The sequence below is a fragment of the Ornithorhynchus anatinus genome, chromosome 2, assembly GCF_004115215.2.
Source record: "Ornithorhynchus anatinus isolate Pmale09 chromosome 2, mOrnAna1.pri.v4, whole genome shotgun sequence".
NCBI lineage: Eukaryota > Metazoa > Chordata > Mammalia > Monotremata > Ornithorhynchidae > Ornithorhynchus > Ornithorhynchus anatinus.
Genome location: NC_041729.1, coordinates 142,196,765 through 142,268,594, shown reverse-complemented (window position 1 = coordinate 142,268,594; position 71,830 = coordinate 142,196,765). Strand labels below are relative to the sequence as shown.

At 47.0% G+C, this 71,830-nt stretch overlaps 1 protein-coding gene and 1 non-coding gene across 4 annotated transcripts; both read left to right on the top strand.

Moving 5' to 3' along the window:
• The first annotated feature begins 35,869 nt into the window (after nt 1-35,869).
• LOC114809317 lies at nt 35,870-36,007 on the top strand. Its single transcript, XR_003757104.1, has one exon. It is a non-coding gene; the product is annotated as a small nucleolar RNA SNORA7 (small nucleolar RNA).
• Nucleotides 36,008-48,661: 12,654 nt separating this feature from the next.
• PTHLH (parathyroid hormone like hormone) lies at nt 48,662-71,222 on the top strand. Of its 3 annotated transcripts, none has more exons than XM_029047669.2 (4): nt 48,662-48,988; nt 54,371-54,495; nt 64,150-64,572; nt 70,749-71,222. In XM_029047669.2, exons 2-4 carry the CDS (start codon nt 54,395-54,397, stop codon nt 70,756-70,758), a joined length of 534 nt encoding a protein of 177 aa, XP_028903502.1. In that variant the 5' UTR covers nt 48,662-48,988; nt 54,371-54,394; the 3' UTR covers nt 70,759-71,222. The 3 variants fall into 3 exon arrangements, with proteins under 3 accessions (XP_028903502.1, XP_028903509.1, XP_028903493.1); XM_029047676.2 differs by having other exon boundaries at nt 48,662-49,003; XM_029047660.2 differs by lacking the exon at nt 48,662-48,988 and adding an exon at nt 53,105-53,760.
• The last annotated feature ends 608 nt before the right edge of the window (nt 71,223-71,830 follow it).

Sequence of the window (71,830 nt, the reverse complement as noted above, 5' to 3'; positions counted from 1 at the left end):
CTATGTGTCAAGTACTGTTTCTAAACCCTGGGGTAGATACAAGCTAACGAGATTGGTCACAATCCCTGTCTCACTTGGGGCTCACACTCTTAATCTCCATTCCTCGTTTTATAGATGAGGCAACTGAGGCACAGAGAAATCAAGTGACTTGTCCAAGGTGCCACGTGAGACAAATGGCAGAGCTGGGATTAGAAATCTGACCTCCAGGGCTGAGCTCTATCCACCACGCCACGCTGAATGAATGACAGTCTTCCCTAAACCAAGTCCTCCCTCTGGATCTAGGATCCGGGACATTATTCTCCCACTCTCCGAGAGACCCCCCCCCCCCCCCGCAAAATCAGCGTACCCCTGAAAGAGAGGACGTACACCGAACGCCTTCCCTCCTACGGGCGAGTCTTCTGAGAAAGACTCCTCCAGGAAGACGAATTCCTTTGTGTAGATTTCATCATTCTCCAAATCAAAGAGGACATTTTTCTTCCCCCTTCACCTATACTCAGCTGCTTCTGGGCAGGCAAATATCCTATTTTTCAAGCTAAAATAGCCAAACTCAGCTTTCTTCGGTCTCCCTCTGCCAGGGTCTGAATGCTGAGATAACATTTCCTAATCACATCAGAAACAGATTGGAACGGTTTGACCGCTCTTGCCTTGGGCCTTAAAGCAAGCAGCTGTGTGCGGGAGACTTATTTTCTCCCATTTCAGGTCCCCCCTCTCTGGGAAGGAGAATCGAGGGGATCTGTCAAGGCAACAGTTTCGCTCCAAGAAGGTTTGACCAAATTAGTTGGTAGCATTCGGGGACAAAGCAAAGCCAACAAAAAAACAAAATGAAACACAGTTCTGTCGATATTATGTCAGCTTCTTGCGATCCTAGATCACGGTGGTGAGGTTTCATCTGAAAAATCGATCGCAACGTAAACTTCGAGGACCGATTCTCCACTGGGATAATCTGTTGCTTTAGGTGCGAAAATAATCCGTTAAAAACCTGGACTCAACAGTCTTCCGGGAATAGTCATCATCAGCAAAAGTCAAATTTCAAAGTAACTCCAACCGCTTTATTTCCGAGAACTCGTTTCAACACCCCCACTTAACTCGGTTCCCAAGTGAACTGTTATTCAGCCCCTGATAGCGTATCTGGAACAAGCGTGGCTCAGTGGGAAGAGCCCGGGTTTGGGAGTCGGAGGTCGTGGGTTCTAATGCCGGTTCCGCCACTTGTCTGCTGTGTGACCTTGGGCAAGTCACTTAACTTCTCTGGGCCTTAGTTACCTCATCCGTAAAATGGGGGTTAAATCTGTGAGCCCCATGTGGGACAACCTGATTACCTTGTCTGTACCCCAGCACTTAGAGCAGTCCTTGGCACATAGGAAGCGCTTAACAAAGACCGTAATTATTATTAAAAACTTTTTTAAATTATAAATGATAAAATAAACCTTGCAAAACGTAGAGAGCGGGTTCAAGGAACTCGGGTGAAGCTCAAAACTAGAAATGGATTTCTCCCTCCAAAAAGGACTCCACTGACTCAGGCGAGCTATTGAACGGCTACTGTGTACAGCACACTGTACTAAGCACTAGGAATAATAATGTTGGTATTTGTTAAGCGCTTACTATGTGCAGAGCACTGTTCTAAGCTCTGGGAGAGATACAGGGTAATCAGGATGTCTCACGTGAGGCTCACAGTCTTAATCCCCATGTTGCAGATGAGGTAACTGAGGCACAGAGAAGTTAAGTGACTTGCCCACAGCCACACAGCTGACAAGTGGCAGAGGCGGGATTCGAACCCATGACCTCTGACTCCCAAGCCCGGGCTCTTTCCACTAAGCCGCGCTGTTTTAGACACACACCCGGCTCACAAGAAGCTTACAATCTAGAGGAGGAGCTTACAGTTTAGAGCACCATGTTTTGTTGGCATTTTCCATTTCCAATAGCAATAGCCACACACTTCACTTATCCGGGCCTCAGTTACCTCATCTGTGAAATGGGGGTTGAGACCGTGAGCCCCACGTGGGACTGTGTCCAACCCACTTTGCTTGTATCCACCCCAGTGCTTAGTACAGAGCCTGGCACAAAGTAAGTGTTCAACAAACAGCACAATTATTATCAACGAGGGACAGCCCCCAATTTCCACTTTCAATAGCAATACCCACCCCAGGACAGGATCCAGCGTGGCCTAGTGACCCACGTGAGTACTATGGTCTAGTGGATAGGGCGCGGGCCTGGGTTCTAATCCTGACTCCATGTGTCTACCGTGTGCCCTTGGGCAACTCACTTCACTTCTCTGTGGCTCAGTTACCTCATCTGCAAAACGGGGATTGAGACTGTGAGCCACATGTAGAAGGGGACTTTTTCCAACCTGATTACCTTGCATCTACTCCAGCCCTTAGAACGGTGCTCGACACATAGTAAGGTCTCAACAGCTACCATCATTATTACCATTATTACTATTTTTATTATTAGTATCCATCCTGAGGATTAACGACCAACTGGACCACAGGCCCTGAACTCCTCCATTAATTCTCCCAGGAACTGCCTTGTACCCTCTGCACCTCATTGCTTAATTACCACATTTCCTATTTTCGGTAGCTTTATCAGTCACTATAACGGGAAGCCCTAAAGCATTCGGCTCCCGTAACAAGCAACTCGTTTCATCACAACTCTCGGATTTAGCCAAGGAAGCCCAGGCTTAAATGAATTATGTCTGATTTCAAGAATTTCAATAAGGCTCCTTTCCAGCTCGTTGCCACGGTAAGCACTTAACAAATATCACTAAGCGCCGAGCACTGTCTTGTCTCATGCAGTCGAGTCATCTCCGACCCAAAGAGACGCCATGGACGCATCTCTCCCGGAACGCCCCGCCTCCATCTGCTATCGTCCGGGTAGTTTTCTCGGTCTAAATCTGGAAGCGGTTGACCATTGCCTCCTTCCGCGCAGTCGACTCGAGTCTCCACCCTCGACTGTCTCCCGGGCCGCCGCCGCCCGGCACGGGGGAGTTTCGACTGGTAGCCGCCGGCCCGCCGCCCGCTAGCCGCCGGCCGAGCCGGGAATGGAACGGACGGGCCTCCGCTCGACTCTCCCCCCCGTAGCCGAGGCTGGTAGGGGACTGGAAACTCTCCGGGTGCCATCCTGAGAGGGATGTCAAGCTACCCCTGTGCTAGAGTATAAAGAGTCTGGAATCGGTCCCTGTTCCAGAAGGGATTGAAATTGACACAGAACAAGACTAAGCAGAGAGGGCAGCATGGAGGAAGGGCACTTGACAAATATCACCATTATTAGGGAGCCGGTCTATATATTTTGGGGTGTGGGATTTATGTAGCCTAAAAAACTGAAACATTTGATTATCGTTGGGAGGGAGAGCAATGAAGATAGCTCCAGATAAAAATAACAATAATAATAACAATATTTGTTCAGAGCTTTCTATATCCCAAGTGCTGTATTTAGCTCTGGGGTAGATACAAGATAAATCAGGTCCCACATGGGGCTCATTGAATTCCCAATGCATGGCTCAGTGGAAAGAGGACAGGCTTAGGAGTCGGAGGTCATGGGTTCTAATCCCAGCTCCGCCACCTCTCAGCTGTGTGACTTTGGGCAAGTCACTTAACTTCTTGGTGCCTCAGTGACCTCATCTGGGAAATGGGGATTAAGACTGTGAACCTCATGTGGGACAACCTGATTACCCTGTATCTACCCCAGCGCTTAGAAGAGTGCTCTGCACGTAGTAAGCGCTTAACAAATACCAACATTATTATTATGAGGCACAGAGAAGCTAAGTGAAGCTAAGTGAGTTGCCCAAGGTCACAGAAGCAATAAGTGGCGGACCTGGGATTAGAACCCAGGTCCTCGGACTCCCAGACCCTTGCTCTTTCCAGGAGGCCACAGTGCTTCCTGATGCAGAATATCCCTCCATAGCTTTTCCCCTCTCCCACCAACTTCAGCTCTATTAAGCAGACCAGATCCAACTGAAAATGAAACCATCATTTTTTCAGCTATTTCATATTAAAAACTTGGGGTGGAGGGACTGGAGAGAGACTAAATAACCAAACAATATTTATAATAGTTCAACTTCATCGCACTGTGTAATTTGCAGATATTTTGTATTTTAAGGGTTTGAGGGATTAAATATCATTTTCACTTTGCAAAGGAAATAACTCACTGGATGGAACTACCTGGAAACGTGATAGCTGGCGATTAAGCCCTTGCCAATGTTCCGACGGCGTGTTTCAGTCCGTTTATTCCAAAGTCAAAGTTGAAAAGAGCTGAAAAAATACATTTTGCTCACTAAGCAAAATCCCAGATCAGCCAAATCTTTTGTAAGAACCTGACAATCACACCTGCCCCATCTCCATGAAAACAGAGAACAAAGAATCCGTCGTGTATTGCGTTTCAGAAGAGGGATTAAACTTTTAATACTGTTAAAAAGCAAGTCTCTTCAAAGCAACCACAAACATAAACAAAAACTAATAGCTGCAAAAAAAAAAAAAAAAACCCCACACAAAACCCGGCCTATTGCTGGCATATTCTCACTTTCAGCTGGGTAAACACCAAAAGGAGCAGAATATTGGGGGTTTTCTCACGGAATCCATACCGCCCCCATTCCTCCTCTGCCTGAGGAGGGGAAATTCAATCAGTCGATCGTTCAATCCATCGTATTTATTGAGCGCTCACTGTGTGCAGAGCAATCAATGGTGTTTACTAAGTGCAGGGCACGGTACTAAGCACTTGGGAGAGTATAATACAGCAGAATTAGCAGTTATGTTCCCTTCCCTCAGCAACCTTAAAGTCTGGAGCGGCTGTACTAAGCGCTTGGGAGAGTACAACGTAGCAGAGTGGACAGATTTGTTCTTGGCCTACAGTGTGCTCAGAATCTAGATCAAACATTTCCACTCAGCTGGAGGTCCACATTGGATCTGATCTGGAAACCCCTGAGAACAATGAGATGAACGTCCCCTGAGTTCATCTAAACACTGAGGCTGTCTTGGGAGCATAGATTCCAATATTAATAATAATTCTCTTATTTGTTAAACACTTACTACGTGCCAAGAACTGTACTAAGCCCTGGGGTGGATACAAGCAAAGCGGGTTGGACAAAGTCCCTGTCCCACGTGGGGCTCCTAGTCTCAATCCCCATTTTATAGGTGAGGTAACTGAGGCACGGGGACTTGCCCGAGGTCACACAGCAAAATGGTGGATGCGGGATTAAAACCCAGGTCTTGCTCCAAAGTCCATGTTCTATCCACTACGCCATGCTGCTAAGTAGCAAGGTAAGTGAGCACCACCACGTATTCCCCAGTCAGCACCTCAGGTCAGCTCTTTAGACTGAAATCCTCCATGCTTTAGCTCCAAAAGGAATCGCAAACACCAAATGAGCAAGAACAAAACCATCTCAGGCACCTTGAAATTTAACCAAAACATCACCAACGACACCTGACCGTAAAACTCCCCAACACATTTTTTTGTTTGTTTTTCTTCATATTTTTTAAGCATTTGCTATATGGCAGGCACAGTACTCGGCGCTGGGGTAGATACAACCCAGTCAAGTTGGATACAGTCCATGTCCCACATGGGGCTCACCAGCTCAATCCCCCTTTTACGGAGGAGGGAACTGAGGCACAGAGAAGTCGATTGACTTACCCAAGGTCACAGAGCAGACGAGTGGCAGAGCTGGGATTAGAAGTCAGGTCCTCTGACTCCCAGGCCCGGGCTCTATCCACTAGGCCGTGCTGCTGCTTCTTCCACTTGGCCAGCAAGAAGATGGTCTATTCCTCTTTTATCACCAATTTATTTTTACTTATTCTTTCCCCTACCTAGATGAAGGAGCTAGCCAACTAAATGTTGGGGAAACATATATCATCTGGGTCTGTAAATTACTTCATAGTGCAGCCAACTCTATTACACTGCACTCTCCCAGGAGCTTAGCCCGGTGCTCGTAGGTGCTCAGTAAGTACCAATGACTGATTGCCTGACTGAACTCCTATTGCTCAAAGCTGCTTTTTGTTAGAAAGAGACCATCAGAAGTGAGAAGTAATCATCACGATCCCAGTGATTATTCTCACATGAGAAGTGTTGTCCTGAAATGGACAACTTCAATCAGTCAATCAATGGTATTTATTGAGTGCTTTCTGGGGGCAGAGCACTGAACTAAGCGCTTGGGAGAGTACGACGCAACGGAGTTGGGAGACACATTCCTTGCCTTCAGTGAGCTTACAGCCTAGAAGGGGAGACAGACATTACAATAAGTAATTTATAATATATAAAGATAAGTATTTTTTTTTTGCTCAGAGATATTCAAAGAACTCCAAAGTGTGTCCAAAGCGTCTAAAGAGGAAATAGGTGAAACGCCTTTTATTTTCATCATTTCAAAACCCTGTGAGCCAGAAGTAAAGAAGAGCCAACCCTGGCACCCAATCAATCGCCTTAACAATGGAAAAAAAAATTCCAGGAACGGCTAATGACAACGAACAGTAGGAAACATTGAAATTTCTACGAAATAGTCCTAGCTTAGATGACAATCAGATATCAAGGCTCCTCAGACCTTTTCCAGGAACATTTAATCAATGGTCTACAAATCTGGACCCCCGGGGTTCCCGGGATGCAGTGCATTTACTTAGGTTCAGGGGCTGAGCTGCACGGGGGGAAAGTGAACTCTCCCCATTGGCTTTGTGTCCGGCCCAGGAGCACTTTAGCACAGCACAGTAGAGCGCAGAAGGGGGTCACTGATTGACTGGAGCGGGCTGGACCACCGACCGGAGAGTCATGGACATTCAGACCCACAGTCCCGAGTCTGGACAAGAACTGGACTCCGTATCGGTCCACAGTTCCGAGGCTGGACAAGAACCAGAGCGTGCTTTAACCCACGGTCCCGAGTCTGGACAAGAATTAGACTAGATATCGGCCCACAATCCCGAGGCCGGACGAGAACCGGACCCCGTAGCAGCCCACAGTCCGGAGGCTGGCCAAGGACTGGACTATCGGCCCACCGTCCCGAGCCTGGACAAAAACTGGACCACGCATTCAGGTGCAAGGCTCCGAAGTATTTAACCTGGTCCATTCACCCTTCATGTCAGTCGATCAATCAGTTGTCTTTATTGAGCACTTATTGTGTGCAGAGCACTAAGCGCTTGGGAGAGTACAAAAAGACAACGTAAGAGATACATTCCCTGCCCACAGCGAGCTTACGGTCTAGAGGGGGAATCGGTTTTTAGTTGCCAGCTGCCTTAGTATCCTTCCCACCCCACAGGCCTGGCGAAAAGAAAGTCAGTTCTTGGACCGAGACTGTTCAGTGAAATTAAAATATAATTAATGTTTGGAGACTAAGGACTGTTCAGTGAAATTAAAATATAATTAATGTTTGGAGACTAAGGCTCAATTCGAAGCTCCTAATCCACTGACTGCAAGAAAGAAAAAGCACACCTCCGTCTCCAGAGATTTAATCATGTGTTATATTTAAAGGGAATATTAAAATATAAACAGTTCTTATTTGGAGCTTTTTCCTCTTTTTTAATGGTGTTATAAAACTTATATGGAAAAAACAGGCTAGAGTTCAGTGGTGAAATATGGAACGAGGAGCAAAAAGCCTGTGAATAAGTTGAAAAATGTGTTTCTTAACAGGTCCGTGGCTTATATTGCCAAATCTGGACCGAACGATCTGCAGATCCACTTTGATTACAGTCTCAGAGCTTGGCTTTCGGAGCCTCCCAAAGCAGGTGGTCACACAATGGGAGGTGAGAGGAGAAGGGAATAGTGAATAAAACCCTTCAACCGGGAGTGAGAGAGCCAGCAGGCCCAGAATGAAGAGCTGGACCAGAACCCAAGGTTTTGATGCCTTCCTGTTTAGTGGCTAGAGTACTGGCCTGGGAATCAGGTCCTGGGTTCTAATCCCAGCTCCGCCACAAGGCTGCTGTGTGACCTTGGGCAGGTCTCTTCACTTCTCTGTGCCTCACTTACCTCATCTCTAAATGGGGATTAAGACTGTGAGCCCCACATGGGAGAGGGACTGTGTGCATTCCAAATTGCTTGTATTCCCCCCACAGTGCTTAGCACAGTGCCTGGACACAGCACGTAACAAATACCACAGTTATTATTGTTATTATTATTGTTTAACTAGCTCCCAGTTACTCTTTAGGGCCCCTCTAGACTGTAAGCTCATTTTTGGTTTTGTTTTATTGATAGTTGTTAAGCGCTTACTATGTGCCGAACAAGCGCCGGGGAAGGTACGAGTGAATCAGGCCGGACAGAGTCCCCGTCCCGCACGGGGTGCACGGTCTCGATCCCCATTTTACAGATGAGGTACCCGAGGCGCGGAGAAGTGAAGCGACTTGCCCGAGGTCACACGGAAGACAAATGGCAGAGCCAGGATTAGAAAGCAGGTCCTCCTTACTCCCAGGCCTGTACTCTATCCACTAGGCCACACTGCTTCTCGCTTGGGCAGGGAACCTATCTACCAACTCCGTTGTATGGCATTCACCCAAGAGCTTACTAGAACGCTCTGCACACAGTAAAATGCTCAATAAATACCAATTAATTAATTAATGATGGGACTTAAGTGCTTGCTACAGGTCAAGCACTGTTCTAAATGCTCTGATAGATATAAATTCATCAGGTTGGACACAGTCCCTGTCCCACAAGGGGCTCACACTCATCCTCATTTTATTGATGAGGTAACTGAGGCACAGAGAAGTTTGGCGACTTGCCCAACGTCACACAGCGGACATGTGGTGGGTCTGGGATTAGAACCCATGACCTTCTCACTCCCAGGACCGTGCTCTCTCCACTAAACCATGCTCTCTCTCAATCCACTATGGACTGACTTAGCGTTCTATACCTAAATGTGAGGTGGAGTTCTTCCTCGGTGACGGACAAACCTCCGTTGGGTCATGTTGATTTTTGGATCCGGAAGCGCGGCAGAGACATCGATCATAGATTAAATTAGGTCAGGCATGAACCCTGCCCCCAAACTGGATTTAGGGTGGAAGTGGAAAGACACAGGAAAGGATAAGGGCCAATTGCAAACAACAATAGGTAACAGAATCAACAAACCGAGATAATGTGAAGATAAGTAAATAAACAGTTCCTGGAAGGAGAAGTCCTCAGAAGCTCCAGGTGAATAGACTTGAGTTACAAATTTTGATAGTTTCCCCAGCGTTGTCCATGTTTTAAAGGCACGGGGGGTCTGGGTTCCAGGGGATTAGCCGAGCCATTGGGCAGTGAAAGCCCCAGAGCTTCTGATCTAAAAGGAACTTTCCACTGTGTGGATGTCAGTCCCCACCCATCCCAGTCGTGCCTCAGCTGACTCTTCTTTCACTCAATCATATTTATTGAGCGCTTACTGTGCACAAAGTACTGTACTAAGCCCTTGCAAAAGTACAAAGAGAGACTTCTGCCGAGTCTGTCGTGTTCTCCCCGTCTTATCTTATGCCGTCAAGTAGCTTCCGACCGATAGCGACGCCGTGGACATAGCTCTCCCAGAACACGCCGTTCTCCATCTGCAATTGTTCTAGTAGTGGATCCAGAGTTTTCTTGGGAAAGATCCAGAAGTGGCTTACCATTGCCTCCTTCCACGCAGTAACTCGGGTCTCCACGCTTGACTCTGGGCAGCAGCGGTATGGGAGAGTTTTGACTTGTAGCAGATGGCCCGCTACTAGCTAGCCACTGGTAAAGCTAGGAATGGAATGGTTAGGCCTCTGCTTGACTCTCCCTCCCGTAGCCGAGGCCGGGAGAGCCCTGGAAACTCTCCAGGTGCCACCCTGAGAGGGGGTGTGTTCTCCTAGCCCTCAATAAATACCCCAAATTTGCTTGGATCCACCCCAGCGCTTAGGACCATGTCTGGCACATAGCGCTTAACAAATACCGTAGTTATTATTATTATTCTAAAAGCAACATATCTCAGCAATGTTTGGGCAGAGAAGCCCAACTATACAACTTTCCACACCCTACCTTCCTCTGCCACAGTCCTGACCATCACACAGGATAGATTAGAGAGATCCCTCCCTCTGCACTATGAGATCCTCCCTCTAGACTGTAAGCACCCTTTTTAAATGGTATTTTTTTAAGCACTTACTATGTGCCAGGCACTGTACTAAACCCTGGGGTAGATACAAGGTTGGACACAGTCCACGTCCCACACGGGGCTCACAATCCTAACTCCATTTTACTGATGAGGTAACCGAGGCCCAGAGCAGCAAAGCGACTTGCTCAAGGTCACACAGACTGTAAGCCCGTCGATTAGACTGTAAGCCCGTCAAAGGGCAGGGACTGTCTCTATCTGTTACTGATTTGTACATTCCAAGGGCTTAGTACAGTGCTCTGCACATAGTAAGCGCTCAATAAATACTATTGAATGAATGAATGTGAAGGAGCGGAGACTAGAAACTCGGCCCTCCTGACTCCCAGGCCCGTGCTCTATCCGCCAGGCCACGTTGCTTCTCCTTGTTGGCAGGAAACATAACTTCCAACACTGCTATATTGTACTCCCTCAAGTTCTTAGTACCACACTCTGCACACAGTAGGTGCTCAATAAATTTGATCGCTTGAATGGTTGACAGCATAATTGACAAGTACCTTTTTTTCTCTCCCAGGTCAGCGAGATCACTTTACCAAGCCATCTGCCTTGCTCACTGTCAGGCCTAAAGTTTTCATTCTTCCCCCTCCAGATCCTTCTTCTTTTCTTCTCTTCTTCTTCTTCTTCCTTTCTTTCTCTCCTACACCATTCCTTTTCTCCCTCCTCTCCCTTTTACCGTCCCCTTCCTCCTCCTCTGCTTTCTCTTTCTCCTTCCTGTTTGACTGTCCACACGTTCTCCAGTTGGCTATCGTTCTCCAGTTGATTGTCATCACCTTCATTAGCCAATCTAATTGCTCAATAACCTTGAGGTGACACCAGTTCTTTTCAGCTGGCCAGGCTACATGCTTCAACCTGTCTCCCTTCTTAGTTTCCTGTCATGATTTCCACAGCTCCGGTGGCCTTCCTGGCAGCCCAAACTTCCTTGGGCTCTTCAAACATGGGTTCCTTTGCTCTTTGTTCTTACCTTCTTTATAAATTCATCTAATAATTAGGGTATTTGTTAAGCACTTACTATGTGCCAGGAACTATATTATGTGCTGGGGGGGGGGAATACAAGCAAATTGAGTTGGACACGGTCCCTGTTCCACATGGGGTTCACAGACTTAATCCCCATTTTACAGATTAAGGAGCTGAGAAACAGAGAAATGAAGTAACTTGCCCAACGTCAGACAGCAGACAAAGGGCAGAGGTGAGATTAGAATCCAGGTCCTTCTGACTCCCAGGCCCATGCTCTCTTCTAGATGACACCGTTATAAGGGAGAAGGAAAGGTGGGGAGAAAGAGAGGGGGGAAGAAAGAAGACAGAATCAGACAGAGAGAATGATAATAGTGACATATCCAGATTATCGATGACAAGCGATGCTTTTGATTTGGACAAGGAGAAGCGGTGTTGCCTAATGGATAGATCATGGGCTAGGGAGAAAGACCTGGGTTCTAATCCTGCTCCACCACTGCTGTGTGACCTTGGAAAATCACTTCATTTTTCTGTGCCTCAGTTACTTCATCTGTAAAATGGGGATATAAGACTGTGAGCCCCACATGGAACATGGACTGTGTCCATCCTGAATACCTTGTATCTATCCCCATGCTTAGTAGTGTCTGGTATATAATAAATGCTTCACAAATACCTTTTTTTTTTTAAAAAAAAAAAAAGCAATACTGTTGATAAGGTCTAGGAGAGATGGTGCAACTTGAGCAATTCTATGAAGCTGGAAATTCCATAACCTTTGGAAGCAGGCCGGGGCTGCGTTGATTTCACATAATTATCCTGCGGGATCACAGAAAAGCCTCTCGGATGGGTGGGAGGGATAAGAAACACAGCCCGACCACCGGTTGATCGATACCTCAGTCTGTTCTGAGCCTTACTAAAAGCCCCCAGGTAAATGTATAAAGCCGTCTAAAATCCCCAAGGAATATAAAGCTGTACTTCTTCTTTGAAGATGATTCACAGTTTAGCCATTACGTGTGTTTTCACCGCTTGCTTTAGCTACATCGTCGTTAGGGAATTAGGGAACGTTGATCCGACAATGTGAGTTTGTTTGACTATGATGTCCTGCCTTATTGAAAATAATGGTCTGGGTACCAGGGGAAGAGGGAGTTCGATAGTGCTAGATTTCAGTTTTCTGTCATGTGGGTTTGGCTTCACCCTCTGACGAGCCTGTCCTACGCATCATCCAACTTCAAGGAAAAGTCTAGCAGGCCGGAGAAAGACTAGGGAGACAACATGAGATCGAGAACCCGGGCCTGAGAGTTAGAAGGACCTGGGTTCTGATCCTGACTCCACCACTTGTCTGCTGTGTGACCTTGGGCAACTCACTTCTCCGTTCCTCAGTTTTCTCGTCTGCTAAATGGGGATTCCGTATAGTTGTTCTCCCGCCTACTTAGGCTGTGAGCCCCAAGTGGGACCCTGGTGCTAAATACAGTGCTTGGCACATAGTCAGTGCTTAACAGATACAATTATTGCTATCATTATTGTAATTATTATCATCAGTAAAGTGCATTAAACAACGGGGCATGGAGTAACAGTTCATTTAATAATAATGTTGGTATTTGTTAAGCGCTTACTATGTGCAGAGCACTGTTCTAAGCACTGAAGTAGATACAGGGTAATCAGGTCGTCCCACGTGAGGCTCACGGTTAATCCCCATTTTACAGATGAGGTCACTGAGGCACAGAGAAGTGAAGTGACTTGCCCACGGTCACACAGCTGACAAGTGGCAGAGCCGGGATTCGAACCCACGAGCCCGTCAAAGGGCAGGGACTGTCTCTGTTACCGATTTGTACATTCCAAGCGCTTAGTACGGTGGTCTGCACATAGTAAGTGCTCAATAAATACTATTGAATGAATGACCTCTGACTCCCAAGCCCGGGCTCTTTCCAGTGATCAGTGGTGTTTATTGAGTGCTTACTGTTTGCAGAGCGCTGTGCTCAATTCTGGAGCGAGTATAACGGAGTTGCTAGACACCTTCCCTGCCAGTGACAATCAGAGCAAACCAGTTTTTCCTTCCGCTATATCATTACACATATTCTCTGCAGAGTCAAGCTGCCCTCTTAGACCCTAAAAAGTCCCCGTGGACTAGCTTCTCGATAAATGGAGCAGTATATTCACTCATTCAATCATATTTATTGAGCGCTTACTGTGTGCAGAGCACTGTACTAAGCGCTCGGAATGTACAGTTCGATAACAGATAGAGACAATCCCTACCCCAAAACGGGCTCACAGTCTAGAAGCGGGGAGACAGACAGCAAAACAAAAGAAGTAGACAGGCATCAATGGCGTCAGTAGAAATTCTATGCAGTTTCCCGTCATATGCAGTGGAGTCGTCTCCGACCCATAGAGACGTCACGGACGCATCTCTCCCAGAAGGCCCCACCTCCATCTGCCATCGTTCTGGGACTGTAAGCCCGTCACTGGGCAGGGACTGTCTCTACCTGTTGCCGATGTGTACATTCCAAGCGCTCAGTACAGTGCTCTGCACATAGTAAGCGCTCAATAAATACTATTGAATGAATGGTAGTGGATCCACAGAGTTATCTTGGTCAAAATCCAGAAGTGGTTGACCATTTCCTCCACTGCGCAGTCAACTTTAGTCTCCACCCTCAAGTCTCTCCCGTGCCGCTGCTCCCCAGCAGTTTACCCATGAATAAAATGTGGAACTTGATTTTTGAATAATAACTGAGATATCACTATGCGCCAGGCACTGTACTAAACACTGGGGGAGATCCAAGAAAATCAGGTCCTACATGCGGTGCAGAGTCGAAGTAGGAGAGAGAACAGGTATTGAATCCCCATTTTGAAAGTGAGGGGCAGCATGGCCTAGTGGATAGAGCATGGGTCTGAGAGTCAGAAGGACCTGAGTTCTAATCCCGGCTCTGCCACTTGTCTGCTGAGTGAACTTGGACAAGTCGCTTCACTTCTCTGTGCCTCAGTTCCCTCCTCTGTAAAATGGGGATTAAGACCGTGAGCCCTATGTAGGACTGGAACTGGGTCCAACCTATCTTGTACCTACCCCAGTACTTAGAACCGTGCCTGAAAATAGTAAGCACTTAAATACCACAGTTATTATTATTATCGAATTATTAGGTGAGAGAACTGAGGCCCAGTGTCTTCAGCATCTTCCTAATAATAATAACAGTAGTAGAGCCCAGTTGGGCAGGGATTGTCTCTATCTGTTGCCGTATTGTACATTCCAAGTGCTTAGTACAGTGCTCTGCACACAGTAAGCATTTCATAAATACGTTTGAATGAGTGAATGAATGAATACGTGCCAAGCACTGTTCTAAGCACTGGGATTAATCAGGTTAGACAGGGCCCCTGTCCCACACGTGGCTCACTCTCTTATCCTCATTTTACATATGAGGTAACTGAGGCCCAGAGAAGTGAAGTGACTTGCCCAAGGTCACCCAGCAAACAGGCGGGAGAGCCGGGATTAGAACCGACGTCCTTCTGACTCCCAGGCCCGGGCTCTCTCCGCTAGGCCCCGCTGCTTCTGTTCTTCCTCTACTGGATTGCCACCCTGCCTCCCCGGGTCCTGTGTGGGATTTCCTCCACCTCCCCAAGACTTAATAATAATGTTGGTATTTTTTAAGCACTTACTATGTGCCGAGCACTGTTCTAAGCACTGGGGTAGACACAGGGGGATCAGGTTGTCCCACGTGGGACAGTCTTAATCCCCATTTTACAGATGAGGTCACTGAGGCCCAGAGAAGTGAAGTGACTCGCCCACAGTCACACAGCTGACAAGTGGCAGAGCTGGAATTTGAACTCATGATCTCTGACTCCAAAACCCACGGTCTTTCCACTGAGCCATGCTGCTTCTCTAATTCTGCCTCCCAACCCGCCTTCCGCCACCCCCGCGGAACAAAGGAAAGGAGCCGCAGCCTGGCACCGTCAGCGCACGACCTCGGGGGAAACTGGGCCGGCTGCTGCTGGAGCCGTGGCCACCTTTGTGATTGTAGACTCTAAACCACTAGGAGCCTGAACTTCTTCCCCTCCTGCCACAGTATTCATTCATTCAATTCTATTTACTGAGCGCTTACTGTGTGCAGAACACTGTACTAAGCACTTGGGAGAGTATAATACAACAGTAAACAGACACAGTCCCGTCCCACAACGAGCGTACAGTCTGGGGGGCGGGCATGTTGATCTTCACTTTTGTCTCTGTGTTTTCTTCATGTTTCTGTTTCACCTGCCTATAATAATAATAATGTTGGTATTTATTAAGCGCTTACTATGTGCAAACCACTGGGGTAGATACAGGGTCATCAGGTCGTCCCACATGAGGCTCACAGTTAATCCCCATTTTACAGATGAGGTCACTGAGGCCCAGAGAAGTGAAGTGACTTGCCCACGGTCACACGGCTGACAAGTGGCAGAGCCGGGAGTCGAACCCGTGACCTCTGACTCCCAAGCCCGGGCTCTTTCCACGGAGCCATGCTGCTTCCCCAAGCTGCCTATGTGCCCAAGCTTCCACATGCTGCCTGTGTGTCTGTGGCCCAGCCCCACTCCCTCTATGTATTATTATTCATTCATTCATTCATTCAATCGTATTTACTGAGCACTTACTGGGTGCAAAGCACGGGACTAAGCGCCTGAGAGAGTACAATATAGTGATAATGATAATAATTTTGGTATCTGTTAAGTGCTTACTATGTGGCAGGCACTCTACTAAGCGCTGGGATGGACACAAGCAAATGGGGTTGGATACAGTCCCTGTCCCACATGGGGCTCACAATCTCAATCCCCATTTTGCAGATGAGGGAACCGAGGCCCAGAGAAGTGAAGCGTCTCATCCGAAGTCACACAGCAGACGAGTGGCGGAGCCGGGATTAGCACCCATGACCTTCCGACTCCCAGGCCCTTGCTCTATCCACTACGCCGTGCTGCTTCTCTAGTTCTATATAGCTATATACAGTTCTATATTAGGAAAGCAGCGTGGCTCGGTGGAAAGAGCCCGGGCTTGGGAGTCAGAGGTCATGGGTTCGAATCCCAGCTCCGCCACTTGTCAGCTGTGTGACTGCAGGCAAGCCACTTCACTTCTCTGTGCCTATTACCTCATCTGTAAAATGGGGATGAAGACTGTGAGCCTCATGTGGGACAACCTGATTACCCTGTATACCTCAGCGCTTAGAACAGTGCTCTGTGCATAGTAAGCGCTTAATAAATACCAACCTTATTATTATTAGATGGTGAACCCCCCCAGCCCCTATGAGACAGGGACCATGTGTCTAATTTCCATTTCAACAAAGTGTAGTGTTCTGTGTGCAGTAACTGCTCAGTGAATATCATTATTGTGCCTGCTTTACTATTAATCTCAAATCCCGCTCTGTGTCTCCACCGCCTCCCCCCCCGACAGCTCTACACCAACTCCGGTGGCTCACGGCGATTAAGAGATAAATGTCTGAAAATAATGCTGAGAAATAGCCCCATCACTAATTAATACATATGGCATCATGAGATTATCTCCAAATGTCATAATGTGGCAATTTAAGAGATTTGGCAGGCACGGCCAAGCTATCCTTCCTCAACTGTAATGGTGGCATTTATTGAGTGCCTATTTATCGAGGGCTGTACTGAGCGTTTGCGAAGATGTAGCAGAACCACGAGATGTATACCAACAGGGGAGAATTTCCCTTTTCCACCTCCTTCTTCAGCAGCTTGGTCTTTTCCATAAAACCACTGCCTAAATCCTGTAAACTCATCGAGGGCAGGGAACGTGTCTGCCAAGTCTGTTATATTGTCCCTTCCCTAGGGTTAGGTACAGTGCTCTGTACACAGTAAGCGCTCAATAAATACCACGGGTTGATTGATCTGTGGATTCAAGGATCCCCCTTCCCTCAGCCCCGTCCGCTGCTGCTCGGCACGATCAAGGCTTTGCTGAACTTCTGCATTTGATTTTCGTTCTCCCACACCCATTTCTCAGTTTTTATCCCTAGCTCCACCCAAGTTATTCTCATCCCAAATCTCTTGCACCAACTCAGAAGCCTTTAATTGTTGCCTTCAAATTGGGCCTCTAATCACGATAATAATGATGATGGCGTTGGTTAAGCACTTACTAATAATAATAATGGTATTTCTTAAGCACTCACTATGTGCCAGGTACTGTACTTAGCCTTGAGGTGGATACAAGCAAATTCGGTTAGACGCAGTCCCCGGCCCACATGGAGCTCAAAGTCTCGATCCCAGTTTCAGAGATGAGGGAACTGAAGCACAGAGGAAGTGAAGTGACTTGCCCAGGATCACACAGCAGAGAAGTGGAGGAGCCGGGAGTGAAATCCACAACCTTCTGAATCCCAGGCCCGGGCTCTATCCACTACAGCATGCTGCTTGCTAAACGTGTCAAAAACTGTTCTAACCACTGGAGTAGATAGAAGATAATAAAGATGGTATTTGTAAATCGCTGGGGGAGATACAAAATAAACAGGTTGTCCCACATGGGTCTCACAGTCTTCATCCCCATTTGACAGATGAGATCACTGAGGCACAGAGAAATTAAGTGACCTGACCAAGATCACCCAGTAGACAAGTGGCAGAGCCAGGATCAGAACCCATGACCTCTCACTCCCAAACTCGGGGTCTTTCCACTGAGCCATGCCAGGTCTCATACAGTCCCTGTCCTACATGGGGTTCACAGTCTAAGTAGGAGCTAGTAGGATTGAATCCCCATTTTACAGATGAGAAAACTGAATCACAGAGAAATTAAACAACAGATCATATTTACTGAGTCTTTACTGTATGCGGGACACTGTACTGAGCGTTTGGGAGAGTTCAATATGACAACATAACGGCGTCGGTCGATACCGTCCCTGCCCACAGTGACCATACAGCCCTTGACTTGCCCCTGATAGCACAGCAAAAAAGTGGTGGAGACAGGATTAGAACCCAGGTCCCTTGACTTGCAGGCCCGTGCTCTTTCCACTAGCCCTTGCTGCTTTTTTGACCACCCTTCAGAGAGAAGAGTGGGGCTAGACAGGGGAAGGGCATTTGGTGACAAAGCAAACTGCTGATCTCTGAAGCACTAAATAATCAATCAGTCAATTATATTTATTGAGCTCCTTTGCTTGCAGAGCACTGTACTAAGCATCTGAGAGAGTAGGATGTAAGAGGATTGAGCTGCTAATCTTCTACAGATTTTGGAAAGCTGCGAACTTGGGGGAGAAGGTAGGGACAGGAAAGAGATTTCCTCATCAGAACATCATTCATTCATTCAATAGTATTTATTGAGCGCTTACTATGTGCAGAGCGCCGTACTAAGCGCTTGGAATGTACAATTCGGCAACAGATAGAGACAATCCCTGCCCATTGACTGGCTTACAGTCTAATTCACACCATCCATTTGTGTACCGCTCTATAATGACCCCATCCAGCCTTTACTGGAAGTCTACTGTGTACGTGACATAGTACTGGGAGCCTACTGGGTCCAGAGAACTGTACTGAACACCTAATCGGTGCAGAATTCTGTGCTGGATGCCCACCGTGTGTAGTGTTGTACTGAACACCTGTTTTGTGCGGAGTTCTGTACCACGTACTCGGAAGTGAATAACAAGAATAACTCCTCCCTGTGTGGCCTCTCTCCCTCCTAGCCATCAGCAACAAATTCATAGCTTTTTCTAATAGTGATAATAAGCATGGCAGTGTGGCTCAGTGGAAAGAGCCCGGGCTTGGGAGTCAGAGGTCATGGTTCGAATCCCTGTTCAGCCACTCGTCAGCCGTGTGACTGTGGGCAAGTCACTTAACTTCTCTGTGCCTCAGTTACCTCATCTGCAAAATGGGGATTACCTGTGAGCCCCAGGTGGGACAACCTGATTCCCCTGTGTCTATCCCCAGCGCTTAGAACAGTGCTCTGCACATAGTAAAGCGCTTAACAAATACCAACATTATTATTTGTTAAGCATTTACTATGGGGCTGAGCACTGTAATAACTGCTGGAGTAGATTCAAGGAAATCAGGTCAAACACGGTCCCTTTCCCACATGGGAGTCACAGTCTAAGTGACACGCTAATCTGCTGCGTGATCTTGGGCAAGTCCCTTCACTTCTCTCTGCCTGTTACCTCATCTGTAAAACGGGGAATAAAACTGTGAGCCGCATGTGGGACATGGATTGTGTTCCATCTTATTAGATTTGATCTACCCCAGCGCTTAGGCCTGGCACATACCAAGCACTTAGCAAATATCATAATAAAAGAAAAAAATAGGAGGGAGAACAGGTGACTAAACTGAGGCGCAGAGAATCGAAGTGACTTGCCCAAGTGAAATGATCCTGGATTTGTACCCAGATCCTCTGATTCCCAGGCCTGTGCTCTTTCCACTAGCTCCGGCTGTTGGAAGACCCTCTTTTATGGATTCTTAGTCCAAACCCAACCAGGAGCCATTGACTGCATCTGTTTATTGTTATACTGCACTCTCCCAAGTGCTCAGTATAGTGCTTTGCACACAACAATAATAATAATAATAGTAATAATGTTGGTATTTGTTAAGCGCTTACTATGTGCCGAGCACCGTTCTAAGCGCTGGGGTAGATACAGGGCCATCAGGTTATCCCACGTGAGGCTCACAGTTAATCCCCATTTTACAGATGAGGTAACTGAGGCACAGAGAAGTTAAGTGTCTTGCCCTCAGTCACACAGCTGACAAGTGGCAGAGCTGGGATTCGAACTCATGACCTCTGACTCCCAAGCGCGTGCTCTTTTCCACTGAGCCACGCTGCTTCTCTTCACAATAAGCGCTCGACAAGTATGACTGAATGAGCGAATGACTGACCGACTCGAGGAAGAGGTTCATTCACTCGATTGCATCGATCGAGCCCTTACTGCGTGCAGAGCACTGTAATAAGCGCTTAGAAAGTACAATTCGGCAATAAATAGAGACAATCCCTACTCAACAACGGGCTCACAGTCTAGAAGGTTCAAATGGTGTGTCTTTTGGGATTTGCCATGAGCCAATTTGACTTCCAAAGAGCCAAAATGGACTCACAGTCCCCAATTTTCCAAGCAAGCCCGGCACCTTCCAAAGCTTTATATTTATAACTTGGCATGGAGAGGGGTGGGGAGGGGGGCCTGGTGTCAGCAAAATTGAAGAAATTTGCTAGTCAAAGATCTCCAAGATGCTGAACTGTTCAATGTCCCTGGCAATGGGCAAAGTTAATGGTCTCTATTGGACATCAAAGCCCACACTTCCTGACTAGATTGTCCCCTGTGCGGTGTGGTCATCAGTCGAGGAGATTCTCGTTCTAATGAAGTTCTTGTTTTAATGAACCCAGGGGAGTTGAGAAACGTGTTTCTTTCTTTAAGAGTTCTCGCGGCCGAAACGGATCCTGTCTACGTGGGCTCGTGAATAATAACTGCGGTATTTGTTAAGCACTTACTATGTGCCGAGGACTGTACTAAGCACTGGGGTAGATACAAGATAATCGGGTGGACCACAGTCCCTGCCCCACATGGGGTTTAGAGTCTTAATCTCCCTTGTATTTATTCAATTCATTCAATCGCGTTGATTGAGCGCTTACTGTGTGCAAACCACTGCACTCAGAGGTTGAGGAGAGTACACAAGATAACAATAAACAGACCTATTCCCTGCCCACCAAGAGTGTTACAGATGTGGAAACTGAGGCACAGAGAAGTTAAATGACTTGCCCACGGTCATACAGCAGGCACACGACGGAGTGAGGATTAGAACCCAGAACCTCTGGCTCCCAGGCCAGTGCTCTTTCCACTAGGCAACGCTGCTTCTACATACACACACACACACGCACCCCCAAAAAAACCTCACAGACATACCTCATCACTTCCAGGTTGCCTCTGCTTTCCTTCCATCTTCTGATGTCGTTTAAGGAAGCAGCACGGCTCAGTGGCTACAGCACATGCCGGGGAGTCAGAAAGACCCGGGTTTTAATCCCGGCTCCACCACAAGCCTGCTGTGTGACCTTGGGTAAGTCACTTCACTCCTCAGTTACCTCATCTGCAAAATAGGGATTAAGAGTGTGAGCCCCTTGTGGGACAGGGACTGTGTCCAACCTGATTAAGTGGTATCTACTCCAGGGCTGAGAACAGCGCTTGGGACACATTATGTACTTAATATCAATTATCATTATTAATATTATGTGGCATTGGTCCCTCTGCCCTTCATTTTGGAGATTAGGGGAAATGCTGGCATAGGGCAGTAGAACCCTACACAGACCAAGGTCCTGGTCAGTCTTGGTCAGGGACCAAGGTAGGTGTGAGCCCCCACACCTCAGGCTGGATCTGAGCCAATAATAAATGTGGTAGAAATAATAATAATAATAGTTATGGTACTTGTTAAGCACTTACTACCTGCCAAACGCTGTTCTAAGCGCTAGGATACGCACAAGTCGATCAGGTTGAACACAGTCCCTGTCCCACATGGGGCTCACAGTCTTAATCCCCATTTTATAGATGAGATCGCTGAGGCCCAGAGAAGTGAAGTGACTTGTCCAAGGTCACACAGCAGGCATGAGGCAGAGCCGGGATGAGAACCCAGGTCCTTCTGACTTCCACGCTTAGTACTGAGGTTGATACAATGCAATCGAATCAGGCAGAGTCCCTGGCCCACATGATTTATTTATTTCTAGTAATGTCTGCCAAAAAAACCTCACAGACATGCCCCTCTAGACTGTAAGCTTGTTGTGGGCATGGAATGTGTCTGTTTATTGTTATACTGTACTCTCCCAAGTGCTTAGTACAGTGTTCCACACACAGTAAGTGCTCGATAAATACAATTGAATGAATGAGTGAATGGATGAACGTAAGGGCTCACCATCTTAGGAGAAGGGAGAACCTGCATTTAGTCTCCATTTTACAGATGAGGAAACAAAGGCCCAGAGAAGTTGAGTGATTTGCCCACGGTCACACAGCAAACAAGTATTAGAGCCAGGATTGGAACCCTGTTCCCAGACCCTTGTTCTTTCTACTAGGCCACGCTGATTCTCTGAGATCTAGAATAGGTTGCCTTGGTCTAGAATTCTGAGGTGTTCAGGGCTCTACCAAATTGGGCTCTGTGAAGAGGAACTAAAGATCCCCCCAACCTAGGGAAGCCACATGCCAGAGAAGCGACATGGCCCAGTGGAAAGACCCCAGGCCTGGGTGTCGGAGGACCCGGGTTCTAATCCTGTTCTGCCAATTTCTAGCTATGTGTACTAAACCAAGTCACTTCACTTCTCTGTGCCTCAGATTCCTCAACCGTAAAATGGAAATTAAATGCCTATCCTCCGTCCTACTTAGATTGTCAGCCCTATGTGGGACCCGATTAGTTTGGATCTACCCCAGAGCTTAGAATTTCTTAATACAGTGCTTAAGCATCTTACCGCACTCAATAACTATGATTGAATGAACAGTGCTTGACCCATAGTAAGTGCTTTAAAAATACCCCAAAAAAGAGTATAGAGTAGGATGAAATCATTCAATATATGAATAATCATATCACAAATGTGCAAATAAATAAAAACATGATCAATAAATATACCTATGAAGATATGTTTAACATAGAAATAAGGTAGATGTGACTTGATCAGCACGTCTGTCTGATTCAAACAGCACCCGTAGATATCTTGTCTACTGGATGACTTTGGGAAAGTCACTTCACTTCTCTTTGCCTCAGGTACTTCATCGTCATTCGATCATACTTACTGAGCACTTACCGTGTGCAGAGCACTGTACTAGGCCCTCGGGAGAGTACAATACAACAATAAGCAGACACATTCCCTGTCCACAATGAACTTACAGTCTAGAGGGGAGACGGACCTTAACAGAAATCAACAAATACATTGCAGATAATCATTCATTCATTCAATCGTATTTATTGAGCACTTAGTGTGTGCAGAGCGCTCTACTAAGCATTTGGGAAAGTACAATACAACAATAATCAGATACATTCCCTGCCTACAAGGAGCTCACAGTCTAGAGGAGGGGAGCAGACATGAATACAAATAAATAAAATGAGAGATATGTTCATAAGTGCTGTGGGGCTGGGAGGGGGGAAGAGCAAAGGGAACAGGTCAGAGTGACGCCGAAGGGAGTGGGAGAAGATGAAAGGTGGGGTTTAGTCTGGGAAGGCCTCTTGGAGGAGAAGAGCCCTCAATAAGGCTTTGAAGTAGGGGAGAGTCTTTGTCAGATTAGAAGAGGAGGTGGGCCAGCGGTCGGAGGTGAGACAGGAGAGATGGAGGCACAGTGAGAAACTTAACACTAAAGGAACGAAATGTTTGGGCTGGGCTGTAGAAGGAGAGAAGCGCGGTGAGGTAAGAGGGGGTAAGATACATCAGTGCTGTGGGGCTGGGAGGGGGATGAATCAAGGGAGCAAGTCAGAGCAAGGCAGAAGGAAGTGGGAGATTAGGAAATGAGGGCTTACTCGGGGAAGGCTTCTTGAAGGAGGTGGGCCTTCAATAAGGCTTTAAGGGAGGAGGGCGGGGGGTGAGTTGTGGTCATTCGGATATGAGGAGGGCGGGCATTCCAGGCTAGAGGCAGGACTTGGGTAAGGTGTCGGCAGTGAGATAGGAGGGATCGAGACACAGTGAGAAGGTTAGCATTAGAAGAGTGAAGAGTGTGGGCCTGGTTGTAGTAGGACGGTAGGGAAGTGAGGTAACCCGCTCTTGACCCCACTTCCCCCTCCAGTTATCGCCCTATCTCCCTACTACCCTTCTTTTCCAAAATCCTAGAACGAGTCGTCTACAGTCGATGCTTAGAATTCCTTAACTCCCATTCTCTCCTAGACCCCCTCCGATCTGGCTTCCGTCCCCTCCACTCTACCGAGACCGCTCTCTCTAAGGTCACCCGTGACCTCCTTCTTGCCAAATCCGATGGCTCCTACTCCATTCCGATCCTCCTCGATCTCTCTGCTGCCTTTGACACTGTCGACCGTCCCCTCCTCCTCCATACCTTATCTCACCTCGGCTTCACGGACTCTGTCCTCTCCCGGTTCTCCTCTCACCTCTCTGGCCGGTCATTCTCGGTATCCTTCGCCGGAGCCTCCTCCCCCTCCCATCCTTTAACCGTTGGAGTTCCTCAAGGGTCAGTTCTCGGCCCTCTTCCGTTCCCCATCTACACTCACTCCCTCGGTGAACTCATCCGCTCTCACGGCTTCGACTACCATCTCTACGCAGATGACATGCAGATCTACATCTCCGCCCCTGTCCTCTCCCCCTCCCTTCGGGCTCGCATCTCCTCCCGCCTCCGGGACGTCTCCACCTGGATGTCGGCCCGCCACCTAAAACTCAACGTGAGCGAGACTGAGCTCCTCATCTTCCCTCCCAAACCCGGTCCTCTCCCAGACTCCTCCATCACCGTCAATGGCACGACCATCCTTCCCGTCTCTCGGGCCCGCGATCTCGGTGTCATCCTCGACTCGTCCCTCTCGTTCACCCCACATGTCCTATCCGTTACCGAGACCCGCCGGTTTCACCTCTACAATATCGCCAAGATCCGCCCTTTCCTCTCCACCCAGACGGCTACCTTACTGTTACGGCCTCTCGTTATATCCCGGCTAGACTACTGTGTCAGCCTTCTCTCGGACCTCCCTTCCTCCTCTCTCGCCCCGCTCCGGTCTATTCTTCACTCCGCTGCCCGGCTCATCTTCCCGCGGAAACGATCTGGGCATGTTACTCCCCTTCTTAAGCAACTCCAGTGGTTGCCCGTCGACCTCCGCCCCAAACAAAAACTCCTCACTCTAGGCTTCGAGGCTCTCCATCACCTTGCCCCTTCCTACCTCTCCTCCCTTCTCTCTTTCTACCGCCCACCCCGCACGCTCCGCTCCTCCGCCGCCCGCCTCCTCGCCGTCCCCCGGTCTCGCCCGTCCCGCCGTCGACCCCCGGGTCGCGTCCTCCCGCGGTCCCGGAACGCCCTCCCTCCTCACCTCCGCCAAACCGATTCTCTTTCCCTCTTCAAAACCCTACTTAAAACTCACCTCCTCCAAGAGGCCTTCCCAGACCGAGCTCCTCTTCTCCCTCTACTCCCTCTGCCATCCCCCCTTTACCTCTCCGCAGCTAAACCCTCTTTTTCCCCTTTTCCCTCTGCTCCTCCACCTCTCCCTTCCCATCCCCACGGCACCGTACTCGTCCGCTCGACTGTATATATTTTCGTTACCCTATTTATTTTGTTAATGAATTGTACATCGCCTCGATTCTATTCAGTTGCCATCGGTTTTTACGAGACGTTCTTCCCCTCGACTCTATTTATCGCCATCGTTCTCGTCTGTCCATCTCCCCCGATTAGACCGTGAGCCCGTCAGACGGCAGGGACCGTCTCTATCTGTTGCCGACTTGTTCGTCCCAAGCGCTTAGTACAGTGCTCTGCACATAGTAAGCGCTCAATAAATACTATTGAATGAATGAATGAATGAATGAAAGGGGATTGAGTGCTTTGAAGTCAATGGTGAGGAGTTTTTGTTTGATGAGGAGGTGGATGGGCAGTACAGTGCTCAGCACATAGTAAGCGCTCAATAAATACTATTGAATGAATGAATGAACCCTGGAGTTTCTTGAGTAGTGGTGAACCATGTCCTGAACATTTTTCTAGAAATATGATCTGGGCAGCAGAGTGAAGTATGGACTGGAGTCGGGGGAGGGAGGAGGCTGGGAGTTCACTGAGGATACAGCATTCGAGGCAGGATAGGGTAAGTGCTTGGATTAATGAGGTAGCCGTTCGGACGAAGCAGAAAGAATGGATCGAATATGTGGGATGAATGAGAGAGAGGAGTTAATGATAACAGTAAGGTTATGGGAAGGTTATGGGTTTGCAAGACAGGAAGGATAGTGGTGCTGTCTACGGTGATGTGAGAGTCATGGGGAGGACAGAGTTTGGGTGGGAAAGAGTAGGAGTTCAGTTTTGGACAAGTTAAATTTGAGGTGAGGGGTGGACATCCAAGTAGAGAGGTCTTGAAGGCAGGAGGAAATGTGAGACTGCAGAGAGTTAGAGAGATCGGGGCTGGAGGAGTCGTTTGGGGTATCATCCGCATAGAGGTTGTAGTTGAAGCCATGAGAGCGAATGAGTTCTCCGAGGGAGTGGGTGTAGATGGAGAATGGAAGGGGACCCAGAACTGAACCTTGAGGAACCTCCTCAGTTAGGGGGTGGGAGCCAGAGAAGGAGCCTGCGAAAGAGACCGAGAACGAGCAGCCAGAGACATGAGGAGAATCAGCAGAGGACAGTGTCAGTGAAACTGAGGTTGGATAATGTTTCCAGGAGAAGGGGATGGTGCAGTGTCAGAGATCGAGGAAGATCAGGATGGAGTAGAGGCCGTTGGATTTGGCAAAAAGGAGATCATTGGTTACCTTCGAGAGAGGGGTTTCTGTGGAGCGAAGGGGACGGAAGCCATATTAGAGAGGGTCGAGGAGAGAATTGGAGGAGAGGAATTTGAGACTGTGGGTGTAGAAAACTCACTCAAGGAGTTTGGAGAGGAATGGTAGGAGGGAGACGGGATGACAACTGGAAGGAGCTGTGGGGTCAACGTAAGGGTTTTTTAGGATAGAGGAGACGTGGGCATGTTTGAAAGCAGTGGGGAAGAAGCCAACGGACAGTGAACATGTGAAGATGGCCGTTAGGGAGGGAAGAAAGGAAGGCCAAGTGTTTTGATAAGTTGCGAGTGAATGGGTCGGAAGTGCAGGTGGAGGGCTTGGATTTTGAGATAAGGCAGGACATCTCCTCTAGAGGTACTGCCGGGAAACATGGGAGAGTTGAAGAAGGTAAGGGGGGGCAGGGGAGATTTTAGGGAGCTCCCACCTGATAGTGTCAATTTTCTTAATGAAGTAGGTGGCCAGGCCATTGGGGGCAAGGGGTGAGGGAAGCAGGGGGACAGGGGATTTGGGGAGGGGGTTAAATATCTGGAACAACTGGTGAGGGTGATGGGCATGGATGTCAATAAGGGTGGAGAAATAATTTTGCCGGGCAGAGAATAGGGCAGAGCTAAAGCACGCAAGGATAAACTTCAAGTGGATGAAGTCAGCATGATATCCAGATTTCCACCAGTAGTATTGTGCGGCTCGTTGGCGAGAGCGACTAGGCTGATTGTGAAGGTGATCCAGCGCTGTGGATAGGTGGTATGAGATCAACGAAGGGATAGCGTAGTGAGGGAGTCGAGTCGGTAGAGAGAATGGTGTTGAGAGCATCAGCGTGGTCATCTGGGGAAGTAGTTAATAATAATAATAATTATGGTATTTGTTAAGCGCTTACTATGTGCAAAGCACTGTTCTAAGCGCTGGAGTAGATACAGGTAATCAGATTGTCCCACGTGAGGCTCACAGTCTTAATCCCCATTTTACAGATGCGGGAACTGAGGCCCAGAGAAGTGAAGTGACTTGTCACACAGCTGACAAGTGGCAGAGCCGGGATTCGAACCCCTGACCCTTGACTCCCAAGCCCGGGCTCTTTTCCACTGAGCCACGCTGCTTCTCATTGGGATAAGGAGGTCAAGTGGAGGGTGAGGAGTTGAGAAAATTGGATCAAAAAATCGGAGGTCTCTGTAGAGGAACAGTACACATTCGTGGGAAGGAGGTGTGTGGGAGAAAAGGCACGTGAGGAGGCTGGGGTGAGATAGAGGAATATCAGAGTGGTGAGGGTAGAGATTGTGCAGTGGCTAGAGATGACGAGATCGAGTGTGTCCACGTTGGTGAGAGGGTGAGGTGTGCGGGAGCAGGAGGTCAGTGGAGTTGAGGAATGATAGAAGGTGGGAAGCAGAAGGGTCATTAGGAACATCTACATGGATCTTGAAGTTCCCAAGGATCACTGTAAAATGGGGATTAAGAGTGTAAACTCCATGTGGGTCATGGACTGTGTCCAACCTGACTAGCTTGTATCTGCCCCAGTGCTTAGTACAGTTCCTGGCCCAAAGTAAGTTCTTAATAAATATCATTAAAAAAAAATCAATCCATCAGTGGTATTTATTGAGTACATACGGTGTGCAGAACACATTATGAAGACTAGCAGTTGTGTTAATTGAAGCAGGCCCTTCCTGTAGTATTACCGTCAAACCCCAAAGGATAGTTAAATATAAGTAAGCTCAAACACTTCAGTACTGCTTACTGCAAAGTGCCAGTTTTATTCTATCAATCAGTCTTATTTATTAACGCTTATTGTACTAAGTGCTTGGGACAGTGCAGTATAACAGAATTGGTTAGACACATTCCCTACCCCAGTAAGCTTATACGATCTCATGATAAGACTCTGCAAACTTTTCACATTTCTGCCCTACCTGCTAGATATTAACCACCCCTTGTTTATTTGAGGTTATTTGATATTACCCTTCTATGTCCAGAGTAGGTCGTATTTTTAAATTTGGGTTGCTAGATAGCCCATGTACGAGAAGCTCCGTTGAAAGCCTCCTTGCCAGATGAAGCCAATTTTAAGCAGGTTACCTGGAGTAAGTGTGTAGGAATATCCCGGTAGAAAGGATTTCCAACATCTGTAAATAAAGGAGATCACTTTCTCCCTAAGGTCTGCCAATTTTATTTTGGCGACAAGAAGTTCAAAAGAAGCAACAAGGGGTAGTTACGAACGGTGTCTGGTGCCTTGGTTGAATTATGCCTTGGTTAATTGCGTTCTGCTTGCTGAAACCTGAAAACTCAAAATCATAAGCGTCATTGTTCATCTGAGTTCAGCGGCCAGTTGGGGGGTGGGGGACTGACTCAGATGTCATGTAACTATGCCCGACTCATCTTCTTTACAATGAAATATTTTCACATTTTTTAATTTTATAGAAGAAAGGACATGTTCGACAATACAGAAACCTTTGGATGATTAATGAATCAGCTATGATTTTACCATAGGATGGGAGACGGGTAAAATTCCCCATTAAATATTAAGACTTATTCGGGTGTGGTAAAGTAAAATTTTCTCCTTTGACTACTTCACTTGAAAATCAAGCCAAATCTAATTGTAGCGCAATTTCGAAGGTAAAATGGGGTTGAAGATACGACTCGACTCTGATGGTAAAGATTATGCATTTCTGGGTAACTCTTCCAGCTATTATTTGGGACTTTTTAAAAAGATCTCATTGTTTAAACATAGATTTCAGTCATCCCTCACTCGCTGATGCAAGACAGTTATCGGTGTGTGGTAAATATGGAAGAATCTGCAGAAGCGCTTGGATCTGGTGACCTTTGGACATTTGATATTCACCCCACCCTCAGCCCCACAGCACTTGTGTACATATCTATTAATTAATTAATTATCTTAAACTATTTATTTAAATTAATGTCTCAGCCTCCCCTTCTGGACTGTAAACTCGTAGTAGATGGGGAACGGGTCTACCAACTCCGCTCTATTTTACTCCCTCAAGCGCTTAGTACAGTTCTCTGCACACAGCATGTGCTCCATAAATGCCATTGATGATGATGATGATGATGATGAAGCAGGATGGAAATGTGATATTTAGCTTAGAAATGAAGCATACAGACATGTACACATCATCCTGCACATCCATTGTTGTTGTCTTATGCTGTCGGGTTATTATCAACCCATAGCGACGCCACGGTCGCATCTCTCCCAGAACTCCCCTCCTCCATCTGCAACCATTCCGGTAGTGGATCCGGAGAGTTTTCTTGGTCAAAATCCGGAAGCAGTTGACCATTGTCTCCGGCGCAGAAACCTGAGTCTCCCCCCTCGACTCCCTCCCGCGCCGCCGCTGCCCAGCACGGGTGAGCTTTGACAGGTATCGGATTGCCGGCCGCTCACTAGCCCCTGGCCAAGCTAGGAATGGACCGGACAGGCCTCTGCTTGACTCTCCCTCCCGTAGCCGAGACTGGTAGAGGACTGGAAACTCTCCAGCTGCCACCCTGAGAGGTATCCACATTCACAGGAAACCCAAATACAAATAGTGTTCGCACATCAGAAATTAATAGCACCGTATAGCAATCGACCCATGCCATTTCTGAGCACTTACTGTGTGGAGAACACTGAGCTAAGTTCCTCTGAGGATACAAAACCATAGAGTTGGTAGATATGAAACCGCCCCTCAAGCAGCTTACAATCTAGTGGGGAACTTAGCTGAACAAAATCAGATACCGTTCAACCGTGCCCCACAATCCTAATCTTGTTCGACTGTATTTATCGACTGCTTACTGCGTGCAGAGCACTGCACTACGCACTTGGGAGAATACGATACAACAATAAGCAGACACATTACCTACCCACACGAACTTAGACTCCGGTGGGGGAGACAGAAATGAATAGAAATCAATAAATAAATTGCAGATATTCATTCATTCACTCACTCATTCGATCATATTTATTGAGCATTTACTGTGTGCAGAGCACTGTGCTAAGCACTTTGAAGAGTACAATATGACAATAAACAGACACATTCCCTGACCACCATGAGCTTACAGTCCAGAGGAATAATTGTGGTATTTGTTAATGATGATTGTGGTATTTGTTAAGCACTTACTATTTGCCTGGCACTGTACTAATCACTGGGGTGGATACCAGCAAATGGGGTTGGACACAGTCTCTGTCCCAGGTGAGGCTCACAGTCTCAGTCCCCATTTTTCAGATGAGGGAACCGAGGCACAGAGAAGTGAAGTGACTTTCTCAAGGTCACACAGCAGACTTGTGGTGGAGCCAGGATTGGAACCCATGACCTTCTAACTCCCAGCCCCATGATCTCTCCACTATGCCATGTGTTACAGTCCTGGGGCTTCCTAAATAAAAACACCCCCACAACAAGGGATATTATTCCCAACTTCATTTTCTAGTGGAATGTTCCATTTTGACTATAATTCTTTTCCAGCTATCCTAATAATAATGTTGGTATTTGTTAAGCACTTATTATGTGCAGAGCACTGTTCTAAGCGCTGGGGTAGATACGGGGTAATCAGGTTGTCCCTCGTGAGGCTCACAGTCTTAATCCCCATTTTACAGATGAGGTAACTGAGGCACAGAGAAATTAAGTGACTTGCCCACAGTCACACAGCTGACAAGTGGCAGAGCGGGAGTCGAACTCATGACCTCTGACTCCGAAGCCCAGGCTCTTTCCACTGAACCTTGCTGCGTTGGTCATCACGGGGCTGTGAAGTTACATTTCTCCACCAGAAAAGCACACACCAGGAAGTATTGCACCTCCTGACAATTATGATAATTCTGGTTTTTATTAAGTGCTTATTAGGTGACAAGCACTATACTAAGCACTCGGGAAGGTACACGATCAACAGATCAGATATTGTCCCTGTACTACCTGAGGCTCACAGTCTAAGTAGGAGTCAGTCAGTCAATCGTATTTATTGAGTGCTTACCGTGTGCAGAGCACTGTACTAAACACGTGGGAGAGAGCGCTATAACAGTATAACAAACATATTCCCTACCACACTGAGCATACAGTCTAGAGAGGGAGGGAGAAGAGGTATTGAATCCCTATTATACAGACCTCTAGAATAAGCTTGTGTCTAAACTGGAAGCTCAATGTGGGCAGGAAGTGTGCCTGCTTTCATATTGTAACTCTCTCAACTGCTTAGTGTAGTGCTCTGCACAAAGTAATGCGCTCCTTAAATAGGTACTAGAAGTGGAGTAGCCTGTCCTCTGGGGCTAAGTAGTCGATCGAGGCATGTGTGGTTAATCCTGTTCTAACCCAGCCCAAAACGCCAGGGTTTTGGCACATTTAAGAAGCTAAAATCGAACCTCTTGGGACAATCGTCGCTGAGCACGGGGGAGGTAAATGGATTGCCTCGGTGCACACTGTGGAAATTCTTGCCCGAAAGTAAGTGAATACGATCGAATGAATGAGGAAACCGAGGCCCAGAGAAGTGAAATGACTTGCCATAGATCACACGGACATCAGGATTAGAACCCAGATTCTCTGACTCCAAGACCCAAACTCTTCCCACTAGGCCACTTTGCTTCTTCTTACCTCTTAGTAGTCTTTCCCAGGCCCCCTGCCATTGCTTCATCATTGAGATCGATAGAAAAGATTTCCAATTTTTCCACTCGGGTTTCCATGACCCTTCTCTTCCCATCTTGTTTCCATCTCAAAGCCCAAAGTGGTAGGAAACAGTGGTAGAGAAGGGAGGGCAGATCAATGGGCAATCAAGTAGGCTACCGGGGGCACCTAGAAGGAAGATCATTCCAGGGATTTGCTGATTTAACCCCCTGAGTTCAGCCTTCTATGTCTGTGACACCTAAATTTACTAGATCCCAAGACTCCTACTGTTAAAATGAAAGGGAGATTGAAACTCCAGGGATTATTAGATGGCAGACTTTGATTATTTTCAATTTTCAAAGTGCTGTGCTGTTTGTACATAGTAATGTCTTGCAAAGCATACAACACTGAAACATATTGCAAGTAAGCCCGTCGATTAGACTGTAAGCCCGTCGATTAGACCGTAAGCCCGTCAAAGGGCAGGGACTGTATCTGTTGCCGACTTTTTCATTCCAAGCGCTTAGTACAGTGCTCTGCACATAGTAAGCGCTCGATAAATACTATTGAATGAATGAAATAGAGAATATGAGCAGAACATTGGGGTATTTTTCTCTAGAAAAAGAATAGCTTAATATGGCTTTTTTCCACATTCTTTCAAGCCTGAGAGCCCATCCTCACCTACCATGTGTTTCCAGAGTGCTGGAGTTGTTCTAAAGAAGGTGAGGAGGGAATATAAAGGGGGGGAGTCCATCTTGGAGTAACTATCCCTTGGGATTTCTGTGTCTTTTCCTGAATGTAATCATGGCATTACTCTACTATTTCTACTCTATCATTTCCCCTCTCCCTAATCTACTTTAATGTCCCTCTCTCCCCAAAGACTGTAAACCCGTTGTGTGCAGGGAATGTGTCTGTTTATTATTATATCGCACTCTGCCAAGCGCTTAGTACAGGGCTCTGCACTCAGTAAGCGCTCAATCAATACCACTGACCGTAAGCTCCTTGTGAGCAAGGATCACTTCTACCAACTCTGTGGCACTTCACTTTCCCAAGCGCTTAGTACAGTGTGCATAGTAAGCGCTCAATAAATACCATTGACTGATTGATTGTCAGTGCCTAAATTCTGTGAACATTTTTCACAGAGGATGTGCTGAATTTCACACAAACACACAAACACACGCACAGATACACGGAAACCACACGCTCCTTAAATAGGTACTAGAAGTGGAGTAGCCTGTCTTCTGGGGCTAAGTAGTTGATCCAGACACTAGTGGTTAATCCTGTTCTAACGCTGCCCAAAACGCCAGGGTTTTGGCCCATTTAAGAAGCGGAAATCAAAGCTCTTGGGAGAATCTTCACTGAGCACGGAGGAGGTAAATGGATTGCCTTGGTGCGCACTGTGGAAATTGTTGCCCGAAAATATCCATGAAAGATATCAACTCTATCAGAGGGATTTTCCTTCAAATTTCAGCACAATATTCTCTTGCGTTTATATTTTTCCCATTTGCATTGTCATCCCTCTGCTCCTCCTCCCCTCCCCATGGCCCCTACTCCCTCCCTCTGCTCTACCCCCTTCCCCTCCCCACGGCGCTTGTATATATTTGTACATATTTATTGCTCTGTTTATTTTATTAATGATGTGCATTTATCTATGGTTCTATTTATCTATTTTGATGGTAGTGATGCCTGTCTACTTGTACCTGTCTACTTGTTTTGTTTTGTTGTCTGTCTGTCTCCCCCCTTCTAGAATGTGAGCCCATTGTTGGGTAGGGATTGTCTCTATCTATTGCCAAATTGTACTTTCCAAGCGCTTAGTACAGTGGTGGGCACACAGTAAGCGCTCAATAAATACAAATGAATGAATGAGTGAATGAATGAAAGATCTGGGGAGAAGCAAGCCTGTGATTCACAATAGCAGTTGAGAAGGAGTTATGGCCTAGTCGAGAGAGCGCACAGGCCCGGGATAGTCAGAAGGACCCATGTTCTAATCTCAGCTCTGCCCCTTTTCTGCTGTGTGACCTTGGACAAGCCACTTCACTTCTCTGGGCCTCAGTTCCCTCATCTGTAAAACGGGGATGGAGACTGTGAGCCCTATGTGGGACAGGGATCGTGTACCTTGTATCTATCCCAGTGCCTGGCACAGAGTAAACCCTCAACAGAGACCACAGTTATTCTATTATCATACGTTCAGGACGTGTCAGCCTTGTCAAACGGTTGGGGGGAGCATCGTAGCCTAATATAACATTTGGCTTCCAAGTTTTGGGTTTGCAACAAGAGAATCAGCGGTCTGACTTGTCAAAGGCAAGCTTAGGCGCTAGAGTTCAGACATGAAGGGAGCCTCGTCGTGCCAGAAGGAATACAAGTGCCTCCTTTCAGGTTCTGAAGAAAATCATTAATTATGTCAGCAACTCCTGCGATAGATCTGTGGACACTTTGCACTACTTAGCAAATGAGCAGACCTTCCCGACGGCTTAGAAGTCTTGGGAGGGTCTTGGGAGTCTGAATTTATCCTACTTATACGGCTATTTCCTCTTAAATCCCCAAACTCTCCTCTGCACCTGTGACCCTTTCATCTTCCACATTGAGGTAGTGTGCTGGAGTCTGAGAAGGATGAGTGAGATGAATGCAGTCGGAATGCCCAGTTCGCCGGGCTTTTCGGGGCCAGAAAACATTCCCTGGTTCCACTTGACAATGAAACTCTTTTTAAAGCCCGGTTTTTGGAAGCGAATCAACCACAATAGCCCTCGCTCCGTTGCAGGTTATGATTGGCCCGTTTTAATAGCAATTTCACTGCTGTGGTGTGTACATGTTGCCCTTTAAGAACAATTTTGTAAATAATATGACCTGTATTTATAGGACGGGGCATGAAAATGTAAAATAAATAAAAGCCTCGTTGAAAGGCGGTTTTAACTGTTAATTATAACTTAAAATTTGCCAAGGTGCACTCAACATCTTAGGGGGAAGAAAATTTTAAAAAAGTGTAAAAGTTCACTGCAATTCTGTTCTGGTCAGTTTTAATTTTCTATGTTCAAAAACCCACTTAATTGAATTTTGTTGAACACTTATCATGTGCAAAGCACTATACTAAGTCCTTGGGAGAGTACAGTGTGATAGAGTGTGTGGACAAGGCCCCCTGCCCACAAATCTTACAGAGGGGGAGACAGACGGAAAAATAAAAGACAGCCCGGAAAAAGCAGAGCATAAGGATGTGTACATAACTGCTGAGGGGCTTGGAGTGGAATGAATATCAAAGTGCTGAAGGAATGCACAGCCAAGTTCATAGATGAGACAGAAGGAGGGTGAATAAGAGTGAGAAATGAACACCTAATGATAATAATAGCATTTATAAAGCACCTATTATAGGCTTACTATAAGCTTCCACTGCTTCTCTTCACCTCTAGCACTTAATGTATTTAATGCACTCTGCTCAACCCTTCTGTATAGTCAATTGTGCCATAAATTATTTATCCCAGCGACTCTATTTGTAAATATTTTATGGCTGTCTTTCCCATTAGAATGCAAGCTCCTCTGAGCAGGGAACTTATGCTTCTGTTGTTCTTTGCCAAGCACTTAATACAGTGTACTGTACCTAGGCGATGCTCAATAAAAACTACACTATCTAAACCTGTGTCCTTATGATCATCATCATCGATGGTATTTATCGAGTGCTTACCGTGTGCAGAATACTGTACTAAGTACTTGGGAGAGCATACAGTACCACGCAGTTGGTAAATTCCACCTCTGCCCACAATAAGCTTACAGTTTAGAGATGTTGTCAATATATTGATATTGGCATATCAATTAAAAATTCATTTTCTGACTTTTAATTTCCCATCAGTGGGAGATGGTGTTTCCCGAAACTATCCACTCCAAGGAAACGTAGGACGCGGCCATGGAAAAATGGCAGCAACCCCAGACATTAAGGGGAGAATAGGAGAAATGTTGAGAGCACTTCAATAAGGAGTCAGTTACTCTCTCCAGCCCCTCTCGGGGTCGCACCTGGAGAGTTTCCAGGACTCTACCAGTCTCGGCTATGGGAGGGAGAGTCAAGCAGAGGCCTGTCCGTTCCATTCCTAGCTCGGCCGGCGGCTAGCCCGTGGAAGGCCATCTGCTACTAGTCAAAACTCGCCCGTGTTGGGCAGCGGCGGCATAGGAGAGAGTCGAAGGCGGAGACTCGAGTTGACTGTGCGGAAGGAGGCAATGGTCAATCACTTCCAGATTTTGACCAAGAAAACTCTGTGGATCCACTACCGGAACGATTGCAGATGGAGAGCGGGGCTTTCTGGGAGAGATGTGTCCGTGGTGTCGCTGTGGGTCGGAAACAACTCGGCATAAGACAAGATTCTCTCCACCTTCGAAGCCTTATTAAAGGACATCTCCTCCCGGAAGCCTTCCCAGATTAAGCCCTCATTTCCTTTTCTCCCACTCTCTTCTGAATGGCCCTGACTTGCTCGTGGCTTAGCAGATAGAGCACAGGCCTGGGAGTTAAAAGGTTATGGGTTCTAATCCCAGTTCTGCCACATGTCTGCTGCGGGACCTTGGACAAGTCACTTCAATTCTCTGGGCCTCAGTTCCCTCATCTGTAAAATGGGGATTCAGACTGTGAGCCCCACGTGGGACAAACTAATAATCTCGTATCTACCCCAGAGCTTAGAACAGTGCTTGGCACATAGTCAGCACTTAACAAATACCGTAATTATTATTATTACCCCAGCACTTAGAATAGTGCTTGGCACAAAATAAGTGCTAAACAAGTACCGTTATTATCATCATCATTATTATTATTCACTGTCTCCCCTCCTGCACCAAAGAACATATCCGAAATTCATTTATTTATATTAATGTCTGTCTCCCTCTCTTGACTGTAAGCTCACTGTGGTCAGAGAATGTGTCTATAACATTGTTTTATTGCAATTTCCCAGTGCTCTGCACATCGTAAACACTCAGTAAATAAGATTGATTGACTGAGCATTCTCCTGAGTGGGACTGAAGTTCCTCCTTGGCAAAAATGTACTAAAAAAAGGTTGCGAAGAACCACAAATTTAGAAGCCAGAGTTAAAATATTTGAAGACGACGCTTTCACAGGCAGCTTGGAGATCCCATCAGCTCTTTGAGGGTCGGGCTTGTGAAAACAAAGGAAACCAGGCCACTAGGTTAAATAGTGAAGGGAAAGGGAACTCCTCAGAAGTGAAGTTTGAAAGGGAAAGAGGAGGCCCAAAAAAAGGGATTTGAGGGCTGGTAGCCAGGGGAGGAAGTCACGCTCAGAAGAAAGTAAAGACGAAGGGAGCCTGGCTGAGATTGAAGAGGAGCGTTTTGGGGTGGGATTAGTGTGAAGGTGAGGATGACCCCGGGATACAAAGAGAGAAAAAAGATGAAAATCAAAGCAAACTCCCAATTCTATCAATGGAGGAGAGGGCAGAAATAATAGATCAAATCTATTTCCATAAAGTACTATAGCTTTCAATTTTGAGTTGGAGTAGCGTGACCTAGAGGAGAGAGCCCAGGCCTGGGAGTCAGAAGGATCTGGATTCTAATCCCGGCTCCACCACGTGTCCACTGTGTGACCTTGGGGAAGTGGCATTACTTCTCTGTGCCTCAGTTACTTCATCTGTACAGTGAGGATTAAGACTCTGAGCCCCATGTGGGACAAGGACTATGTCCAACCCGAGTTGCTTGTATCTACCCCAGTGCTTGGCATACAGTAAGCACTTAACAAATACTGCAGTTATTATTACTCCACCTTGAGCTTTAGAGCAAAGAGAGAGGAAAGAGTTACTTTAGCATGGCTTAGTGGAAAGAGCACGGGCTTGGGAGTCAGAAGACCTGGGTTCTAATCCCGGCTCCGCCACTTGTCAGCTGTGTGACCTTGGGCAAGCCACTTAACTTCTCTGTGCCTCAGTTAACATCTGGAAAACGGGGATTAAGACTGTGAGCCCCGTGTGGGACAACCTGATTAGCTCGTTACCTACCCCAACGCTTAGAACAGTGCTTGGTACATAGTAAGCGCTTAACAAATACCAAAATTATTATTTTCATTATTTAGAGTACACCTCAGGGAGAGGTAATTGCCAAGGAACATTATAGAACCCCACTTGGGTGCAGCAACAAATGGTGGTGATAATCATAGTTACGACATATGTCAGACCTTCCTCGAGGAAGCCTTGTGTGTTCCGATCTAGTTTTGCAGTAGCTTAGAGCTAAATAAGTGACCAAGAATTCGCGTAGTTCAGAACCTGGGAAATGATGCTTTCTTCAACAATGCATAAATGCTGAAGTCATTCAGCAACATCGTCCGAATGATGTTTTTCAATTATGGAGCCAAGAACCGTCGCCGGGAATAAAATACTTGGAAAGTCGATTGGGCTCAATCACTTATTTAAAAATCAGGCAGCCTGGAATTTCAGGCAGGGGCCACTACGACAAAATGGTAATATTGACAACTTACCCTAAATCGATCCATCAATCAACGATATCTTTAGAGCACTTGCCGGGCGCAGAGCAAAATAATTAACAGAGCACTAGGAACCTGAGAATGTTTGGCACTAAACAGAGAAGCAGCGTGGCTTAGTGGAAAGAGCATGGGCTTGGGAGTCAGAGATTGTAGGTTCTAATCCCAGCTTGTCACTTGTCTGCTCTGTGACCTTGGGCAAGCCACTTAACCTCTCTGGGCCTCGGTTACCTCATCTGTAAAATAGAGATTAAAACTGTGAGCCCCATGTGGAATAATCTGTTTACCTTGTATCTACCCCAGCGCTGAGACTAGCGCTTGGCATATGGTAAGTGCTTAACAAATTCCATAATTATTACTATTATTGTTACTATACATTGTTGATGATGGTAAGAAAGAAAAATGCCTAAGGCAAGAGAAGATTTAAAATGATGGTAAAGAATTAAATAAGCAAACGCAAATTTCCCAGGAACATGTCAAGGAACTCTGATCAGTTTAGTGGCTTGTCTGCCATTGAGTGTAGTTAAAGGCAAAGCACATTCTATAGAGAAGGTCATAACCCTGTCTCTAGATTATAATCTTGGTGTTGGCTGGGAACATGTCTACTATCTTTATTGTACTGTATTTACTGCTTAGTACAGCGCTCTGTTCACAGTAAATGCTCAATAAATACCATTGATGAAGGTTGGAATAACCAAAGGCTCCTATTCTTCAGGATCTTCTTAATCAATAAGAAGCAGTGTGATCTAGTGGAAAAAGCCCAGGCCTAAGACTCAGAGGACCTGGGTTCTAATCCCAGCTCTGCCACTGGCCTGCTGTGTGACTTTGGACAAGTCACTTCATTTCTCTGTGGCTCAGTTTTCTCATATGCAAATACTATTCCCTCCAGGGAGCCCCGTGTGGGACAGGGACTGACCGTGTTCAGTCTGTATCTATCACAGCGCTTAGTACAGTGCGTTCCACATAGTATGTGCTTAGCAAGTACCATAATAATCATTAAGGCCGGAAGTTGACAACTGGGAAGACTAAGGCTTGGGAAAAAGTGTGAGTTCCAGTTCTAGCAGGACAATCTTTCTCTCTTTCCATCTTTCTCTCTCTTGCTCTCCCTCCCTCAGTTTCTTCACTATAACAGCAGTAGAACAGTGACTTCTCTTCAGAGAAGCAGCATGCCATAATGGAAAAAGAGCACAGGCTTGGGAGTCAGAAGGTCATGGGTTCTAGTCCCAGCTCCTCCATTTATCTGCTGTGTGACTTCGGGCAAATCACTTCACTTAATAATGTTGGTATTTGTTAAGCGCTTACTATGCGCCAAGCACTGTTCTAAGCGCTGGGGTAGACACAGGGGAATCAGGTCATCCCACGTGGGGCTCACGGTCTTCATCCCCATTTTACAGATGAGGCAACTGAGGCACCGAGAAGTTAAGTGACTTGCCCAAAGTCACACAGCTGACAAGTGGCCGAGCCGGGATTCGAACCCCTGACCTCTGACTCCTAAGCCCGTGCTCTTTCCACCGAGCCACGCTGCTTCTCTGGGCCTCAGTCCCCTCATCTGTAAAATGGGGATTAAGACTGTGAGGCCTGTGTGGGACAGAGGTTGTGTCCAACCTGATTAGCTTGGATCTACCCCAGCACTCAGAACAGTGCCTGGCACATAGTAAGCACTTAACAAATGCCATTATTATTATCATTATTCAGTTCGTTCCCAGTACTACACACACACACAAAAACTGAGGGATCCAGGAGACAGAAGCAATAATAATAATAATAATAGTGGATAAGCCAGCTAGTGGGACACATAGGTAGTGAGACATAAGTTGCCCTGCCGCTCCCCGTGGCCAGTCAGAGGGTCTTTTGGAAGGCCAGAATTCGGCCCTAGGGAGGAGGTGAAAGGCTCTCCCCGGGTGTGTGGTGAGTAGGAGAGGACGGGCAGGGGGAGGAAGAGGGCTGAATCTCTGTTCAGGCCTGACTCTTGCTGTGCAAGCAGGGGATGCCGGGACCTGCCCTTATGTCCACATCTGAAACGTATTTATTTGTATTAATGTCTGTCTCTCGACCCCTCCCCCCTCCTCCCCACCCACCCCTCGCCAGGTTACGAGCTCCTTGCGGGCAGAGAATATGCCTGTTTATCGTTGTATTGTCCCCTCCCAAGTGCTCAGTATTGTGCTCTGCACACAGTAAATGCTCAGTAAATACAACGGAATGAAAACAGAAAATGTGGAAGGCAGAGGAAAAGCCCTGCCAGCAAGAGAAGCGATGGAGCGCCTGCAAGTCTCCACCCTGCATTTCTGCCATGGGAAATGGGAACCTTTCAAAGCTCTCTGGCTTCATCCAAATAAATAATAATAATAACGATGGTATTAGTTAAGGGCTTAATATGTGCCAGGCACCGTACTAAGCACTGGGGTGGATCCAAGCGAATAGAGTTGGACACTATCCCTGACCCGCAGGGGACTTACAGTCTTCATCCCCATTTTCCAGATGAGGTAACTGAGGCCCAGAGAAGTGATGTGATTTACCCAAGGTCACACAGCTGACAAGTGGTGGTCGCGGGATTAGAACCCATGGCCTTCTGACTCCATCCTGCTCCCCACAGGGGGTGGTCAAGGAAGCCGAAAGGATGTAATGTTTGCTGAAGACTACTTCAACAGTATCAGGCCATTGCACATTTATGCTGATCCCACTGTGGTGCTCAAGGGCAGAGAATCTGTTGGGGGTTTTTTGTTTTGTTTTACTGGTATTTGAGAAGCAGCGTGGCTCAGTGGAAAGAGCCCGGGCTTGGGAGTCGGAGGTCATGGGTTCGAATCCCGGCTCTGCCGCTTGGCAGCTGTGGGACTGTGGGCGAGTCACTTCACTTCTCTGGGCCTCAGTGACCTCATCTGGAAAATGGGGATGAAGACTGTGAGCCCCACGTGGGACAACCTGATTGCCTTGTGTCTCCCCCAGTGCTTAGAACAGTGCTCTGCACATAGTAAGCGCTTAACAAATACCAACATTATTATTATTATTATTATTATGTAAGACACCCACCCCCCCACACACACTCCATCCCCAGGCCCTCTCCCACCACGGACAGCTCTCCCCAGTCCGGACTCCTCGGGTCCCACCACGGGATATGCACTTGGGACCCTGGCTGGGTGCCGTATGAGGAGCAGCATGGTTTAGTGGCTAGAGCCCGGGCCTGGGAGGCAGGAGGTCATGGGTTCTAATCCCGACTCTGCCACTTGTCTGCCGTGTGATCTTGGGCAAATCACTTCACTCCTCTGGGCCTCAGTGACCTCATCTGTAAAATGGGGTTTGAGACTGTGAGCCCCATGCGGGTCAGGGACTGTGTCCAACCCGATTTGCTTGCATCCACTCCAGCGACTAGTACAGTGTCTGGCACACGGTACGTGTTTAACAAGTACTATTATTATTATTCGGCATTTCCAGTCACTTTGTGTCTTGGGTGGAAGAGAGAGGAGGGAGGAAGGGAATGGGAGAGGAAGAGAGGGAAGGAAGAAGAATGTGGGAAGAGGGAGGGAGGGAAAAGGTGGGGAAGAGAGGGAAGGAGGAGGGGGGAATGGCAAGGAAGGGAAGGGAGGAAGGGAAGGGAAAAAGGGAGGGATGGAGGGAGGAGGAGGAGGATGTGGGAAAAGGGAGGGAGGGATAGTATGGGGAAGAGGCGAATGGGAGAGAAGGGAAGGGGAAGAGGAAAGGGAGGAGGGCAGAAGGTAGGACGGGAAGGAGGATGGGAAAGAGAAAGGGGGGAAGGGGGAGGGAGAGAAGAAGGGAGAGAATGTGGAAGGAGGAAGAGAATGTGGAAAGATGGAGGGAGGGAAAAGGTGGGGAAGAGAGGGAAGGAAGGGAGGAGGATGGGAGGGAGAAGGAGAGGGAGGAAGGGAAGGGAAAAAAGGAGGGATGGAGGGAGGAGGAGGATGTGGGAAAAGGGAGGGAGGGATAGCGTGGGGAAGAGAGGGAAGGAGGGGAGGAGAAGGGGAGGGAGAGGGGGAAGGGAGGAGAGAGGGAAGGAGGGAAGGAGGATGGGAAAGAGGAAGAGGAAAGAAAGCAAGGAGAGAGAGAGGAAAGGAAGGATGGAGGACGGTAGCTAAAGAGGGATGGGGGAGGGAGGGATGGAAAATGGCAAAGAGGAAGTCAAGAAGGGAGGGTGGAAGTCAAGGAGGGAGGGAGAGAGGGAGAGCCAGAGACAGAGAGATAGCCACAGTAACTCCAGTGAAGAGCCTCTGAAAAGAATCCAGCAGCCACTCCGAGACTCAAAGGATTGAATTCACAAAGCAAACGACGCCACCACACCAATGAATGAACTTCGAATCCCGGGGAATTTCCATAAAGTGGAATACCCAACAGAGCCAGCCAACTCTCTCTCTTTCCTCTCTCTCTCTCTCTCAGCGGTTCAGGGAGGCTGGCTCCTTCCTCCCCGGTCCCACACGCCGGGAAAGAGCGCTTTGCCGAGGGTTTCGCATAGCAGGAGGAGGAGGAGGAGGAAAAGGAAAAGGAGAAGGCTGCTGTCTTCCAGGCTGGATTCCCTGGTTCCCACCCACTGCCTAGGCCGCCTTTGCTTGGATGGCGAGCTTGGAGGACTGAATAGGGACGGGAGAGAAAAACTGGGAGGGAGGGAGAAAAAGGAAAAGTGAAGCGGGGAGTAGGAGGGCCATCTAGGAGGAGGACATTTGCAGCCCTCGGGGCTTGAGCCCCTCTTTTTCTTTTCAAATCGGGAACTGGGAGGGAAGACTGAGGAAGGAGGCGGGGGCCCGGGCATCGTTTGGCTGCGATCTGTGAATTTTATCACGGGGGGATGAGGAGAAGAGAGAGACGGGAGGGACAGAGACACAGAGTGAGAGACACAGAGGGAAAGAGATGGAGGCAAAGGGAGACACAGAGAAAGGCAGGACAGAGAGGCAGAGAGAAAGACAGAGGGGCAGAGAGACACAGAGAAAGAGAGAGAGAGAAACAGTGAGACACGGAATGAGACGGGGAGAAGGACAAATAGGAACAGAGAGAAAAAGAGACACACAGAAAAAGACAGGGAGATAGAGAGAGAGAGACGAAGAGAGAGAAAGGCAGACACAGAGAAACAAAGAGAGAACCCAGAGAGACAGAAAGCCAGAGAGACGGAGAGGAAGAGAGAGCCGGAGAGACTCGGAGAGAAAGAGACAGGGAGAGAGACAAAGACACAGAGAGACAGAGAAAGAGACAGAGGGACAAAGAGAAAAAGAGAGAAAGAGACAGGGAGAGAGACAGATAGAGACAGAGACAGAGAGAGAGAGAGAGAGAAACACAGAGAAAGAGACAGAGGGAGAAAGAGACAGAGACAAAGAAAGGGAGAGAAAGAAAGGCAGAGAGAGACCCGGAGACATAGAAAGCCAGAGAGACGGAGAGGAAGAGAAAGATAAAGAAAAAGAGAGACAGACAGATAGACAGAGACAGAGAGAGAAAGAGGGACAGAGAGAAAGACAGGGAGAGAGAGAGAGAGACACAGGGAGAGAAAGAGACAGAAGGATAAAGAGAAAGAGGAAAAGACAGGGAGAGAGACAGGTAGAGAAACACAGAGACAGAAAGAGACAGGGAGAGAGACACAGAGAGAGAGACAGAAAGAGACACGGAGATAGAAAGAGACAGAGGGGCAAAGAGAAAGAGAGAGAAAAGCAGAGAGGCCCAGAGAAACAGAGAGACCCGTAGAGATAAAAAGCCAGAGAGATGAAGAGGAAGAGAAAAATAAAGAAAAAGAGAGAGACAGAGACAAAACCAGAACGAGACAGAGGGACGAAGAGAGAGAGACAGAAAGACAGAAAAAGAGACAGAGGGACAAAGAGAGAGAATGAGACAGGGAGAGAGACATACACAGAGAGAGACAGAAAGAGACACAGAGAGAGAGGCAGAGGGATAAAGAGAAAGCGAGAGGGAGGGAGGGAGATAGAGACAGAGAGAGAGAAAGAGACAGAGGGGCAAAGAGAAAGGCAGAGAGACCCAGAGGAACAGAGAGCCGTGGAGACAAAAAGCCGGAGAGGAAGGGAAAGATAAAGAAAAAGAGAGGCAAACAGAGCGAGCGAGAGAGAAAGACTTCCGTGCGGGTCCTGGGCCTTCTGCAGCGCCACCCGCAGATTGCCCGAACGCGGCCCTCGCCTCACCTTGGCTTAGCGCTTACCGGAAAATTACCGCGTGAGCCGGCTACCTGTGTGGCCCGGAAAAATCTGAACGGCTTCGGGAAAACACAGGCACACACACCCACACAGGCACACACCCAGGCACACACTCGCACACGGGCGCGGGAGAAGCAGTGTGACTTCGGGGCAAGAGCCCGGGCTTGGGAATCACGGGGCGTGGGTTCTAATCCTGCCTCCGCCACTTGCCGGCCGGGTGACCTGGGGCAAGCCACTTCACTTCATCCGATGGCCGTCTCTCTACCTCAGCGTCTAGAACAGTGCTTGGCACGTAGTAAGCCCTTAACAGCTACGATTATTATGAGTCATAATTACGAGAAGCAGCGTGGCTCCGTGGAAAGAGAATCCCGGATCTGCCACTCGTCAGCTGTGGGGCTGTGGGCAAGTCACTTCACTTCTCTGGGCCTCAGTTCCCTCATCTGTAAAATGGGGATCAACCGTGAGCCTCACGTGGGACGACCTGATGACCCTGTATCTACCCCGGCGCTTAGAACAGTGCTTGGCATATAGTAAGCGCTTAACGAATACCAACATTATTATTATTATCAGTAGCGCGCATGCACACACACCCACACACTTGCACACGCGGGTGCATAAACGCACACACATTTGAGCACGCACTTGCACAGGCAAGTGCGTACATGCTCACACGGGCACACACTCGCACACTCACGTGCATACACGCACACACTCACACGTGCACACATGCACACACTTGCACACACGCGTGTACGCATGCACACACCCTCGGCATGGCTAAGCTGTACCCCCTTCCCTAGGACGCCCCTCTATGACGCCCGTCGAGGTCTCCCACTCCCGACTCATCCTCCTGCTCCTCACTCTCACCAAACCCAGCTCTCCCCCTCTCCGGGGTCCCTCCAGAGCGTCTCATCCAGAGCCCAACCCCTTTTATTTCTTTTATTTCGCTGATGTCTGTTTACTGGTATTGATGTCTGTCTCCCCCCTCTAGACTAGAAGCCCTGAGTGGGCAGGGACTGTCTCCCTTTATTGGTGTCTTCTACTTTCCAAGCGCTCGGTACAGTGTTCTGCCCACAGTAAGCGCTCAATAAATAATAATGTTGGTATTTGTTAAGCGCTTACTATGTGCCGAGCACTGTTCTGAGCGCTGGGGTAGATACAGGGTAATGAGGTTGTCCCACGGGAGGCTCGCAGTCTTCATTCCCATTTTACAGATGAGGTAACTGAGGCACAGAGGAGCGAAGTGACTTGCCCACAGTCACACAGCTGCCAAGTGGAAGAGCCGGGATTCGAACTCATGACCTCTGACTCCCAAGCCCGGGCTCTTGCCACAGAGCCACGCTGCTTCTCACTTAATAAATAACGACCGAATGGATGAATGAATGCTCTGGCCGGGGGCTTGTCCTCCCAGGATTTGTTAATACTAATAAGAAGAAGAATGGTATTTGTTAAGCGCTTACACTTTGCCAAGCACTGTTCTAAGCGCTGGGGTAGATACAAGGTAATCGGGTTGTGGGGCTCACCCCGGCTCCGGACTGTGGGACTTGGGGGCGAGTCACTTGACTTCTCTGGGCCTCAGTTCCCTCATCTGTAAAATGGGGATTAAGACTGTGAGCCCCACGTGGGACAACCTGATTACCTCCTATCTACCCCAGCGTTCAGAACGGTACTCGGCACATAGTAAGCCCTTAACAAATGTCATCATTATTATCATTATTATTATTAATCCCCTTTTTACAGATGAGGGAACTGAGGCACAGAGAAGTTAAGTGGCATGCCCAAATTCACAATTAGTTATGTAAAAGAAATGGTGGTATTTGTTCAGCGCTTACTATGTGCAAAGCACCGTTCTAAGCGCCGGGGGATACAAGGTGATCAGGTTGTCCCACGTGGGGCTCACAGTTTTAATCCCCATTTTACAGATGAGGGAACTGAGGCACAGAGAAGTTGAGTGACTTGCCCAAAGTCACACAGCTGGCAAGCCTCAGAGGCGGGATTAGAACCCACGACCTCTGACTCCTCAACCCAGGCTCTTTCCACTGAGCCAAGCTGCTTCTCTGTAATTGTACAGATGAGGGAACCGCAGAGAAGTTAAGTGGCTTGTCCAAAGTCACACAGCAGACCAGCGGCGGAGACAGGATTAGAACCCACGCCCTAGGACTCCTCAGCCCGTTTTTTTTTCCCCCCACTAAGACACACCCACCTCGGGAACCCGCCTCAGAGCCAAAGGAGGAGAAAGGTCCACCCACGTGGGGAATTCTTCTAGGGGGGGACAGGTCACGGGAAGAAAGCTGTGTGTGCTAAACCTTGGCATAGGACGATGGGCGTTTGCCCGACCCGTGAATTGGAGAGACAGCAAGGATTGAAAGGTTGGGGGATGAAATGGAGGAGGGAGGGAGGGAGGGAGGGAGGCGTCCACCAAATACTACTGGATTCCCTCTCAAATTGGACATTCTCCCTACCCAAACTCTAATAATAATGTTGGTATTTGTTAAGCGCTTACTATGTGCAGAGCACTGTGCTAAGCGCTGGGGTAGGCATAGGGGAATCAGGTTGTCCCACGTGGGGCTCACAGTCTTACTCCCCATTTTACAGATGAGGTCACTGAGGCCCAGAGAAGTGAAGTGACTCGCCCACAGTCACACAGCTGACAAGTGGCAGAGCTGGGATTCGAACTCATGACCTCTGACTCCAAAGTATCGATTGATTGATACTCTCCCCAGCGCTTAGTACAGAGCTCTGCCCTTGGTAAGCACTCAATAAATAATGTTGATATTTGTTTGTTGGTATTTGTTAAGCACTTACTACGTGCAGAGCACTGTTCTAAACGCTGGGGGAGATACAGGGTAATCGGGTGGTCCCACGTGAGGCTCACAGGCCTAATCCCCATTTTACAGAGGAGGGAACTGAGGCCCAGAGAAGTGAAGTGACTCGCCCACAGTCACACAGCTGCCAAGTGGCAGAGCCGGGATTCGAACCCGTGACCTCTGACTCCCAAGCCCGGGCTCATTCCACTGAGCCACGCTGTTTCCCTAATAACTAGTAATTACTGATAAATAATTTCTAAAATCACTAATTTCCTAATAAATAAGATCGATTGACTGATTGATACATTCTCCCAAGCGCCTAGTCGTTTTCTAGCATCCAGTAAGCACTCAATAAATACGATCGGTTAATCGATACTCTCCCAAGCGCTTAGTAGAGACCTCTGCACCCAGTAAGCGCTCAGTCAATACAATCGACTGATCGATACTCTCCCAAGCGCTTAGTACAGTGCACTGCGCCCAGTGAGAGCTCAACCAATACCCCTGATCGATCGACATGGGCGAACCGGGTTAGGATGTGGGACAGGGACTGCGTCTGATCTGACTGCATTGGATCTATCCCAGCGTTTAGCACAGAGCTTGGCGCGGTTACTGCTTAAGATAGATTGCAATTAGTAATATCACTAAGGATAGGGCAGGAGAATAATAATAATAATGTCGATATTTGTTAAGCGCTTACTATGTGCCAAGCACTGTTCTAAGCGCTGGGGGAGATACAAGGCCATCGGGTTGTCCCAAGTGGGGCTCACAGTCTTCATCCCCATTTTACAGATGAGGGGACTGAGGCCCAGAGAAGGAATGGGAGGAGGGGAGTGGGGAGAGAAGGGGCAAAATACGGTCCCCGAGCCCTCGCCTGAAAGTGTTTCTGGGACCCTCAGGAGGAAGTTGCTCTTAGCTTGCACAGCATCCTTGTAATAATAATAATAATAATAAAATAATAATAATAATAGCATTTGTTAAGCGTTTCCTACTTGCCAGGCACTGTACTAAGCGCTGGAGTGGATAAAAGCGCATGCATCCCGCCCCACATGGGGCTCACAGTCTCAATCCCCGTTTTCCAGATGAGGAAACTGAGGCCCAGAGAAGTGACTTGCCCAGGGTCACCCAGCAGACAGGCGGCGGAGCCGGGATGGGGTGGATCCCGCGATGCTAAACTGTCAGACTGTCTTCGGCATGGAAATCTTTCAGATAAGAGGCGGGGCTACAATCTCATTGGCTAAAGTGCGTGTACTGGATGAAGTACACGTTCAGTTTTATTGGCACTTGCGGCTTTTCTAAGCCTCGAGGGCCAAAAAAAGGGGGGGGGGGGGGGGGGGGAAACATACCTACTGTCTCTAGTTGGCAGCCATCTATCTTTAACATCACGGTTGGTTACTCACTTAAATGGGAAGGTAGATTATGATGTCAGAAATATTCTTTTCGAAGGGGGCTGAAGGACGGGGTGCTCGACTATATATTGAGAGGGAAGCTTTCCATCCCAGGGTAATAATAAAAAATAACTTGGAGAAGACACCTGCTCTTCAGAAACTGCTTCAGGGAGAAAAAGTGTCTGCTTAGAGGGGAAGCCTGGAGAGTTGGCTTATTTGAGCCTTGATTCTCATTCCTAAAGTAGAGAAAAAACCCTTTCGGAAGAGGCTGCCGAGAAGATCTTTGGCCAGAAGGGCAGAGAAGACTGTAAATCAAGGAAAAGGTGAAGTAATAAATTGTGAGGAAACTTCGGTTTTCCAAGTTTATAAAGACTATTTATTTTTCCTGAGTATGTATTTTTTTTTTCTTTTAGGGGAGGAGAGGAAATTCTGAAAATATACGATAGATGTTTTGCCATTAACACCAGTAAAGAGCATATGAGTTAAAGGAGGGGTGGAGGGTGGGGTGGAGAACGGAGAGACTAGGGAGAAGGGGTTAAATAGTTTGTTTTTCTTTTTTAATTAGTTAAAAGGTCAACAGAATTGACGGTACCTTTTAATGTATAACAGCCACGCGAGCGTAGTGAACTTCTTAACGTACAGAGCACCAAGTGAACAGTAAACTTTTAATGTATAGGGCGCCAACTGCATAGTGACCTTGTTTACAGCCTAAGTGATTTAATGTTTGAAATCTGCTTTCAATTTCAGCCTTTTTATTTTTGGTTTAATTTGCCTGTGCGGTATGAAATTTGGCTAAGAAGCTCCGGGGGTTCGGGGGGTTTGTTTTTTAAGCGTGGAAGCAAATATTATCTTGTTAATGTAAAACAACCTGCAGGTCTAAAAAAAAAAAATGGTTTATTCGTCATTTGCTTCTGACAGGTTTTGTTTTCTAAAACCTAAAGATTACGTCCAGGCTCCTGAGCCTGTTGGAAGGAATTTACGATGCATCAAAAACTGTCAGCGATTTAAAACAAATGACACTCCTGTGTTGCCCTAGTCCTCTCTCTCATAGAGTGCCAAACAAACAGGTCTAACATTTAGAATTGCTAAACATTCCAGGAAAGTTGTGGAAATTCCCATGGGTGCTGATTTAATAAAAACGAGGCGGCAGGGAATTTTTTTTTTTCCTTTTTGGAATGAGGAGTTTAAAGGGACAGAAATCGGAGAACCTGAGATGGGAATAGCTTCCACAAACCCATAGACGTTGCAGAAGAAAAGTGATCCAGGTGGGCGAATGAGGAGGTGCAGAGGGGAACGTAGGTGTTAGCTCTGATTCTAAGGTTGAACCCCCGCAGGTAGGTGAGATGGAAAATCAACTTGAGCCCATTTTCATCAACCCTTTACCTTCCGAGGGAAAAATAAAACTTCCCACCCCATCCGTTCGCCTTCTTTTAAAAAGAGGTCGAGAAGAGAAGCCAGGAAATGCAACTTCTCCCTGAAAGAGTGGATGGAGTGGATGGCAACACTTGGAGGTTATTTTAATCACTGAAACCTCCAGGAATTAAGCTCACCTCCTCAGTTGTTAACAACCACCTATATATATGGCTTTCTCCCTTCCCAATTGCGCCAGAGATGATGATTGACTTTTCCTGAGTTCCTAAAACGTTTCTTTGTAAAAGAGCGTTGCATCCAGCCGGGTCTGACGCAGGGGGAGACCCTGCGCGTTATCCAAGATTTCCTTGGGAATCTGGGGGGGGGGGGGGCTCGGGGATGCAGGAGCAGGGAAAAGGATTGTGGACCGGGAAAACAGTGGGTGTGGGAGCGGGTCCCGCTTCAGCTGGGGAAAAGGCTTCGTAGTTTCCACGAGATTTCTTGGCCGCATTCCAGATGGGTCCCCAGCTGTTCTCCAAGAAATCCTATCTCAGCCTCAGGACTGAAATTCTTTTTGAACGCGGGGGAACTCTTCCTTCTCCCTGGAAATCCCTCTACCTGCTCCATATGCTGTGTGTGTGCATTGTGTGTGCTTGTGAGTCTGTGTGTGCATTGTGTGGGGGGAGTCTAGGTGAGCGTGCGTTGTGCGTTTGTGAGTGCATTCGATGAGATTTGTGAGTCTGTGTGTGTTTGTGAGTCTATGCATTGTTTGGGGGGAGTGTTTGTGAGTCTATGCATTGTGAGGGGAGTTTATGTGAGCTTGCGTTGCGCGCTTGTGAGTCTGTGGGTGCATTAGGTGAGGGTTTGTGAGTCTGTGTGTGTTTGTGAGTCAGTGTGCACTGTGTGAAGGGAGTCTGTGAGCGTACGTGGTGCGTTTGTGACCCTGTGGATGCATTATGTGAGGGTTTGTGAGTCCGTGTGGGTTTGTGAGTCTGCTCGAGCGTGCACTGTGCGTTTGTGAGTTTGTGGGGGCCTTGTTTGTCTGTCGTGAGACCTTGGGCAAGTCATTTCACTTCTCTATGCCTCAGTTCCCTCTCCGTAAATGGGGATTGAGGGTGGGTCGAGGGCTCCGGTTTGCTTGTATCCACCCCAGCGCTTAGTACGGTGCCTGGCACATAGTAAGCGCTTAACAGATCCCATCATCATCATTATTATTTTGCTTCTGTGTGGGCAGTGTGAGTGTTGGTGAGTCCGTGTGAGCGTGTGCTCTTTGGGTGGGTGGATGGGTGGCTCTCCTCTTAGGGCCAAGCGACCGGCCCGTCCCGCCCACGTCTCTGCCCTTTCTCCTGGAGATTCAATAGTATTTATTGAGCGCTTACTATGTGCAGAGCGCCGTACGAAGCGCTTGGAATGGACAATTCGGCAACAGATAGAGACGGTCCCTGCCAAATAACGGGCTCACAGTCTAAACAACCCGGGCAGAGATGCCACAGGCCAAGGCCGGGGCGGCGGGAGGGGGTCAACCCACCCTTGCAGAGACCTCTCTCTCTTCTCTCTCTCTCTCTCTCTCGTCCTCTGCTTCTCTCCACTGTCCCTCCTCTCTCTCCACTGTCCACTCTTTTGCTTGCTCTACAGTCTCTCCTCTCCGGGCTCTGTCTCTCTGCGTGTCTCTCTCTCTCTCTCTAGTCCTCTGCCTCTCTCCGTCGTCTCTCTACTGTCCACTCTTTTGCTTGCTCTGCAGTGTCTCCTCTCTGGGCTCTGTCTGTCTCTCTGTCTCTCTGTGTCTCTGCGCGTGTGTGTCTCTCTAGTCCTCTGCCCCTCTCCCTCCTTTCTCCGCTGTCCACTCTTTTGCTTGCGCTACAGTCTCTCCTCTCTGGTCTGTTGCCGACTTGTACATTCCAAGCGCTTAGTACAGTGCTCTGCCCATAGTAAGCGCTCAATAAATACTACTGAATGAATGAATGGTCTCTGTCTGTGTCTCTCTTTGTCTCTCTGACTCTCTCTCTCTGTCTCTGTCTCTCTCTTTAGTCCTCTGCCTCCCTCCCTCCTCTCTCCGCTGTCCACTCTTTAGCTTGCTCTACAGTCTCTCCTCTCTGGTCTCTGTCCGTGTCTCTCTCTTTGTCTCTCTGACTCTCTGTCTCTCTCTGTCTCTCTCTTTAGTCCTCTGCCTCCCTCCCTCCTCTCTCCACTAGAGCGTGGCTCAGTGGAAAGAGCACGGGCTTTGGAGTCAGAGGTCATGGGTTCAAATCCCGGCTCGGCCATTTGTCAGCTGTGTGACTTTGGGCAAGTCACTTCACTTCTCGGTGCCTCAGTGACCTCATCTGTAAAATGGGGAGGAAGACTGTGAGCCCCACGTGGGACAACCCGATTCCCCTGTGTCTACCCCAGCGCTTAGAACAGTGCTCGGCACATAGTAAGCGCTTAACAAATACCAACATCATTATTATTATTATTATCCACTCTTTTGCTTTCTCTACAGTCTCTCCTCTCTGATCTCTGTCTGCCTGTGTCTCTCTCTGTCTCTCTCTCTAGTCCTCTGCCTCCCTCCCTCCTCTCTCCACTGTCCACTCTTTTGCTTTCTCTACAGTCTCTCCTCTCTGCCCTCTGTCCGTGTCTCTCTGTCTCTCTTTCTTTCTGTCTCTCTCTCTAGTCCTCTGCCTCCCTCCCTCCTCTCTCCACTGTCCACTGTCCACTCTTTTGCTTTCTCTACAGTCTCTCCTCTCTGCCCTCTGTCCGTGTCTGTCTCTCTGTCTGTCTCTGTCTGTCTGTCTGTCTCTCTCTGTCTCTAGTCCTCTGCCTCTCTCCCCCCTCTCTCCACCGTCCACTCTTCTGCTTTCTCTACCGTGTCTCCTCTCTGCCTGTCCGTCTCTGTCTGTCTCTGTCTCTCCCCTCCCCCCGGCTGCCGGCTCCCTCTCCTCGCCGCTCGTGTTCCTAGGGCGCCACCTCTTTGCAAAACTCGCTCTTGAGCAGCAGGTTTCCCAGAGCGTGTGAACATTCCCGCTCCTGCCTAGCTCCCCGCCGAGATCTCCCAGCTCCTGCCTAGCTCCCAGCCGGGAATCCAGCTCCTGCCTAGCTCCCGGCCGGAATCTCCGAGCTCCTGCCGAGCTCCAAGGCGGAATCCCAGCTCCCGCCTAGCTCCCGGCCGGGAGCTCCTAGCTCCCGCTTAGCTCCCAGCTCCTGCCTAACCCCCCAGTTGGGAAAAAAGCTCCTGCCTAGATCCCAGTCGGGAAAACAGCTCCTGCCTAGCTCCCGGCCGGGAATCCAGCCCCTGCTTAAACTCCCAGACAACTCCCACCTCCCGCTTAGCTCCCAATTTGGGAATCCAGCCCCTGCCTAGCTCCCAGACAACTCCCAGCTCCCGCTTAGTTCCCAGCCGGGAATCCAGCCCCTGCCTAACTCCCAGACAACTCCCACCTCCTGCTTAGCTCCCAGCCGGGGAAACCAGCCCCTGCCTAGCTCCCAGACAACTCCCAGCTCCCGCTTAGCTCCCAGCCGGAATTTCCTAGCTCCTGCCTAGCTCCAATCCGGAATCCCAGCTGCTGCCTAGTTCCCAGGCGGGATCCCAGCTCCCAGCACGCTTCCAGCCTCTAGTATACCTCTGCCTCTGCTGCTATTGCGTTTCCAGCAACCTGGCTCTCCGGGCAGAGGAAAGACACACTTCACTTGACTCCTTTTCACAGCGCGCGTGTGTCGGGACACAACTTTTCGGAAGCAACCGATCCATCTGAACGTTGCATCAGAGGAGGTATATGGCCAGTCGTGCATGCCTCTGCGTGTGTGGGTGTCTGTCTGTCTGTCTGTCCGTCCCACCTCCCTGGAGAGGTCCTGAAGCTGGAGTTGAGGGAACTTTTATCCATTCATTCGAATCGTATTTACTGAGCGCTTGCGGAGCGCTGAGCTCTGCCCTAAAGGCTTGGAAAGTACAATACAGCAAAAAAGAGAGACAATCCCTGCCCACGACGGGCTCCCTTTCTTCATCTCTCCGCAGACTCACGAGCCGTTTGCCAGATTAATTAAACATTGCTACGGGAGACATGTAAACACACTCCTTTGCCCTGATGAGTATATAAACCCTTTCAATGCGGCTATTATTATTTCAGAGGAAGTACTTCTGATTTGACTGGTTGGTTTTTTTTTTTTTCTAATCTAGAGTGTGGAGTAACTGGCCACTTAAGTAAGTCCTGACAACCCTGAGAAAGCTTTTTTTTTTCCTTTTGCAAGATATTCTAAAACTGTAAACTGTTTAAACCCAACCCCCCGCCCCCTCCCCTCCCCCCTCCCCCCCACCACCAGGAAAAAAAAAAAACGAATCCAAAAGCAGGAGTGTCACTTTGGACTTTCTCATTTCGCTGCAGGTCCCTGGAGCAAGAGGATCTAAGATGTCCAGGACGTTGTTTCAGCAATGGAGCTTCGCGATCTTTCTGCTGAGTTATTCCGTCCCCACCGCCGGTAGACCCGTGGAGGGAATCAGCCGCAGATTGTAAGTTGGCCCTTTACTAGACTCTCCTTGGGCGCTTTCCCTCCGCAATCATTTAAAGGAGGGAGAGGGTCAGAAAATAAGAAGAAGAATAATGGTATCTGTTAAAACGCTTACTACGTGCCAGGCACTGTACTAAGCGCTGGGGTGGATACCAGCCCATGTGTCCTTTCCCGCATAGGGCTCACAGCCTCAGTCCCCATTTTCCAGATGAGGTCACTGAGGCCCAGAGGAGTGAAGTAACTTGCCCAAGGTCACACAGCAGACAAGTGGAAGAGCGGGGAGTAGAACCCATGACCCTCTGACTCCCAGGCCCGGGCTTTAAGCACTGCACCATGCTGCTTCCAAAGCTGGGGTTTGGGGGGATGGAGGGGGAGATTTGCCTGAGATTTGCAGCTGGCACAGGATTTTCATGAGTTCTTCCAACTTGCCAGTGGTGTGTGTGTGTGTGTGTGTGTATGAGTGTGCATGTCCTTACTTCAGTTTGTGGGAGGGAGAATTTCAAGCTACCTGCCGGAGCCTGTCGGGTCGGATGGGAACTTCAAAATGGACAGTGTAACTGGTTGAACCCCAAAACTGGAAACGACCTGTGAAATGGGCTTCTTTGGGGGATTCTTTGGGCTCCTATAGCCCAGATCCTGTAGAATCCTTACAGAGGATTGACAGTACTGACTGGCTTTCCTGAAGGAGAGTTCTCCATCAGCTCTTGGAAATTTAAAATACTCTGAGACTTGAAGAGGCTTAGATAACCGGGAGGAAGCAGTGTATCTTTCTCTGTGTGTGTGTGTGTACATACAAATGCGTACTTAGGAATCGCACACAAACGTAGACTCACATCTTTTACTGTGTATGGCGCGATGTCTACATGCACAATAAAACCTTATTACATAATAAATGGCATATTATCTAATAAAATAGTAACAAGTTGGTGTTGGCACCATTCCAAGTCTGGTATTGATAGTTTTATAAAAGATTAGTAGTTGGAAGTAGAATGAATTTCAAGGGTGGAAAGATTTTCGTTGGACCGCTGCCACTTTGCAGTAGTTGACTGGAATCAAATAATTGACTTGGAAAAAGAAAGACTTGCATTTTGATGTGTCAGCGTACATCTGATGGGAGGATACTTCTCAGGACGAATAGTGGATTAAAAACAATCAGAGATCTGTTGGGCCGAAAGAAATCCCATCACTCCTGACAAATTACAGAAAAATTAGGGCGGCGGACCCAGGTCGATAAGGACGTGATCTCGCCGATGGTATGAGGCTTGGGGTTCACTGGGCAGCCGTTCAAATGGCAGGCTGTTGGAGTGGCAGATAGTCCCGGGTGGGGGGAGGGGGCAAAGACTGTGGGTGTTGAGATGGAGGGAAGGATGTGATTAAATTTGTGAATGAGTCGAGCGGGCTCTGGAGACTGTATTAAGAAGAAAAAGTAGGTACAGTTCTTCCAGTAATAAGGATGGTCAGATCCAGTTCAACCAACTTTCCAGGTAGGTCCATAAAGACAACCGTTTCATACATTCCCTGGCTTTTTTTTTTTTTTTGGATCAGAACAAAAAACTCCTAAACGCAATTACTTTAGACATGTCTGAACCTTGGCACCGAAATGGAAATCTATTATGAATCTCCTAAGGCAAATCATGTAGAACATTGTATTGAAGATAAAGCCGCATTGTATTCTTCAAGTCAGTGTTCTGCTGATGTGCATTTCTCTACATTCTCTTTGAACTATTTTTCTATTATGTTCGGGAAAAACCATGTTTGGGATTATGTAAATGAGGACACTTGAAGTACAATTAAATACTGTATTTACTTGGCTCCGAAATTCCCATTTGGAATGGATCCATTTTTTTTCCTCTCAAGTTCTTTTAGAAATACCTGTTTTCTGTTGGAAGGAACAGTCTTTGACTCATGACTGAATCTCCCGCTCTCACCAATTATGGCATAAAAAGGTGCTAAGTTGTCAAGAAAAAAGCTATTCTTAACCCTTTCTTTGCTGTGGCATGCAAAACACACATACCAAACCATTTAGCTGTCAGTGACACCGGTGTAGTTTTGTTGGTGAGTGAAATACAATATCACAATTAAACACTTGCACTCTGCAGTTATAAAACTACCACAACACATTCCTACCGTTCATGGCTAAGAGATCATTACATGACAGCCATGCTTTTCCATAGAGGTTTAAATCACCAGTGGATGAAAATATTAGCCACGGCCATTACTGGGAAGTGGTGGTAGAAACTAGTCTTCACAAATGCTGAGCCTCCAAAGAGCTGCCATTTTACATCTGCTAGGCTACAAGTTTGCTTATTAATATACTTCCACTGGGAAGTAGATGGGAAACAGCGTGACCTAGTGGATAGAGCATGGGCCCGGGAGTCCGAAGGACCTGGGTCCCAATCCTGGCTCTGCCACCTGTCCGCTGTGTGACCTTGGGCAAGTCACTTCACTTCTCTGGTCCCCAATGACCTCGTCTGTAAAATGGGGATGAAGACTGTGAGCCCCACGTGGGACAGGGACTGTGTCCAACCTGATCAACTGGTATCTACAGTGCTTAGTACAGTGACTGGCACACGGTAAGCACGTAACAAGCACCGTTAAAAAAAAAAAACCTGCCAGCACCCAAAGCCTCATTTTTAATGAAATTTTATTAATGTACAATAAACTGCATTAGTCGCCCAAGCCCCCTCCCTATGAAATATAAGGGAAACTGCTTAATCTCAACTACATATATAGTTCATTGCCATTAACAAATCCCGCAGTGTCAGAACGGAGCGGGACCGCTTTGAAAATGAATGCGTTATTTGACACTCGGTTTCGGCAATCAGGTGGGCTTTGAGAGACTTCCCAAAGCAGATGAGAAGGTTGATCTTCAAGAGAAAACTTGACTGCTCTGGACCTTTAGGATTTCATTCTGACTCCGCTTACTGAAGCCAAGCAGGGAGTGGATCTGGGCATGGTCACAGACTGTAACGAGGGAGAGCAATTTGGTCAGGTGGATGGATCGGTTCGAGTCCGGGATGGAACAGAGAGCTCCCCACATTCATAAACTTGCAACATCACTGGCTCGGGGATAAGATGGGTTCCTTCCCACTTAGTGAAGAGCATAACTCTCGACTGAATCATCAGAGTTGGGAGAGTCCTCTAGTTGGAGTCGTCCTAATTCTGACACCCTAAGTCTGTCTCTTTCATGCACCGCGGAACTTGGCTTCTCTGGCATCGAAGAGTCTTTTAGGAGTCCGGGTCTTTTTTCATTTTTTTCATGGCAGTTGTTAAGTACTCATTATGTGCCAGGTACTATACTAAGCGCTGGGGTAGATACGAGCTAGTCAGGTTGGATACAGTCCCACATGGGCTCACCATCTTAATCCCCATTTAACAGGTGAGGTAACTGAGGCACAGATGAGTTAAGTGGGCGTGCTAAGATCGCACAGCGGAGAAAGGGTGGAGCAGGGATTAGAACCCAGATCTTTCTGATTCCCAGGCCTGAGCTTTATCCACTAGGCCACGCTGATTTCTGAACTGCCAGAGACATGCCCAAAACACTCTTGAATCCAGGTTGAATTCACCTGATAGTTCCTTGATTCTCTTTGCCAGAGACATGCCCAAAACACTCTTGAATCCAGGTTGAATTCACCTGATAGTTCCTTGATTCTCTTTGCACAGAAAAGTTCCTCCCCAAAGTACGGACCCAGGGAATCAACAACCCCAATATCCTGGGAGGGCAAAAGGAATTAGCTCGGCTAAAGTTGGCTCCCACATTTTGATGTTTTTTTTCTTTTTAACATGTAAAGGGGAAATCAGAGAGCATGCTGTATGTTCCTAATGTTAGATCTTAGTTGAGCAGTTAATGTCATGTGAAGTGTAACTGTGACATGTTAGACAGGCTGACAGAATAGTAAAATGTGATCGGGAGCTAGATTTACATTAATCAATCAATCATATTTACGGAGTGCTTACTGCGTGCAGAGCACTGTACTATGCGCTTTGGGCTTATTGTATCTTACTCTCCCAACCACTTAGTTCAGTGCTCTGCACACAGTAAGCGCTCAATAAATACGATTGACTGACTCCAGCGTCTTGGGAGTCAAACCACTGGAATCAGACTTTCACAGGGTCAAGTACGATATGGATTTTCAATTTGCAGCTCGTTGGTAACAGCGTTTTCTTAACCGAAGCCTTTGAAACCCTGGGCGAGTTGCCTAAATTCATGTTAGAGGATTAAGGAAGGTTGGGGATTTTGTGTGATAATAGCAATTACTACCTATAGGTGTGTAAGAGGCAGCGGGGAAAGTGGCGCTCTTCACACACTCGTCTTAACTTAGCAAAGCCCTAGGCTGTTGAAGGCTTTTTTATAAACTAAGAGGCTATAATGATAACTACGTTTCCCACGAGCAGCATCCTGGGAAAATGCAGTGCTTAAGTCAGGAAAGCTGTGTGAGTCACAATTCACAGGCTGACCACGATGATAGAAGCGCTGAATTGCCCCAGTCGGAATGGGAATGAAGAGCTTGCTTGATTAGCCTAGTCAAACTAATTTGAAGAGTTGGCCAACTGTAATCAGAACCAGACTATGTAACAAAGCTAGACTGGTGAAGAAACCCTTTTGTGTAGGTTTTCACCCAAAGAAATTACATCCAGCCTCTAAATACAGCACAAAGGAGGGACTATCCTACTTAGGGGATATATATATATTTAGCCGTCCCTCATTTTCAAAGACGTCGCCATGGATGGCAACAATCTGTCCGTAAATGGCTTTGGTGAAAAATTGCTAATTCACGGGTCTTAAAAACAGTCACCTAGAGAAGCAGCGTGGCCTAGTGGATAAAGTCCGGGCCTGGGAGTCAGAAGATTGCTATTGTTTTTGTCTGTCTTCCCCGTTTAGACTGTAAGCCCATCAATGGGACTGTCTCTGTTGCCGATTTGTCCATTCCAAGCGCTCAGTACAGTGCTCTGCACATAGTAAGCGTTCAATAAATACTATTGAATGAATGAATGAATGAAGACCTGGGGTCTAGTCCCAGCTCCACCACATGTCTGCTGTGTGATCTTGGGTAAGTCACTTCACCTCTCTGGGCCGCAGTTACCTCATCTGTAAAATGAGGATTAAGATTGTGAGTCCCATGTGGGACAGGGACTGTGTCCCACCTGATTAACTTGTATCTACCCCAGTGCCTGGCACATAGCATGTACTTAACAAGTACCATTATTATTATAGTCCCACTTGGGACCTTCCGGGAAGAAAACCTCAACAGGACCAATTTAACCTGGGCCACATGGCAATTCCTTCCCCTTAAATATAATCTCAGTCAGTCAGTCGATGGTATTTATTGAGCACTTACTTTGCGCAGAGCACTGTACTTAAGTGCTAGGGAGAGAACATGGTACCCCATAATATTTCTAGCCAGCACGAAACCCATAGAAATCAGAATCCTGGTTATCGCATCCTCAGATTGGTCGAGTCACGACCGTTGGCTTTCAGAGACCAGTTAAGCAACTAAGGACAAGCCCATCTCAACAGCCGCAGCAGCTGAAGGCCATTCTAACAATGAGATGCTCTGGTGTCAACCGACTGTTGAAGGTTTTTGTCAGTAATCGCCTCACAGTTGTTGGGTTTGGGTTTTTTGGGGTTTTTTTACCCTTTCCTCTTCCCTGCCTCTAAGGGCAAGGAGACATTAAGTTAAGAGTTCAGATCAATAAACATTCCCCTCCCTGAACTGACTTAATAATAGGTCTACAGGAAAAGGAAATGATAAACTGAATCACGGAAAGCTGGAGGAAGCATTAGAAAGAAGCGAGAAGTGAGACGTAGGAGTGGAGGAGAAAATGATGACAATACCAGAGGGGAGAGATGGGACAGTCCTGGGAAGAAGAGGGAAAAGCTCAGAGGCTCAAAAGATTGAAATAACCTCCCAGTCAGGGATTTAGGCTTTAAGAAAGCAACAAGCACCAACTGGTTTTGTCAAGCAGCCTGGATGAACACTGCCTGCGGGCCAAAACTCTCCCCCTCCTTCCCTCTTCTCAATGCATCTTCATTAATAACAACGCCGTCACAGTGAGAAACTTATTACCTCGGCCAATGGCTTGCAACGTTTTTCGGTCCCTGAGGTATCCGTGATCTTCATTTCCTATCCAGGTATATCTGTGTCCCCAGGGTATGTTTTATTTCCTCTCCGGCTACATCCGTGAGCTTGAATGTCCGTTGTCAGGTTTAAACAGCGCGATTAATCCGTACCAACTGAACAGTCCACATTTTCAAAGTGAATATACCCCTTTTTAAAAAGACCGTTCGTTACTAGACCTCGTATTTCATAAGGACGCACAGCTGGGTGCCACTTAATCGTTTCCTTTCTTCAAGACCAAATTGCTGACAGGCCGACTCTCGTTTCTTCTTCCGACTCCACCGTTATCTCCATTTATGTTGATCGAGTTGTATTCTTCCACCAGTGAGAGTCGGGGGAAAGAGACAGTGGAAATCTAGGGTAGCTTCCCCGGTGAGGAGGAGGGATGGATGGATTCGGTACCTCCTTTTGTTCCGGGCAAGGGCATCTATTCATTCAGTAGTATTTATTGAGCGCTTACTATGTGCAGAGCACTGGACTAAGCGCCTGGAATGGACAATTTGGCAACAGATAGAGACAATCCCTGCCCAGTGATGGGCTCTGCCCCTCACCTCTCCAAGAGGTGTCTAGGAAATGAGCACCTGGGCCCCTGAAAGCCACCCAATGACTTGCCCAACCAGTGGTCAGTTCCGTTACCCGTAGTGCTCAGATTGGGAGCCACAAAATAGCCAACTACAGGGGGTGCAAACCTGTGCCTTTGGAGGCATCAGGGTCAGCGGCTGAAAGGGCTGAGTACCCCATTTCCTAAAGATAAGTGATAGAAAACTGCAAGAGACTGTCCAGAGGGATTTTCTGATGCTCCTCGGTGACTATTAACCCAAAGTGGTCAATTATTCCACCAGGTTTAAGTTTAAAAATGCAAGCAGCTGCTAACTCTTCTTCCTAACAGTGAACATCTGAGAACCGGATGCACCTTCTGCAGTTCTTGGACGATAAACATCCATAAGGAGGCTGTAACCTTGGAAAGAGCACCGCACTTAGATGTGTTTGCCTATTGGTTCAGGATCTGGGTCTTATCGTGCCTGTGGTCTCCTTAAGGAGAGCGGTGCAGTGGATAGAGCATGGGCCTGGGAGTCAGGAGGTCATGGATTCTAATCCTGACCCTGCCACTCGTCTGCTGTGTGATCTTGGGCAGGTCACTTCACTTCCTCTGGGCCTCAGTTACCTCAACTGTAAAATGGGGATTGAGACTGTGAACCCCACGTTAGGCAGGGATCGTGACCAACCCGATTTGCTGGTATCTTCCCCAGTGCTTAGTACAGTGCCTGGCACATAGTAAGTGCTTAACAAATACCACAATTATCATCATTATTTTTATTTACTGAGGTTCTACATTAAAAGGAAAGCACGAGGAATAGAAGAAATGTGAAATTGATTTGGTAAGAGAATCAATCATAATTACCGGGCGCTTACCATGGGCAGAGCACTGTACTGAGTGCTTGGGAGCATACAATATAACAGAGTTGGTAGACATGTTCCCTGCCCACAGTGAGCTATGGTCTGAGAAGCAGCGTGGCGCAGTGGAAAGAGCACGGGCTTTGGAGTCAGGGCTCATGAGTTCGAATCCCAGCTCTGCCACTTGTCAGCTGTGTGACTGTAGGCAAGTCACTTAACTTCTCTGTGCCTCAGTTCCCTCATCTGTAAAATGGGGATGAAGACTGTGAGCCCCACGTGGAACAACCTGATTCCCCTGTGTTTACCCCAGCGCTTAGAACAGTGCTCTGCACATAGTAAGCGCTTAATAAATACCAACATTATTATTATTATTATAGAAAAGCCCATCGACTGAACTAATTTAAGGCCATGTCTTTGGTTTTAGGAAATCAAAAGCTCAGAAAAATCAAACCCAACTGGGATAGGCCATCTCAGACAAGCAAGCAGCCACTACCAGTTGCGTAGACGAACTGATCTCGATTATCTGATCTTGATTATCAGTTCAGCCAATTGGTCGGTTTGGCCGATGTTCAGATAAAAGACCTTCCACTTCATTACTAATCCTAAATCCGTGCTCGGAATAAGACGGCCTTATAAGGAGATGCCCTTCCAGCAGGGGGATTTCCTAGACAGGTTTTCCTGGATAATTTTACTCTTAAACTGGAAATGTGCATTCCATTGTTCTGGCTTTAATGGGTATAATTTTTAGCTCTCTAGAGCTATGTAGGGTTTTTGGGTTTTTTTTTTGAGCCACCCTATTTATTTCCTGCCCATGGTAAGCATCCTTCCTGATCCCATTCATAAAGAACTTTTGTTTGCAGTCAGTGATTTGCTTTTTTTAATTTTTTCAAATGGTATTTGTTAAGTGCTTACTATATGCCAAACACTGTTCTAGGTACTGGGAGACAGGCAAGTTAATTAAGTTGGACACAGTCCCTGCACTGCATGGGGCTCACAGTCTAAGTAGGAGGGAGAACAGAGGCACAGAAAAGTTGTCAATTGCCCAAGGTCACACAGCAACTGGGAGAACTGGAATTAGAACCCAGGCCTGTGTTCTTTCCTCCTTCAGTGAACCTTAGGTGCAGACTTTATTCACAGCTCTATGCTGGGAAAATGAGTGCATATCTATAATTTTATTTATTTATACTGATGCTATTGATGCCTGTCTACTTATTTTGTTTTGTTGTCTGTCTCCACCCTTCTAGACTGTTGTAGGGTAGGGATCGTCTCTATTTGTTGCCGAATTGTACTTTCCAAGCGCTTAGTACAGTGCTCTGCACACAGTAAGCACTCAATAAATACAATGGAGTGAATGAATAGGGGTCGTCATTGAATTTTCATTCTCACACCCTTCTCGCTCCTTCAGGAAAAACAGTTCTCAGAAGCTGTTAGAATTTTACACTCTTAGTTTTATGCCTTATAGAGTAGAGAGCTGCTAATGCAGGAGGCTGAACTATCAACTCTGGCTTTGGAAGAGAAATGATTTATATATAGAAATAATTTATACATATAAATTATTTCTCTTCCAAAGCCAAAGTTGATAGTTGATAACTTTCCAAAGCCAAAGTTGATAGAAATATATATATTTAGCGAGAGAGGGGAAGACAGAAATCTGTCTCCAGGCCCTTCTTCCCTCTTATACTCTTAAATTTTCTCTTCAGCACTTAGTACAGTGCTCTACACACTTAATAAATACTACAACAGCTACTATTATTACTAGAAAGTGTTGCCTTTCATATTCAAAGACACCTCCGATGATGTTAATAATAATAATTACGGTACTTGTCAAGCGCTTACTGTGTGCCGAGCATCGTTCTAAGTGCGAGGTAGATAAAATATAACAGAGTGGGATACGTTCCCAGTCCCACATGGGGTTCACACTCTTAATCCTTATTTTTCAGAGTAGGTAACTGAGGCTCAGAGGAGTCCAGTGACTTGCCCAAGGTCACGCGGAGGAGGCGGGGTTAGAACCCAAGTCCTCGTGACTCCCAGGCCCGAGCTCTATCCACTAAGTCACGCTGGTGCTCATGATGACGAAATCCTCCTTTCCTAACAACCGAATTGAAACGTCTTCTCCGTCCCCCTCCTCTTTCTCTTTTTAGCAAAAGAGCCGTCTCGGAACATCAGCTTCTCCATGACAAGGGGAAGTCCATTCAAGATCTACGACGACGAATTTTTCTTCAGAATCTGATCGAAGGCGTCAACACCGCGGAGATTCGAGCTACTTCGGAGGTGTCCCCAAACCCCAAGCCCGCCACCAACACCAAGAACTACCCAGTCCGATTTGGAAATGAGGAAGAGGGCAAGTGCCTGACTCAGGAGACAAACAAAGCCCAGACCTACAAAGAACAGCCCTTGAAGACGCCGGGGAAGAAGAAGAAAAACAAGCCTGGGAAACGCAAGGAACAGGAGAAGAAAAAGCGGCGAACTCGATCGGCCTGGTTAAGCTCCAGAGTCGCTGGTAGTGGGGTGGAAGGCGCTCCTCTCTCGGACATCTTGGGGAGTGTGCGAGACCGCAACTCACGGTAAACTTGCTTTCCTACCTCCGTTCTTTCACTCATTCAATCGTATTTATTGAGCGCTTAGTGGGTGAAGAGCCATCATCATAGTCTTCCTTCCCATGATTCCATCTTCCTTTTCCATCTTCCTTACCCATAGTCTTCCTTTCCATAATCCCATCTTCCTTATCCACGGGACACTCATTTCCTAATAATAATAACAGTGATAACAACGATAATAATCATGGTTTTGGGCAAGTGCTTAATATTTACCAAGCACTGGGGTAAATACAGGATAATCGAGTCTCACATGGGGATCACAGGCTAAGTAGGAGGGAACTGAGGGTAGTCATGGGACCAGTGTGGGTAGGATAGTCACATGGCCTCCGGATGAACAGGTCGTCAAATCAAGATACCCCAGGATGCGGTCAGTTTTCCAACACAACCCCCCTGTACACCCAACCTCTCCTGCCACTCTATCTCGGTTTCCTCAGCGGAGGTCTCGGGCCTGTATTTGGGCTTTAGAACTTGGTGACCAGAATCCAGGCTGGGAATTCCACCTCATAAATGAAGAGAGGTTGCTTTGAATTGTTTTGTGATTTTCTTTTTGTCCGCCTCGGCAAACTCCCTGCCCTGTATATTGCGGCTTTTCATCTTTACAGCTTTAACCTTAAGGGGAGATCATGCTAAATGTTCTCCTTTATCTGGAAACAACACAGCCCGTCGCCAGAAGAATTTCCCCACCTTTATGACTCTAATTCGATTCCATCTCTCTGTCAGCTCGTGAAAGCATCACATGGGCTGCTGAAATATGTTGACCATGAGCTTTGGCAAGAGATGTGTTTTCCTCAAATATGACAATGATCTTTTTTTTTTTTCGGAAGAGCAATGATGGGTTGGAAAAACTTAGTTAGCAATGCTGAATTGCTATTAGAGTAATAATTGCACTAATCAATCAATCATCATCAGTGGTATTTATTGAGTATGTTATCATCAATCGTATTTACTGAGTGCTCACTGTGTGCAGAGCACTATACTAAACGTTTGTAGTATTCACCACACCATTCCTTCTTACGACATTTCCCGGACATAGGGAGGGCCCGGTAACATCACTCCCATTTTTCAGAGCGGGAAACTGATTTTAATTTTTAATTACATGCGTTTCCCAAGTCCCATTAGGTGGGATAGTCAGGACGAGATCAAAAGATTCCTGACTCTCTAGTCCAGCTTTCTACCCACTGGACCACACTGCCTCCCTTTCTATAAGTTTCCACTGAGAGGGCTTGATTTTTAATTGAACCTTTCAGCACAGAACAGCTGTGGGATTTGACAGAAAGACGAAAACCACCCAGGAATGTAGCAAACGCTAGGAGTGTGACCTCTTCTTATTTCCACGCCCATATCTGATTCCGTCAATCCTTTCCTTCTTCTCTGGCAGAGGCAGAAATAAGGAGTGATGGTTTCAGAGGAGAGATGTTGACCCGATTTACCAAAGCCGCTCCCCAAGTTGAGTAGTTAATCAAAACCCTGTGTCCTTGTTTACCTACTCTAGTCGATGATAAGTTCTCCTGCATCACTACTAACGATGGGCCGATTAGCGTATCCGCTGTTGGTTCATTAAAAGGGCGATTGCCGGTCAACAGTTATCAGAAACCTGGTGTGTCTAAAAGGCAAAGGGACCCCAATCATCTGGGATAGCCAATATCTAGCACGGATCTCGAGTATTTCCCATGACGTTAAAAAAATAAATAATGGTTTTGGTTAAACGCTTACTATGTGCCAGGCACTGTACTAAGAGCCGGGATGAATACGAGCAAATGGTGTTGGACACAGTCCCTCTCCCATGTGGAGCTCATAGTAGCAATCCCCATTTTATAGATGAGGAAACCGAGGCACAGAGAAGTGAAGTGACTTATTCAAGGTCACACAGCAGATGTGAGGCAGAGCGGGGATTAGAACCCATGACTTTCTGACTCCCAGGCCCGGGTGCTCTATCCACTATGCCATGATAGACACTCAAGTCCTGTAGGCTTTTGGGGGTTATTTTATGATATTGTTAAACCCTTTACTATGTGCCAGGCTGTGTACTAAGTGTCCTGTCAAACTCAACAGGACAGTTACAGTCTGTGTCCCATTTGGGGTTCACAGTCTTAATCCCCATTTGACAGATGAGGGAACTGAGGCCCTGCGAAGCGAAATGACTCACTCACAGTCACATAACGGACAAGTGGCAGAGCTGGGATTCAAACCCAGGTCCTTCTGACTCCCAGGCCCGTGCTCTATCCGTTAGGCCACACCGGTTCTCAAATAAGCAGAAACAGCCCCAGGACCCTTTACTGTCAGACTGAGTTCCCATTTTCTGATCAAGATTACACTATTTACCAGAAATCTGAAAGAAAAAACGTCAATCCTTCGGGATGAATTCGGTTGGATTGCATTGTACATTTTGTGATGCTCTGGAGCTTCCAGAACAGTAATGAAAACGGACCCTAGCCTAAAAGAGAGTAGCGAACTGGAAGAGAAATGGGCAGTAGACATATAAGATTCTTCAGATTCTCTTTCTAGCTTTCTTGATCCTCTTTCTGTTTTTCCTTTCATAGCAGTCTGCGGGGGGGCTCTGTAGGCAGATGTTTGCATCCTCTTTTATCCCGGTGGTTCGGAGAACAGGAAAGGAACATAGATTGAGGAGAAGGGAGAGGAGGGAAGGCAATGGTAAATGCAGGCAGGCTCCATGGAAATTCTGATTTTTAGAAACTATTTGCAAAGCTAACCATATATTAATGCCCCATTTTACGTAGTCTCTTGGCATTATTACCTTGGTTACTTAACCTAGTTGAGAAATAGGACCGAGATTGGGGGGGTAAGATTGGGAGCTCTTTTATAAATTGATTTAAAATAAATATTATTAAGCCAAAAATGTGTATTTCCTCTCATCTGGAATGTCCAGCAGGGAATATATTGCTTTGGTTTCTGGGAATTATGTTTTATAAAAGCTTCGTGATATGTTAATACCTGAATGAGATTGTCCAACCACTGAAAATCCTTATGATGATCATTTTAAATGTAACTACATAATCAGAAGTCTTTTATCTCAGTGTAACTTCTTATTCAGTTCACAAATAAGATATTAGATTTCCTTTATAACCAAAAGAGCCCAGACATCTGTGGTTATGTTGTAGTTGCATATACACGAGATTGTACTCTCCCAAACATTTAGTACAGTGCTCTGCACATAGTAAGCACTCAATAAATAAGACCGATCAATCGATTCAGCTTATATTTATATTGTTTATGGGTCCACTCCCTCAATGTCTCTGATACGCAGATACTGTTGGTGAAGGCAGAAGGGAGAATAATGTGCAAATTATTCATTCATTCATTCAATCATATTGATTGAGTGCTTACTGTGTGCAGAGCCTGTACTAAGCGCTTGGGAGGGGACAGTTCAATAAGAAACAGACACATTCACTGCCCACAACGAGCTTACAATCTAGAGGACTGTATCTAGTTTTCCTTTTTCTCCAAGACCTCTTCATTCTCTACTCAGTGAAAGTGCAATCAAAACCACTCACTGAGTGCTTCCCAAACATCGCATAATATGGAGAGCTTTAAAAAATCACCCCAGTTTTGAAATTATCTGGTTTTGCATTCACTTCCCTCAATTTAAGAACGTGTGTATTTTCCCCCATTTTTTGGTCTAAACTTCAGTCCTCGAAGTTTTTCTTCTAACTGCAATTTGGAAGCATTTTTCCATTCCATCTAACTCCACTAATACAGAGATCATTTCCTTTCGAACCTTTTAAAGGCAAAATTTCCCTAAATGTCCATTGTACCTCCCCTCCCCGCACCATAGTACACATGAAAACCCTAAATTATCAAGAATTTGCTCTTTTTGTGTGTCTCACACCCACACACACGTCTGCCATATGAAACTGCCCACAACTCTGGCAGTCAATTTGACTCCCCAGCCAATCAAATTCCATCCTATAGTCGTTTCCTTGGAAACCAACACACAAGTACAGAAATGGATTGGAGAAAGAGGGAAAGAGGGAGAGAAAGGGAAGGGAGAAAGGAAAGAAGAGAGAGGGAGAGAGAAAAGGAGAGAGATAGAGGGATAGAGAAAGGGAAGACAGGGAGAGAGGGAGGGAGGAAGAGAGAGATAGAAAGGGAAGAAGAGAGAGAAAAAAGAAAGGGAGGGAGAGAAAGAGGGATAGAGACAGAGATGGAGGGAGGAAGAGAGAAAAAGAGTCAGAGAGAGAGAGAGGGAGGAAGAGAGACAGAGAAGGAGGGAGGAAGAGAGAAAGAGAGAGAGAGCGAGAGAGAGAGACACCACAGGAACTTCTATTGGATCAGTAGTGATATGGATCTGTTACTTAGGGAGTCCTCACTTAAGTAATAAATGCTAGCTCCCTGAACTGTCAATCAATCAATCGCTCAATCATTGGTAATTATTGAGCACTTGATGTGTGTAGAACACTGAATTAAGCACTTGGGAGAATACAACAGAACTGGTAGATACATCCCCTGCCCACAATGAGCTTACAGCCTAAAAGACTCACTTGCAAGTGCTGTGCTCCACTCAACTTCTTGAGCTCTGGGTCAAACCAGTGCAGGTAACAAAATGCTCAGAGAAATACAGGAATATTCACTGCCAGAGAGAGACAGACAGGGAGACAGACAGATTCAATTTTGGCCTTTCTTCACGTCCCAAATTGCAATAGTTTGTGGTTTTCTTTTCCAAAACCATAATCCAATAATAGTTTCATTCATTAGTGTATGTAAGTGCAGCTAAAGACACGTCCTTTATGAGTCTCCCCGTCGCAAACTGAATACCCTATGATCCACTGAGTCTGACGTGTAGCAGAATATAAATTTGAAGTCAAAATATACCTCCAGTTATAGCTAAACGTTAGCATTGTCCCTCCAGTCACATCATACGTGAGAAAGAAAAGTCTGATGTGAACTGGAGAAAGTGAGCCGATAATAATAATTGCCGTATTCGTTAAGTACTTATTATGTGCCACGCACTGTGATAAATACTAGATAATCAGGTCGGACACAATCCCCGTCCCACATACGGCCTGCAGTCTAAGTAGGAGGGAGAACAATATTGAATCACCATTTTATAGATGAAGAATGCAGGGCGCCGACAAGTTAAATGACTTGTCCGAGGTCACACAACAAGCATGTGTCAAAGCCACGGTTAGAAACTACTCCCAGACCCATTCTCTTCCTACTAGGCCACGCCACCTCTCGTGCAGGGAAGAGACACACCCATCCACCGCTGGCCAACGAAACCTCTCCGGGCGTCAAATCGAATAAGCTTGGGACCAGGTGATTTTGGCAACGGATTGGCCATGGTTCTTCCATTTTCCAGTTTGCTCTTCTCCCTTTACTCTAATCCTACCGACTCTGTTATACTGTTAAAGTGTACTCTCCCAAGCGCTTAGTCCAGTGATCTGCCCACACTAAGCGCTCAATAAATGACACCGATTGATCGACTGACTGATCGATACCAACGCGACAATCTACGGTGATGGTTCCAGAGGCTTCTTCTGAGCTCTGACTGAGCATTCCTCTACCATCTCCTTCTCTTTCTCAAGAGAAGCAGCACGGCCCAGTGGCTAGAGCCCGGGCCTGGGAGTCAGAAGGACCTGGGTTCTAATTCTGGCTCCGCCGCTTGCCTGCTCTGTGACCTTGGGCAAGTCAACTCACTTCTCTGGACCTCAGTTACCTCATTTATTAAACGGGGATTAAGACTGTGAGCCCCAATTGAATGACCTTGTATCCACCCCAGCACTTAGTACGGTGTCTGGCACATAGTAAGCGCTTAACAAATACCATTTTAAAAAACCAACAACTTCTCATCCTCTTCCCGCTCCAAATGAGCATCAGTACAGAGTCCCTAAGCTCCACAGACTGGAGGTGACCCGCAGCATGGCACGGTGCTGGATTAACTCCCTGGAAGGCCCGCATACCAGACAGAGTTAGGAATGTCATGGGGATCCTGCTGGCTCAGTGTTATTTATCCCTCTTCCTTCAGGGTATATTTAAGGGAGAGGCACACCCTATCTTTCTGATTTTTTTTACAGTGTAATTTTATGTTCTTTAATTTTATGCCCCTCGTTTTTGGCCGTTCGATTTGTAAAGAGGATTAATCTTTGTTTCCCCACCCTGTCTCTCTCCTTTCCCTCTCTTTGCAGGAGGCATTGACATTTCAGCCGACATCTTCCGTAAACACGTTGCAGTATTCTGTAATAGTGAACAGATGGAAAGTATTAGAAATATTTATTGTCTGTAAATAGTGTAAATCCATTGGAATAAACCTTCTCCCTCATTGCTCTATGAAACTGCACATTGGTCATTGTGAATATTTTTTTTTTGCCAAGGCTAAGCCAATTATTATTATCACATCTACTATAATTTATTTTGTTGAATGATGTATTTATTTTGTAAATGTATCTTGGTGCTGCTGACTTTCTATATTTGTTGTAACATTATGCACTTTAGATATACATATCAAGTACGTCGATAACTGACTCAATAAAGTGTCCTTATTTTGTGGATGATTTTAATAAATGCATAAGTACAATTTTCAAACTGATTTTCCTCTGCATGTAAAAATAGCAGTATTTTAAATTTGTAAAGAATGTCTAATAAAATATAATCTAATTACACCGTGACTCAGAAGGTGAAATATGTCCGTTAGGATTTTCAGGAGAATGATTTTTTACAACATTTGAAAATGGCCTTAAGTTTAATATGTTTATGTTGGTTCGAGTTTTGGCATTTTCGCATTAGCTTTTAGTTAAAAACCGCTTAAAATGTATTTTGTTCCAATAGTTGGTTTCAAGACTTCAGAGTGACTGAACCAACTAGACGCTGTGTTAGAAAGCAGATCTCTCTCAAAGGCACTGGAAGAGGGTTAGAATGCAGGGGGAAAGACAGAGGTCATGGCAGGCAAACAGTGGGGTGATAATTTCTTATTTATATCAGGTGTGCTATTAATCATTGCTATTGCTTACTTAATAATGATATAATATATTCACGGTAATATAATGAAATATTCTAATTCACGTTGTTAATAATAGTATCCGTTAAGTGCTTACTGTGTGCCAAGCACTGTTCTACGTTGCTGGGGTAGATGTAAGGTAAACGGGTCAGAGAGCCCATCCCACATGGGCTTCACAGCCTAAGGAGATGGAAGACCAAGTATTAAATCCACATTTTACAGATGAGAGAACGGAGGCACGGAAAAGTTAAGTGACTTGCTCAAGGTCACACA

Excerpts from the sequence above, each read along its gene's own strand:
- PTHLH (XM_029047669.2), top strand. The coding sequence starts at position 54,395 with ATGTCCAGGACGTTGTTTCAGCAATGGAGCTTCGCGATCTTTCTGCTG. Across the intron at positions 54,496-64,149 it reads GAGGGAATCAGCCGCAGATT|CAAAAGAGCCGTCTCGGAAC; the intron begins GTAAGTTGGCCC and ends TTCTCTTTTTAG.